This window comes from Ipomoea triloba, chromosome 1 (assembly GCF_003576645.1).
Source record: "Ipomoea triloba cultivar NCNSP0323 chromosome 1, ASM357664v1".
NCBI classification, from domain to species: domain Eukaryota; kingdom Viridiplantae; phylum Streptophyta; class Magnoliopsida; order Solanales; family Convolvulaceae; genus Ipomoea; species Ipomoea triloba.
In genome coordinates this window covers 528,188-597,887 of record NC_044916.1, presented here as the reverse complement: position 1 = coordinate 597,887, position 69,700 = coordinate 528,188, and the positions used below count along the sequence as shown (strand labels likewise).

The window sequence follows — 69,700 nt, the reverse complement described above, 5'->3', positions numbered from 1 at the left end:
GTCAATTATTTGCTATTTGAGGATTTTGTCGGTATAGCTATTATATTCCACGTTTTATATACATGTTTTCTCTTCTCAATATATTAAAAAAAAAAAAAAAAAAAAGTCAATAGCACATTAAGGGTAAAGCACTGATTTGGTACCTCAATTGTTGGCGAACTATCAATGTAGTCCCTTAACTTCATATTCATCAATTTGACCCCCGAAATAAATTAAATTTGGTCAACTTACTCCTCCCGGTTGCATTCCGTCGTTTAGCCAGTGAGGACCCCGTTTAAGCATGGGCAGTTTGGACTTTTCATATGTTTAGCCCTCTCTCTGGTATGTTCTGGGAACTCTGTTGCTTTGATCATATACAACGCAAGAGTTCACACTATTGCTCTCACCCGCAGTCAAAGCTTTATCTCTGAATCGCAATGAATAATCAAACGCTGCTCTTTTTCAAGATCAGTGCCCCATCTAAAGCTTCCCCTACAGAAAAAAATTCCTTCTTTAGAGCTTTCGGAGAAGACAGAGAGTCATGAAGGCAGTAACGAAATCCACGCTAATGAATCCCAGGTGCGTGTGTTCTGAGACAAGATTTCTCCTTTGTTGGTTGATTGCAGGAGGTAGGGTATTTGGTTTTGGCTTGATTTTCCCTTGCTCTCATGATTTTTATTGGAGGTTGACCTTATTCTCCCCCTAAGAAAGTTTTGGGTGTTAGGAACACCCAAAGTTTGATTTGGGAAAAATGTCTGAAACTTTACATTTAATTTTAGGATTTGGGTAGTGCATATTTATGGATTTTTCTGTTTGTCACGGATCGAGCAACAGTCTTTGTGAAATCAAAATAAGCTTTTGTTTTGCTTTCCTGTTAGGTGGGTTTGGGGTTGTTACTTTATTTCTTTATATGGGTATGCATCATTATTTTCAGAATTTTCCTTTACTGTTGATTGCTATTAATGGATTGAAGAAGCCATCAATCCCTCAGCCATGTCTGCAATGACCTATCAACTAGGCCTAGTACTTAGCATTGTCTATTACATTTAAGGGGTTGTCTCTTTTCTTGGTACTTTGAAGATGTTTCTCTAACTTCTATGCTTTCTTAACTTCTCTGCAGAGTGTGGTTCCACTCAACACCTGAGGAAGAGAGAGAAAGAACGGTGAAAAGAGAGAGAGAGAGAGGACTGAACATATGAAAAGTCCAAATTGCCCATGCTTTGATGAGGTCCTCACCGGCTGAATAGCAGAATAATGCGGCCGGAAGGAGTTCTCAACACCTAAACTTTCTTAAGGGGAGAATAAGGTCAACCTCCAACACAAATCATAAGAGCAAGGGAAAATCAAGCCCAAACCAAATACCTTCATGCAATCAACCAACAAAGGAGAAATCTTGCCTCAGAACACACGCACCTAGGATTCATTAGCGTGGATTTCGTTACTGCCTGCCATGACTATCCGTTTTCTCCGAAAGCTCTAAAGAAGGGGTTTTTTTCTTCTTCTTTTTTTTTTCCCCCTGTAAGGGAAGCTTTAGATGGTGGCACTGATCTTGAAAATGAGCAGTGTCAACTCTTGCGTTGTTTATGAACAAAGCAGTAGAGTTCCCAGAACAGACCAGAGAGAAGTCGAGTTAAACATATGAAAAGTCCAAATTGCTCATGCTTAAACGGGGTCCTCACCGGCTAAACGACGAAATGCAGCCGAAAGGAGTAAGTCAACCAAACCTAATTTATTTCGGGGGGTCAAATTGATGAATATGGAATTGAGGGACTACATTAACAGTTCGCCAATAATTGAGGGACCAAATCGGTGATTTGCTCGCACATTAATGAGTTAAATTAATTTCTTGGGCCGGGCTAGTATTATTAGACTTTTGAATTGGGCTTTGTTATTAACCGAGATTGGTAAAAAAAAAAATACTGAATAAGCTCAGTAATGCTAAACGTCCTAAATTAATACTCAACACCTCAAAATCAACCCGATCAATAACCCATATATGTATCATTAGTCCATCCATTCATATTTTTGCCATTAATTGTGGAATTGATATTTATGTGAATTGTTAGTTGTTTAGTTGTTAGCTATCCTATCTTTTAAGATTCATTCATGAACCAAATCTCATAACAAATGTCCGGTTGTCTACTTTGCATGTTGCAACTTGAAGCTTACAATGAATGGACATTCATTCCTTTGTCTAGTTTTGGAATGATTGAAACATTAATCACACAATATAATGTATTTCCAATCAAAATAAATTATTATTATTATTATTGAATAAATCGAAAGTGGAAAGTATAGAAACAAGAACAAAAGACAAAACAACCTCATCAGAAACGTATCATTTATGGGAAATTAACCGATTCCGTCCAAGGCTCATACGCTTCTTTCCCCTCTGTCACTCAGCTTTACTGAGTTTAGTACTCCGTACAAACCTTTGCCTTCATCTTTCTCGTAGATCCGAACTAGAAACCAAATTGCAGAGTAGAAAGTAGCTGTCAAATGCCCCCTCTCTCTGTCTTTATATCTGTCTAAAAAGCTAAGGGGCACTCGTTGACAATAAACAAGTTGATAGTGTTTATCCAATTGCTGTAGTTTGGAGCTGAGATTTTCTATTGTGTGGTCACTCTGCTGATTTCTTCAGACCTCAGTCTCTTACCCACATCCAGGTATTTTGTGTTGTTCAAGAATTGCCCAAAGTTCTAATCTTTAAGCTTGTTGCAGTTCTCTTATGTATCTTTTAGTTTTCAGTGATGTGAATTAGTGGGCAAAGTTTCAATTTTTTGTTTATACTGAGGAATTTGGGTGCAGTAATGGGCTGAATGGGTAATTATTTACCATAAATTGGATGTTTTTGGAAATGGGTTTGGTGTTGGTATTTTGTGTTGTTCAAGAATTGCCCAAAGTTCTAATCTTTAAGCTTGTTGCAGTTCTTTTATGTATCTTTTAGTTTTTAGTGATGTGAATTAGTGGCCAAAGTTTCAATCTTTGCTTATACTGAGGAATTTGGGTGCAGTAATGGGCAATTCTTTACCATAAATTGGATGTTTTTGGAAATGGGTTTGGTGTTTTGATGTTTAATTTGATGAATGTTTGTTAGGCTTGAAGGGGGTTTTCTTGTCTTTGTAGTGTTTTGAGTGTGGAATTAGTGAATGATGCAAAGATCAATGCTCCAAGGTTTTTGTTCTTTCCAGTTTCATTGTCAGTGTTTGAAGATTAAGAATTCTCTCTGCAGAAACTTTGCAGTAATGGGAAAGATCTGATTGTGATGATTACAGTTTCTATTGCATTTTATTGTTTATTCTGCTCCCTTTAATAGATATTTAGTGGCAGTTCTTGGGCAATCTTTTTCCTTGAAAATGCATTTATACATATTTTTGTGCTATTTGGTTGAGACTTGAGATGACTAGATATCGAGATTATCTGTACATCGAACCCTAGGAATGTAAGAAGAAATGGCTATTTGGTTCAATGCTTTCTTTCTCTGGTTATCTGTAGTTGATATGTTGTGTATAAATTGGAGCTTGTGAATGTAATCAGTAGTGGTTATTTGGTTCACAGCTTTCGTTGTCTGGTTATTTGTACTTGATGATAGTTAAGGGTAGTGGTAGAATTTGCATAATTTTAGTGTTTCTTGCTCGTTTATGAAACAGGGAGGGGATATTGAGATATAGTTCTTGTCTCTCGTCATGTACAAGCAGTCGCCTAGTGGGAGGATGAATAGATCGAGAGGATTTAAGGTGAAGAACATTCTGCAAATCTGTGTGTTGCTCGCGGTTTGCCTTTGGCTGGTTTACCAAGTGAAACAGTCCCACGAGAAGAAGAAACAGTTTGAAGGGAACGAGTCGAGTTTGTCTCAGAAAACAGGAAGCAGCGATGGCGGTCCAAATTTAGGACGAAAATACCTCCCCGACTCGAAGGGAATAGCTAATAGTGATGAGGAGCGTGGCATGGAAGTGGAAGAAGATGAGCTAGAGCAAGACAACAACTCTGAGCGGAAGAACGATGAAGGTAGAGGAGGTGGAGATGACGATTTAGAAGAACGTGATCGGGAGAAAAATGACGTTGAGGTTGAGCGAGAAGACGAAGCGGTAGGTGAGGAAAGAGATTCTGATGACAATAACGGTGAAGGGCAGGACGAGAATTCCGAGGACAATGAAAACGATGAGGATTCGGGGAGTAAGCACGAGGCACAAGAGGTACTATATAAAGCAGACGATGCTTCAAGTGCAGTAACTCATGACACGCAAGAGGTCACCACTGAAAACGAGAACAGTAGCACGGAGGAAGTAAGCGAGAATTCTGAGGTAAATGTTCTGGAACAGGCAGGCGAAGTCAATAACGACAAGGAAATTAGCGATGGTCAAGACACGACACCCGTGCAAGATCATACAACAGGCCACGAAGAATCTCAGGGTACTTCATCCACCAATGTAACTAGTATTGAAGGGCTAAATGGTCATCCCGTGGAAAGAAATTTGACAGAGAAGACCGGGGAGGCAAATGATTTACCCATCGAGAAAAGAGCACAGTCAAATTTGGATTCTACTCAGTACAACAATGTTACTTCGAGTGATAAAACTGCCGGGGAAGGCTCTAACTTGGGAAACACAACTTTGGAGCAAAACGATGATTCTAATTTAACAACTTTAAAAAACGAGGATGCAGAATCAACCCAATCAGATTCCTCAGCTGAATCTAATCACTCAAAATCTTCTGTATCGGTACATGGTCATCCTCGGTTCACAATAGAGGATGACCGATGGTCCACAACAATAGATTCCTTCGATGCTACTGATGCTGAGAAATCTGGAACTGTCGATGAAACAGGCAGTGTAGACGAACAGTTCGAGTCCTTCAATACTGAGAACATAGGTGAAATCGAAGATCTGATTGACTCCTCCGATTCATCGTTTTCCCTGGATGAGAAAGATGTACGCAATGATCTCGAAACTCTTCCAGAAATACAAACCGAAGGAAGTAACACCGAAGATCTTGCAGCAAAATGAAACTGTATAATATACCCGGCACGTACTGAATACTTCTACTGCAGCTCAAATTATTATTATAATTCCTTTCTTCTTTTTTGTTTAATTCACTCTTTAGTTTATGAATCTGCAAAAAGTTCTATGAATGCTTTCAATTACAACTTTGTGGGCAAAATGCAGGCAAAGTTGGGTTCTGTATAATCAACTCTTGTATATCAAATTGTGGTTTTGTTGTTCTTAATCTGTTTATGATTTTCTGAACTTACTGCTATTGACCTATTACAAAATCTTGAATTCCAATGCACTCTTCATTCATTAATCAAAACTCAATGAACAATAATGAAGGCAAGTAATTACAGAAAACAGGTTGCAGATCAATGAATATACACTTCCAGCCAGTTAAATGTTGCTGTTAATTGGCAATGAAGCATCCAAGGAGAAAGATTGTCACCATTCTTGATCTGTCTGCCTTGATTTTGCTCAGATTTTGTGAAAATGGCTTACAAGCATCCATACTTTGGTCCACTCTAGCAGCCAATGCCATGAAAAATGGAAGCTTGAATGCAGTGGCAACACAGATCGATAGACCACGAGCTACTAGGGCTGGACAGGCGAAAGACCACGAGTTGGTAGGGCTGGATGGACAAATGAAAGATCACGGGTAGGTGAGCTACTAGGGCTGGACAGACAAAAGACCATGAGTTGGTAGATCGAGCTAGATGGACAAACGAAAGACCACTGGCTGGTGAGACTAGACAGAGGACGAAAGAGTGAAAGACCACAGGTTGGCGAGACTAGACAAATGAAAGACCACGGGTTGGTAGTGTTGGAGAGATGAACAAGTAAATGAGTAAGCTTATATGAAGCCAATTATGGAGCATCAAACAATAAAGAGTTATGCCATTTCTCACAAATGTCAAGAAAAAAAAAAAATCAATGTTTCATGAAATAGAAACCAAAATACAGTCCTGACAGGGGTGGTCAATGGGGTAGAGCATGATTTTCAATTCGTACCACAAAGTTATGAGTTTGTTTCTTGCCAATATCCTCTCGGTCAAACCTGTCACACAGGGTCTTCCTAGTTATTACAGTAACACAACCTCGAATAAAGACAACGGTTTCATGCGCCACCCAAAAAAAGAAATACAAATGAGATTCACATGTTTAAAATGCTAAAAATGAGGCAAATAACTTATAATCCCCACATGTTTCAAATGCTGAAAGTTAGTAGTGATAGTAGATTTTCCATTCTTGGTAAATCAAGATTTAGGATTCATACCATTAGAAGATGAATGGGAGTTGTCTTGGCAGAAAAGTAATGAAAAATTCATATATATCCATTTAATTATTTACTGTATTTGCTTATGAAATATTAACATTCTAATTTTTGGATTAGAAATCTGACCTTAACTCTGAACTCAAAGCCAATTCAATTAATGCCTTAGTAGCATTATCTCAAGAAAATAAAGTTTACCTACACTTCTAAAAACACAAGTATTTCCGTCCCTTTTAGTTAAAAATTAATGTCCAATTTCTGGTTAACTAGCCTTCTATATTTATTATTAAGTACTACTTAGTATCTAAGCACAACGAATCAATACCGCTAATGAGGCTCAAACCCACAACCTCTTATATGGGAGTGCAATTTGGTGCCACTAGACCACAAGACCTTGGCATTATTATTATTATTATTATTAGTATTTGGTAGATTTCCATCCACTAAGGAGTCCGATGGAAAAAGTATTGGTCATGTAAATAACCAATCATTATTGTGTGAATACAGCTGTGTAGATTATACTATCAAATAATATAATTCAATACACAAATAATGTACTTTTAGTATATTAAAAATATACTTTTATTATGGTTTACATAGCACTGTAATTTGCCAAAAAGTACTGGTTATGTAAATAACATAATTGCCAGAGTTTTTTTTTTTTTTTGACAATCATGATAAGAAATAAATATGTTTATGCAGCTCAAAAGTTCCAGTAAAAGATGAATAGAATTTGTGTACACTTATTTTAGTAGTGGATAAAATTTGAGTCCGTTTATGATAGTTGATTAAAAGTTTCGTTTTAACTTTTTTGTGACAGAAACACACCAGGGCAGTATGATATTGATATTGATATGAACTCGCATCTGGTTGTTCATGCTATAAAATCGAACTCTTTGTTACTCTACTTTAGGTATTATATATAGTAGATGACTTTAAAGAAACTGCATCCACTATAAAAGGTGTAAGTTTTCTTTATGTTAGGCAATTTGTTAATCATGCCGCCCACATTGTGACTAGGAAAACCATTTTAAGGAATGGATGTCCACTTAGTGTTTCTACCTTGTAGATTGTTTTTACTTCTGATTTAATGCATTAAGATTCTTTTGTGTCAAAAAAAACAGCAGGATGAAATGATGAATTGATCAAAATTAAAAGAAAAAAAAAAGTGCCATCATATTTATAAAGTTGTTCATCATCATACCACATGTTGCAGGAGAACAAATTTATTATAATAATCTCATAAAATTAACTAAAATTTGAAGAATATATATATGTAATAACCATCATGAATTATTAATGCATTATGTAGGCCAATATGGGATGATCTGATGATCAAAAGAAGCCACGACCGCCATAGCCAAAGTTGGCAAAACCATGAAGATGGTGATGAGGGGTGACAGAGAGGCCAAGCCCAGAAGAACCCTTAGCCTCATCAAACAACCCTAATCCCTTGGAGGTAGACGACGAAGCCGCCCCTCCTCCAAAGTAGAGATTAGGGTTCGAAGCCTCCACCACTAGCTTCTCCATCTGTTTCCCCACGCCGCTCTTCAGCTCCTCCATGGCCACTTTCAGCTGCTCCAGCTCCTCCAGGCCGAGCTCCCCCACGGGGCTCTCCCACCACCATTTTCTCGCGCTCTCCTTCCTCATCTTCGTCAGCTCCTCGCCCCGCTTCTTCTCCAGCTCGGCCTGGCTCAGGATCTCCATCAGCTGCACGTTCAGCTCCCGCACGCTCGCGTTTCGGTGCGCCTCGATCAGCTGCGAGGTGTTCGAGGCGGCCGCCGGCTGGGGCGGCGGGCTCCGGGCCAGGAAACGGTCCACCACCGCGTCCACGCACGGGTGCCCGAACGAGAACACCTTCTTCCCGGGCGAGAACACGATGATGGCGATCTCCACCCCGCACAGAGTGCTCAGCTCGCTCGCTTTCTTGAACAGACCCGACCGCCGCTTCGAGAACGTCACCAGAAGATTGCTCTCCTTCGACATCCTCGTCATCTCGATCTTTTGTCTCCCCTTACACTTCCTCGCCATCTCTGATCGGTCAAGAATTCAGAGCCTGGGGCTTCAGGACTAGAGAATTTTACCTTTTGTGTCGGTAAAGGATTCAGATGTTCATGAAGAATGAGGATGGAGGGGTGTTTTTATAAGGTTTTGTGGGCCTAGAAATGGACATATATGAATTGTGTGCTGTATTTTTTCCTTATTGGTTTAATTGGCACGAGGTTTTTTCTTGTTATTTAGTAATGAGATAAAGTTATATTATAATTTCTATTTCTGGTGGTACATATAAAACACTGTTATTATCTTAGCATATAAGACAGGTTGTTTGTTTAGGAACTTATAATTTATCCTTGATGGGAAGTTTGATTGATATATATGGGTTACATAAAGAATCTAACATACATATCATGATAAAATTGGATAATTTTAGCCGTACGTACGTATATAGATTTGTGCACATGTTTGTTATTGACGGGATAATTCGATCTAGTAAATTGATTTCGATTCTAACCCGTATAACGGTTAAGAGTCAGGAGGGTGATCGAGTTAATCCGAGCATGACTGGATCACGGACTAGCTTAAGAGTTAAGACTAAAAAAATCATACTCATCAAGTTAACTGTCCGACTAACTTAAATGAGGTTGCTCTCAATATCACTTCCATACTTTAATAAATTAGTTCGTTGGGATTAATATATGTGGGCCTAAGTAACCCACCAGCCTAAGTGGGGCAAATTATGCTGTGGACCAGGTCCACCTTGCAAGGTGGACCTGGGTCCAAAACTACGTCGTTTTTGTCTTCTTTTTTTTTTTAATTAGTAAACATATTGCTAAATATAGAGTTGTCCAAAAATGTGTGAATGTAGAGGTTTCAAAGTGTGAATGTAGAGTATAGAAATTGTGAATATAGATTTATGATTGTGTGAATGTAGAGTTGTCCAGAAATGTGTGAATGTGGAGGTTTCAAATTGTGAATATGGAGTATAGAAATCGTGAATGTAGAGTTATGCATGTGTGAATATGTAATAGAGTTAAGAAGTTCTAGCAACTTGTAACCCTGTAATGTGTGAATGTGAAGTTCTTAAGTTGTGAATGTGGAGTATAGGACCTGTGAATATAGAGTTTTGAATGTGTGAATGTGGAGTTTACAAATTGTGAATGTAGAGTATAGTGTATGTGAATGTAGAGTATTGTTACTAAACATATAATCCTGTAATGTGTGAATGTGAAGTTTACAAATTGTGAATGTAGAGTATAGTGTATGTGAATGTAGACCCAGGACTTGGGTCCACGGCATAACAACCCACCTAAGTGGAGTTTAGATTTATCAATAGTTTTAACATTTCAATTTAATGATTCGATTTAGTAGAAGAAGAGACAAAATAGTCATAGTCGAGACATGTGCCAAACTGAGATACACACGATATATCCCAAATCATGGTGTGAATAGCCGGCTATATTCATTAGTCATTTTGATCTCACTTATTATAATTTTATTATAGTGTTACTTTAACACTCTTTGACTCTTAAATCTATAATTAATAATATATATATTTATATATGGATAGGGTTTGTGAATAGACCACAAGAGTAGCTTTGGCAATGGAAAACATCTTTCAAGAATCGTGATTAATACATTACACTACTTTCTATATCTAGAGTCATTCTATTGCATCCCATCAAGGAACACCTGGTCCAAGTTCTTCTCCATTCACTTGATTACAATTAGCTTGTTTACTCTTTCATTACATTTGCTTGTTACTTTACTTTTACTTATTGTTTTGATGATTCTTCCTTGGTTAGCTTCGGGATTTAGCTTTTTAGTGCTCCTACGCCCTTGTGCTTAGTCACGCATTGTTCAACTCACATTCGTCATCATATCCTTAGAGAACGACATTCTGAAGGAGTTCACTTCCTCAACCTTCTTTCCATCTTCCGCTTACTACGATTATCACCAAACAAGTTTCATAGCGATGAATTTCAAATTTTAAACAAGTAAACTTTTAATTAACTCATGAACTTATGCAATGGCTATTATGACAACAATTGAAAACTTGAAGCTTTCTTTGAACATTATTATAAAATTGAATTTTGAAAAGCCCACGTAAAAAAAAATGTTATCCATTCAATATTAAATTTTAGTTTGGCTATTATGACAACAATTGAAATTTTGAAGCTTTCTTTAAACATTATTATAAAATTATATTTTGAAAAGTCCAAGTTTCTTTTTTTAAATGTTATCCATTAAATATTGAATTTTAATTTTTTTTTCTTTTTCTTTTGAAAACATTGAATTTTAGTTATTTAGTGGGGGAAAAAAAAAAAACAAGCAAACAAACAAAAATGTAGGTTATCAGATTTTAGACTGTCACTTGTCAGGAATCAAGACCGACAAAGGTGTAAAACGTTAAATCCGAAGATTGCGGTGAGCGTGGATCGAACACGCGACCTTCAGATCTTCAGTCTGACGCTCTCCCAACTGAGCTATCCCCGCTTGCGTGCTCTGCTCCAAGATTAAATACTTAGACGCTCCAAAATAACCACTAGACTTGGATACATCACTGGTGCTTGCAGCTCATATTGGAAAGACTACATTGTATAGTAGCCACTAATTGCCATGGAACCAGAACCAGGGAAAGCTAAAGCCGCGGCGCCGCCGCCACCACCAGTGCCAAAGTTGAGCCCTCGGTAGCCATATGAGTTAAATATATGGCCGGCGTGCCATTTCCGTGCACCGCCATAATAAGGTGACCAGCTTTCCGGTGAATGTCTTTCATCATCAGATTTTTCATGAAAACTCGCTGGCCGGCCTTCTTGAAAAGTTCGGCACGGCGATTCGAGAACGTGACTTTGCTCTATGTTCTGCATCTTCACCATCTCAACCCTTTGCCTGCCCCTACTTGTTCTAGCCGCCATTGCTAACCTTAGCTTCTCAAGGATATGATAATTAAGCTTAAGTTTGCTAATTTATTATGTTCTCCTAAGCTTATAACATAAACATATTTATAGGATTATTCAGCTGGTTTTGCATTGGTTCATCCTTAAATGGCGTGTCATTCCCGTGCGTGCACCGTGCAGAGCTCCTGATGAACCCTAGCATTCTGGTGTTAAACAATTATATTTCAAAGTCATCATGTAAAACAATCAATTTCTTTGGTATTTGTTAGAAAAGTTGAAAATATGTTACAAACCATTTTATTCACTCACTTCATATGTGCTTAATAAATTAAACATGACAAAATATGGTAGAAAGATAATTTAATACCAACTATCCAACAAATAAACAAAAAAAAAATCAAATTATGATATTTGGTGATTGTCGATATGATGTTTTTAGCGACTTTTAATGGGATGATAAAAAATAATGATCATAATTTTTTTAAAAATTTCTAAAGTTGTCCGACATTTCCTCCCAAATCTCTAACTAACTTATCGCCTGTAAAAAGTAAGAACTTTAATTGTAGTTTTGATTTTAACACAACTCACTACAATTTTGTTTACTTGAAAAATATACCAGAGTCAATAGTACTCAAAATATAATATATATAATGCAAAGTCTTTACATTATATTCTTTTGCTCGGACTTAGAATAGGAGTGATGAAGAAGTTGAAGTTGATAAAAATAAATCCAGAAACGGGAAATAGTATTTATAGCGATAATGAGAATAATCATGTTTGCTTATTGCTGAGTGGAGCATCCACCATGCAAACAACATGAAGTTAACACTAAAATTGTCAACTTTAGTATAGTTTAGGGACGAAAAGTAAGCACAAAAAGTTAATATAATGACAAAAAATGCAATGTCAATGATAGCTTAGAGGCGAAAAGTAAGCACAACCAACACTTAGGGACGGATTCTATAATTATCCTATAACTTAGTGACGAAATTAAAAATGTAATTTTTTTATTATTTTAATTAGCCTATCCGCTCAACCGAAGGCCATTAGTCAACTTTATAAAGAACTGAACTCAAAATCTTTTAATTATCAAGTACTGTCGAGACCAATTTGACTAAGATTGTGTTGCTACAACTGGCCTTAAAAATCACTTAATCAGCTTGCAAGTGGAGAGCGGGTTTTAATTTGCCATATAGCAATTTGGTAACTTTGAAGATGGAGGAATGGTGATGGAACAACTTAAAGAAAAATTGTATCATACCCAATATGAATGGTTGCTAGTTGCTACAAGTAAAATGGGGACAAGATCATAACAATATCCAGCTTGTATGGTGAAAGGGATCACATAGCATTGAGATTGAGTGGAGTAAGTGATCACAAAATTATCAAATTAAAGTGTGTTATCCTCGAAAACCTTTGTTAAACTTGTTAGAGATGTATAATTAAGAGCAAGATAGGTAGTTATTAGGGGGGCCAAAAATCAAGTTAGTAGTCCATACATATTAACAGAGAAGGATAGAACATAGATGTAAACTTCTTTACGAATGCATCATTCATGGAGAACTATGGCTCAACTCATTGATGGCCCCTTAGGTCGCTACACAAACTCTTCTTGAAAATGAATTGATTGCTTTTTTTTTTGAATATTTTCTTACCTACTAATTTAAAAGAAAATCGATTTACATGTGAGCCCACCTTCAATAATGCTCCCATATGTTGTTGTAAAAAAAAAAAAAAAAAAATTGTATGTATCATTACTTAATCAAAAATTAATATCAATTCAAAAAATCTAATTCAATTTGTATATTAATAGATTGAATTAATTGAAAATTTTTAAAATGCCAGCCTTACATTGTAATGTATAATGGAGTACAACAATTTTTTTTTAAAAAAAAAGAGTAAATAATACCAAATAAAGATATTGATTTTTTTTTAAAACAATATTACCATATTTAGATGTTTAGAAAAATTGGCGGCCAATTCCAAGATTAGCGCCCTCACTGGTGCTTGCATCCCTAGCCGTGGCTACTTGATGAAGCTGCGGCGGCGCCACCACTATTGAATGGATGAGCTCCGGCGACACCACTATTAAAAGGAAGAGCTCCGCCGGAAAAAACGCCGCCAGATGCATATGGGTTAAATGGGAACCCACTATTTCCCTGCATCGCCATAAGCTGCTGAGCTTTCTGATGAGTTTCTCTCATCAAATTCTCCATTCCATTTTTCAAAGCTTGAAGCTGCTCCAAGCTGAGCTCATCGTGAGAGCCTCTCACCCATCCCTGAGCTTCACGGTTCGCCGCCGCGGCTTCATCAATCGCCTCGCCCCTCTTCTTCTCCGACACAATCATCGCCTCTAGGCGCGTCAGCTCCACGCTCAGCTCCTGGACTCTCGCGTTCCGGTGCGCCTCAATCAGCTGCTCCGTCGTCGACGCAACGCCGCCGCCGCCGTTACCCGCCGCATCGTCGCCGCCGAGAAACCTCTCCACCACCGCCTCCACGCTCGGGTGGCCGAACGAGAAAACCTTCTTCCCCGGCGAGAAAACGATAATCCCAACATCGACGCCGCAAAGGGTCGAAAGCTCGCTGGCTTTCTTGAAAAGTCCGGCCCGGCGTTTCGAGAAAGTGACTTGAAGGTTGTTCTCGTTCTGCATCTTCACCATTTCAACCCTTTGCCTGCCCTTACTTGTTTTCGCCATAAATAATCTAACGATATAGAATAATCTACAAAAAATCTAACCTTGTAGTAGCAGAAACCAAACAAATTATGTTCTGCTAAGCTTAGAACATAAATATATTTATAGGATTATTCAGCTGGTTTTGAGAATTGCTATTTATTTTATTTCTTAATATATAAAATTGCCTGGAACAATCAACCTGTACTCATTTTGGTTTTGGTTAGATCATCCTTAAATTAAATATAATTATTTACTTAATTTGTATAGGCCGGCCAACTTTTACGTGGACTGGAAATACACTGTATTAGGAAATAAAAATGAATTGAGGTACAAAATTTAATCCCTTTGGTCTGAACCCGTTAATATGTGATTAATGAATAAAAACGATAATGTTTGGTACGAATTTGAATACTTAATTTGTAAAAGTAGTCAAAAATTTATCTACGACTTGTCATTTTGTTATTCCTAAAAAAGTAATGATGTTTTATGACCACCGTTTTGTACAATGTAGGCTAAATAGTAAATACCATCCCAAACTCGAGCAATTTCTTTTTTTCTTTTTCTTTTTTTTTTTTTGGGCGGGAAGGGGGAGTTAGAAATGATAATATTTACAATATTATTTGTATTTGAAATGAAAAAGTAACATGGAGTATAGTTTTTTAAGGAACATACATATAAGAACATAATATCTGAATATGATTAAGAGTACGTATAATAACAATGTAAATGTATTGTATTAACAAATAAATATCACAATGTATTTTACTAATAAAAATCCCGCTATCATAATCTCTTAAATGTATTACATTAAAGTATATGTATTACGGAGTAGGAGATACATACATTAATAATTGCAAGAAAAAATATAAAAGAATGTTGAATTTTGATCCTTCAACTCGAATATATTTCAAAGTTGATAGTAGGAAATGGAGAGTGTATGGGTGTAATTAATGTCGTTCTTTTTGAATTGGCGAGATAAATATGAATACTTGACATTTCTTAAGGTATGAGAGTACACAATCACTCATACCAAATAAGCTAGTTGAATATCTTTTTCTTTAAATCAAATGGAATGTATCAATGACACGCATTTTAGGCTTCCTCATCTATGATTTTTTGAGAGTTTTTACGAACCAAAATACTGGAGCTATGATTTTTTTTTTACGACTTTTTCACTTGCAAAAACAAGTTTTTCTGCAAGAGATCGAAAGAAAGAAAAAAACACCGCGTTTCAGGGCCATGGACCACCTCACATGCATGCGCGTGGGGTGATTCAAAGGGGCCGCCAATTTTTTTTTTTTAATATTGTTTTTTTTGTTTGTTTGTTTTTCTTTTTTCCTTATTGCTTTTTGGTTAAATGGCGTTGGTATGCGACGACATATCGACTACCAACGATTCAAAGGGGTAAGGCATGAGATGCCATCAAAGTACATCTATACATTTACTTCTCTAAGGGCATCCACACCAATGCACTTTTGAAGGTTTTTGGAACAATAACAATTTAAACATTTGGTTTTTGGCTGATGGAAAGCATAGATTTTAGCCAAACTTTTCTATTGCAAAACATGAGAAGAAGAAAAAAATCGCCGGAATTGTGCGTTTGGCGCACTTCGCACCCTCAGCGGGCGCGTCAGAGTGGCCGCTCTGACGTTTAGACCGTTGGTTTCTTTCTTTTTTTTTTTTTAATTGTCAAATTCTTTTTTTTTTCTTTTCTTTTCCTCTCCCATTTTTGTCTCTCTCCTACATGACTTTTTTAAAAATTGTGTAAAAATTCAACTAGTGTGATGGTCTAATGTAAGTTTGTTTGTTTGTTTGTTTGTTTAAAGGTTTGCAAAGCAATAGGAATTTTTTTTTTTGAAAACAAAGCAATAGGAATTTGAACCTTTTCTTCTATCTTTTTTTATGTTGCAATTGGCACTTTGGCAAAAACAAAAAGACAGTCAAACGGCTCAAATGGACTTATTAGTTACTTTATTTGCCCTAACGGTCACAAACCCCAAAATTCAAATCACCAAAACCCTCTCCTCACATTGGAAACTAGCCGTTACCACACTCAACCAATAAAATTGATTTTGACCATCTCCATAATCATATCCATTATTATCAATTCATCAATCATCAATCAAGATCTTCCTAAAATTAAACCACCGCTTCGTTTCAAAGATCGAGACTTTTCCAAACTTGAAATCATCCTTTTGTCTGCTCATCTCTTGCTCCATCAACAATGGCTACCTCCTCCAATAGATCTCTGTCCCCGGTGCCGTTAAGGCCACACAGAAGAAGTTTCAGTGGCAGCCCTTCTCCCAACCCTTTTCCGCTCACGAACCCTAGGCGAAGCTTCAACCCCATCACGCCCGCTAATAGCCCTGCAGGTACTCAACTTTTTGAATTCAAGAAAACTTTTTTTCAAGATTTCTTAAAAATTAGTGTTTCTTGATTTTATTTGGATTTGGGTATTTTTCAGATTCTGGAAGGAGGGGTTTTCCGGTGAAAGAGGAGGATTTCGCGGAGAAAGAAAACGAAAGAGCGGCGAAACTCCCGTCACCGGCGAAGGGCTCCAAGAATTTCATGTCGCCGACGATTTCCGCCGCTTCCAAGATCTGCGCATCGCCCAAGAAGAAGGTCTTGGTGGACAGAAATGAGCCTGTTCGGTCTTCAATCACGTTGTGTGACGGTAAAGCTACGTTCTTTTCATCGATTTCTTCAGAATCTACGGAATATTCGAAGCCAAAGCCCGAGATTACGGGCATTCTGGACCATAAGGAGGATGTTCTTCCAGTTACAAAAGCCTTGAAAAGGGTAAAATTTGCTGAGGTACCTTTATATTGTGAAAATGTTTCTGATTCATTATCCGAGACAGTAGTAACAGACTCCGATTGTTTCACTGCTGAAACATCCTTAAAGAACATAAGTTCTTGTTCCACTTTGTCTTCTCCTAGTACTAATATAGCTCCACTTGATGCTGATCCATCTCCCAGCCCTTATGATCCCAAGACTAATTACCTTTCTCCTAGGCCTCAGTTTCTTCACTACAGACCAAATCCAAGAATTGATGTTCTTAGAAGTTTGGATAAGGGTGGTGATATGGGGGAGCCTAAGCTGCTAGATGAGAGTTTTATGTCTGAAATTGTGTCTGAGAACTCTGACTCTGAGTCTCAGATGGAAGATTCTCAGAAGGAATCTGAGGATTCTTCTTCTTCAGAGGCAGAGGTTGTAGTAGAATCTGCAGTTGAAGAAACTGAAGTGGTTGAAGAGCCTAAGTTTTCAGAGGAAGAGGTAGTGGTAGTTAAGTCTTTGGAGGAGGAGGTAGTACTAGAACCAGAAATTGATGAAACAGAAGGGGTAGAAGAGCTAGATTCTGAAGTAGCACTTCCTGTTAGCATGCCTGGTACTGATGAAATGGCTGAGGAAATCCCAGATGTAAGAAAGGAAACGAAACGTAGATTCTATATCCATTCGAAGTTGTTTTATACTATTTTCCTTGTCATGATTGCTTGTTTATCAATCTCAGTGACTGATTCTCCAATCCTCAATGGTTATGGAGTCAAAGATTTGAAACTCACCAATATCTCTTACTTGGGATCACAAATTTCTGTGTTGTTTCAATCTACTTTGAATGATCAGTTGAAGGGGAGTTCGGGTTTTAGTCCAGTACAGTTTGTAGACATCACTGCTGATCTTGAAGGGGGTAGTAAATGGGAGTTAGAAGAGGATAGAGAGTTTGAGGAATTGGAAGAAGATGATGAGTTGGACAATGATATAGAACCTGAGAAAATGGTAGAAAAAGTTGAAGAAGATGAGGTGGATGAGGATGTTGAGTCTGATGTTGAAGGATCTGAAGAAGAAGATGATGAAAACCCTGGATTTGGTGACAGCAGTGAAATGGAATTTGGGGAAAAACTTGAGTTTGAGATTGAGGTTAAAGAGGATAATGCCAAAGCTGAAGAGGCTGAATTTGAATTGGAGAATGAGGTTGAAGAAGATGTTGGCTCTGCTGAAGCATATGAAGGAGAGGTTTATTCTGATTTTGGTGCCAACATGGAAATGGAATCTAAAGAAAGTTTTGTGTTAGAAGTAGAGGATGGTCAGAATCAAAAGCAAGAGCTCATGGCTTCTCGCTATGATTCTGTTAAAGCTGATGACTTAGTTGCTGCTGCCTCAAAGGACTTCGATATCAAAACCGAAGCTGCTACACCCACTGATATTCAGCCTGAAGTAGTCGAAGTGGTTAAATTCCAGGGCGACGATAATGCAAATCCCCATACTGAACTTGAAACCGCTTTGTTGGATGCCAATCTCGAGAGTAAAATTGATGATTTTCGTGTTGAGAAACCCTCAACTTCAGAAATGCTGGCATCTACAATTCAGCAAAGGAGTTCTACAATCCTGGGAATTTCATCGTTTTTACTAGGCGCAGTGGCAGTTGCAGCGTTCGTCTTTCTCAAACAAAAGAACAATCCTGCTGATCCATGTTTGCCCAAGAACCTAGTATCATCAGCTTCTGCAAAGCACATAGTGGAAGAGAAACAATCTTCCAAGGATTGGGAACCAGAAGCCGATGTTGTTGCAGAGTCTTGCCCCTCGGAAATGAGCAGCTTTGAAGTGAGCACATCTCACAGCAGAAAGGATGCTGCAATGAAAACCAGCAGAGCTCAGAAACAGGAAAGAAAACCGAGCAAAAGCAGCAGTTCGAGAAGGGAGTCAGTTGCTGCTTCTTCAGATTACTCTCTCGGTTCGCCATCGCCTTCTTATGGAAGTTTCACCACCTATGAAAGGATCCCAATCAAGCATGTAAGTCCAGCAGTCTAAAAATGTTGTTTTTTTAGTACTCTAAAAATGTTGTTTTTTTAGTCTAAAAATGTTGTTTTTTTTTTCTATGGCTATTTTCTTTGTTGTTATAGAGAAGTGGTGGAGGTGAAGAAATTATTACACCTGTCAGGCGGTCTAGCAGAATTAGAAGCAGCAGCCAAGTCTGAAGCATTTCACCATGAACTGAAGAACTGAGCTTTCAACATAACTTTAGGCATTAGCTTTTAACATCTCACGTGTGCAGAAGGGAATTTGTAGTCAGTTTCTGACTGAACTTGAAATGATTGTTTGTGGTTTCTAGGATGTTGGTAGCTTAGGAAAACTTTGCTGTTTTTGCTGGTTTTTTTTTTTTTCTTCACATTCTGTTTATATTTAGTACTTGTGGTTAAGTGTGTTGGAGATATATGAAGTGCGTGTGACCAAGCCATTGACTAAAATTTCGCTTGACGATCTCATTATTGTTTAGTTCCAAATACAGTGATTTTGTCATATTTAATCCTAAACTTTCATATTGACCATTGGTTCTTTGATTTTCAAATTGTTATTATCCGCGATCCAAGTTAATCACCCATGGTCTTTTAACTTTCAAAATGTAGCCAGTCATGGTCCTGCTAGAATGACCATGGACGGTTAAAATTTGATGGGTGGTTAACTTGGATCATGAATGATAAATATTTGAAAGTTGAAAAAACACAAGTCAATTTGAAAGTTTAACTGCCTGGTCCTTCTAGGAGGACCACAACTAGTTACATTTTGAAAGTTGAAGGATCATGAGCGGTTAACTTAGATCATCAATTATAACAATTTGAAAGTCGAAAGATCACGAATCAATTTAAAAGTTTAAGACTAAACGATCACTATATTCAGAGGGCTTAACTCCATTATTGTTACATAAAGTCTTAATTATATTTTGTGTGGATTTTTTAATCGTCTACTCTTGACCTACTAGAAATATCCACTTTAATATACACCAGTATCTTTCGGTACAGAACATAATTCAAAACTGTCAATACCTTAAAATTGTTGAAATTACATATTTGAAAAACATTACATCACAAATATTTTATTCAACAGATGATATAGCAAACTTTTACAGTCCTTGTGTTCATATTAAAACTTAATCTCCATCACTTTTATGACAAATAGTAAACATAGCTACGAATTTCACCCAAGCACAACAAGCACAACTTCGAGTAGCAGCCACGAGTTTTCTAGTAAATCGAAGCTAACATAGTCACACCAACCACATGTAAAACAAACAACTTATAGCTTGCGTAATATCAAATTGGCCTCATTTGAACCAGGCTGAAGAGTTAAAATCAACTTAGGATCATGCTTATAAGATGGAGAAAGCTGAAAGCTGAAACGTTGTAAGATTGCTGCCAATGCAACCTTGGTTTCAACCAATGCGTAGTTTTGACCAATACACGTTCGCGGTCCGCCACTGAATGGGTAATAGACACCTAAGGTTTTGGATGCCTTTGCAATCCCATCTTTGAACCTCTCTGGTTTGAACTCTAGTGCATCGTCACCCCACAGATCCTTGTTGCGGTGCAATGAAGGTAATGGCACCAGAATGTTCACTCCTGCGGGTAACATGATGTTTCCTAGTTTTGTGTCTTCGCGAGTCTCGCGGTGCAGTGCTGGAGCAAGTGGATACAGCCTCAGAACCTCGTTGAGTACCATGTTCATCTGCAAAAGTTCCAGAAAAACAAATGAGAAATTTACAATCTCCACTCAAATTGGTTGGCTATCTATTAGCCTTCTTGGTTTGAAGTTTGAACCAATCAAGAGCAATCTAGACTGGTTTAGGTCCTTATAGTTTTAGGTTGAATTCCCAACCCCAAGGCACCCAACAGAGCATCTAAGAGGATATAAATCATGTTAATTCAGCTAAACACATAAACTAGTTCTTTATTTGTTCCCAAAAGGTTGAATCCCCAACCCCAAGGACCCCGACAGAGCATCTGGAAGGATATAAATCATGGTAATTCAGCTGAACAAAGGTTGAATCCCCAACTCCAAGGATCCCCGACAGAGCATATGTGAGGATATATAAATCATAGTAACTAAGCTGAATACAGAAGCTAAACATTTGCTTACTTCACACAAAGAGCCCCTTCACTTTGAGAGGTTGCTCCACACTGTCGCTGGTGAGACTCGATCACAGGTCATTGTTCCTAAACTTCACAACCAACTGAGCTGCCCATGTGGGCCCTTGTAGAGTTGTAACTCTGACTAGGGTACTGAGAGTTTGTTTTTGTTTGAACCGATCAAATATAGACAATCTAAGTTTGATTTAGATCCTTGAAGTTTTGGTTTATGTAGGCAATAAACCTAATCTAATTTATAATTTTTTTAGTTCAATTCTTTATTGACTAAGGTCACAAAATAGGTTTCATTCAAAAAACTTTTTCTGACAGAAATTGCGAGCTTTCTCCTAGATCAAAGAGTAAAACTCTACCTAACGTGACTTGTGTCGGATCCATATGAGTCTCAACATGAACACAAAAAAGAGTATGCATATATATACTTACAATTTTGAGTTGATTCAACTTGGAAAAGTCAAGAGATTGGATATTGGCCACCCCAAGGACTTGTATGATTTCATCCCTAAGTCGTTGTTGCCACTCCAAGTGTTTACCCAAGAAAATTAAGCTCCATGTAATAAAGTTGGTAATGGTTTCTTGGCCCCCAAGGTAGAACAATTTGCACTCTTCTATTACTTCTTCGATACTCAACCCCTTCTTCATGTTTCCATTTTTGGTTTCTTCGAGGTTTGATTCTAACAATATTCCTAGTAGATCTGTTGCGCTTGCTGCAGCCTTGCCTGCTCTCACCTCCTCCATTCTCTTCAACACAACTTCTCGTACTAACCCTCTCACTTGCCTCCTCTTTCTTTGTATCTTCATTTTCATCCTAGTTGGCAAAACCCTGGAGTACAGTATAATTAGGATAAGCGCTTATCACTTCAAAAATTATAATTAGTAGTGAAGGTATAAATTTATTTATCTATATTTACGCCACGTTTCAATAACATGATGCTAAATTAACGTAACTCTCCAAATCACACCCCAACACATATATAAGCAAAAATAATTGTTATTCTTATCTTTACAAGTATGTTCACTATTCTTGTTTGCTTGTTTTCTTTTATTATATATTGGCTTTTATATACTAATATATTAAACTTAAATATTAAGAAAAATTAAATTGTAAAACTACCAAGTACATCTAATGATGTGTAACAGTGCATTTAAGAACGCGTGTACATCATGTGTAAAAGTACAACTGATTATTATGCCGCGTTTTTACTATTTTTTATACTTTTTTTTAAAACACTAATGATTCTTTACAAGGTAATATTTGTTATATGCTTTTCTAATCATTTTCAGCTCAAAGAATCAGTGCCCCTACCACTAATCTTATGACTATACCATCACACTACATATTAGTTGAGTAAACTTTTTAAATAGCATATGATTCATTTTATATTTTTGTGTAAGGAGCACTTATGTATTCACATGTTAGCACCTAGGCACTTGCTTGCACCTAGTATGAAGATATACGTAAACAACTTGAATTAAATCTGGTCACACAAAATAGGACATAGGGAATAGTAAATCAAATCGAGAATTAAGACTATATATTTAAAATAAGAAAAGTTAACGTACCAATATTGTGGGATGAAGGCGAATGGTCCAAGCTCATGGATGAGCATAGCGAGCTCTGCAAGATTGCTGAATATGTTTCTTCCTTCTTCAAAGTTGCTGCCAAAAGCCGTCCGTGCAATCGCATCGCTTGTGAAGATGTTAACATATGGCCAAACGTTGACCTCCGACCCCTCTGGTTTTACGATGTTGTCCCATTTATCCAACAGCTCACCAATGCTTTCACAGAATGCAGGTACCATAACCTATACATAATAAGACAGGAAAAAAATATTCAATATTACAAAGTATTTAGTAGTGCCGATTAAATTGGTCAGATTATTAATTTGATAACATAATCACAAGGTTTGCAATGGTCGTTTATTGACCTTTTTGGTTTGAGTGAGTGAACTATGACAGCCTTAACTTATTTACACCATTGTAATTCTTTGTCAATTAGAATCATAATGCGAGATTTAACCAATGCCTCCCTTGTGGTCCTACTGGTTTCCCTCGGCTCGTCACTCAAAAAAGTATTTAAGAGTTAATATCATCTCGGATACTCCGAGAGTATAGTGGTTTGTCAAATTTAGTCTTACACTTTCAATTTGACCACCCTTGGTCATTCGACTTTCAAATTGTTACCCTCCATGATTTTTCAACTTTCAAATTGTTACCATCTGTGGTCCAAGTTAACCACTCATAATCCTTCTACTATCAAATTTTAACCACTTGTGGTCCTTCCAAGAGGACCACTGATTAAATTTTGAAAGTTGAAAAACCATGAATAGTTAATTTGAACCCCGAATGGTAACAATTTTTGAAAATTGAAAGACCATGGATGGTTAATTTGAACCACGAATAATAACAATTTGAGAAACAAAGGGCCACATGTGATCAAATTGAAAATTTAGGACTAAACATGTCAAAATCACTATACTCGAGATGAACGTAGGTTTTCCAATACAATAACTGAATAACAGAGATGCAGTACCTATATGAGAGTTGGCACTAAACTCTCCTAGGCTGTAGATACTGACAATTGACTGAAAATACAAACTATTACTAAAACAATAATATAACATAATAATATAAATGTGACATGGTTAATACTCGAGGACTAGATGACATTAACTCAAGTATTTAACTAGTAAATTATAGGCTGGATTAAAGTATATAGATAAACCTTCAACTTCTCCATGTGGAAAGCTGGGTTGATAATTCTTCTGTTCATCGGCCATCTGTCTGCTTCACAGGCAAATAGTCCTTTTGCCACCTCCAACATTGCCGTCTGATTTGGCTTGTGGAAAGTGGTGTAATTTGCGAGCATTTCCTTAATCAATTCCGGCTCTAAGATGATCACGGCGGGTGTTGTTCCAAACCACATAATAGGTCTCTTGCCTATACATAAACATGTTAAAATTTGGTAAAAATTTCATGTTAAATCTTAACACTGTACTATACTTAATTACTTCCCAAGGGTCATACATATGTTTTTGGTTATTTGATTGTCATCCCCTACTTAAAACCAATTGACAATAAGTAAATGGACATTAACCATTTAACCACATCTCTCCATGTTAAACTTCAGCGCCACTGTCCGCACGAACTGAAGTCGGTCAACCCAGCAGACAGAGCCACCGTCGGCAGGGGCTGAAGTCGGTCAATCGGACCGACATCCAATAATTCCCTCCAAGCACATGTCAGCCTCTACGCCCATCATCCCTCCCGGGACTGGACTTGGCCCTTAGGCCCACATCCCATCTGGGACTGGACTCAACTTTCGCCTCGCCATTGATTCACCTTGGCTCAAGTCACCCATCCTGCTGTAAGTCAAGCACCCTTAACCGCAGAGTTCTTTAGTTGGTTGTCATCCATACTTAAACCCAATTGGTGTTAAGTAGGTGACCGACCATTAACTATTTAACCACAACGCCAAGTCTCGAATCGAGTAGGGGCTGAATTCGACCAACCCGACAGACGCCCAGCATTTCAGAAACTTTTAATTAACACGAAACATGCATGCATATTAATTAAGCGTTAGTTCTTGAAAAAGCTAAGAATATTGGTGGGTGACGAACCATAGCGTTGGATAGCATCATGAAGAAATGGGAGAATGCGAGTGGAGATGTCGTCGGAAAGATTGTCCAAAGGGCCGGCGCGGTTTGCTTTTAAGGTGCAAACTCCGATTTCTACCAAATCTCCGATCAATGGCTTGTAAGAATTGCCGGAAAAACCTTGGTGCCTAAGCACCCTTTGTATCCTCCTTGGCTTCACCCATACCCAATCTAGGAATTTGTATAGAAACGTTGAAAGTATAAATGCAAAGAGAAGTGCAGTGGAGTTGTAAAGAATCTCCATTTCTTCCTGCATTGAATTGAATGATCGAGCTCGGGCATGGCTGCATTTAAAGGGTACGTCTACGTGCAAGTTGCATGCAGACATGGATTTAATTGGTTGCATTATTTTAAATGCATTATATTCTGCAGTTTGATTTTTTAGGGTTTTAAAATTTTTGGATAAGATAAGAGCGCCAACAACCTAATTTATTGATCAACTCGATCATTGGACTATTGGAGTGTAAGAGAGGGACAAATCTAACCGTGCATAGGTCGATTCGAAATTGACTTAATTAATACCTTAAACTTCATAAAGGGTGTGTTTGGTTCAAAAATTGTATGTAATCGGAAATGAAAATGGTAATGAAAATCAAATACTTGGTAATGATAATGAGTTTGAGTGGAATGAGTCATTTTGTTTGATAGTAAATAGGAATTGAAATCAAATTAATTAATTAATTAATTATAATTTAAATAAATAAATAAATAAAAATAATTAATCAAATTGATTTTTTTTTGATTAGTTCGCCTTCACTAAAGAGAAAACTCACGAACTCCCATTTGGGAAAGTCTTTTTTTTTTTTTTACTTATTGAAGCACAAAGAGTCAGTATCGACTTCACTGAGGCTCGAACTCATGACCTATGGGGGAAATCATTTGAACACAAGGTGCTTGGCTATTCCATTGTTTAAAAGTAGATAACTAAAATGGTAATGAATTTTGTAATTATTAAAGGATTTGATTCCAATAGTAAGATAATAAAAGTATGCAAACAAACATACTAATAAGTATTAAAGCCTATAATAGAGTGCAAAATTCCTAACCAAATATACCCTAAATTTGACTCCTTGGTGAGCAGTTTTAGACTTTTAGTGACATTCTTGGTCAGGGTCTCAGGGATAGGTGGTCTAGGCAAAAGGCTAGCATCATTGTTGGCTAGCTCCAAGTATGTATGCTTTGTGATAATTGTATATCTGATCTATAAGTGTGGTGTGCATAGTTGCTTCCTAAATAATTTTCATTGATGAGACTACTCCTTATTAATGCATTTAAGATGGGTGGTTTTCAAGTTGAGTTTAGCAATCCCACCTGCACCGTTGACGGCTGAGCTGAACATTAGTTTTTTATTGGACTCCTCATCCAAATTAAGAGCATCCTCATTTGTTACGTTTTGCAGGTGTGATTAGAAAAAAAAATAGGATAAAAAAAAAATATAGCTTTTCACGTGCTTAACTGGTCCGTGCAATGCGTCCAGATGCCATAAACGCACCATTCTCTCTGATTTTCTCAAAACTAGTGGGACCCACTTATGAGACAAATTAAAAAACCACTCTTCCGGCAACACTTTTTTTTTTTCCTTCTCTCTTCCCTTTCTCTCTTTTCCACTTTAGCAAAAAACTTCTCATAAACCACCCCAAAACTCTATTGGGGTTGCTCTAAGCTGCTATTGTCTAACATAAAATATTATTAAACCATCCTTGAAAATAGTGGCCGATTGAGTCTACTTATGAAATATAATTCTTCTACCAAAAGGTTATCAAATTAATTTTATAATTATTACAACTTTCACTTTTATAATATTTATAAAATTGATCATGTCCTCTTTTTCCTTTATTTTTTAAATAATTATCCATTGCTAATCTACCCAAATAGATGAATTTCACTTTTGCAACATTTATAAAATTGACTAAGTCCCTTTTTTTCTTTATTTTTCAATAACCATCCACCGTTGATCTACCCAAATAGATGGATAAGATTCGTTCTCACCTTTTGGCCCTTTTGCATAGAAGCATGTTCACACACACACGTAGAAATATATATATATAAAGGGTAGGGTTCTAGTGAGACCACTTGCTTAGATAAGATTGTGAGATCACATCTTGTGCATCCATATAATATTTTTTAATGATCTAGATTGATTGACACACACCATTTGCACACATTTAATCACCTATCAAACATATTTTTGGTCTACTAAGTTATGGTATGTGGTGGGTGCCTCCACTGAGAATCGAATCCACTCCCATCATCCATGTGGGAGTGTAAATCGGGACACCGGGTGCCACTAGACCACAAGGTCTTTGACTCAAGCATATCTAAATGCATTAGCATATCATTGAAATTACTAAACTGTAACCTCATTTTCCCTTTTTATTAATTTCAAGCCATTGATCTAAGCTCATCCAATGGTCTACATCTGTTTACACTACAACACCATAACCAGGTGTGCTATATATATGTGTGTGTGTGTATAACCTCTTTATTTGTCTATATTTTACCCTTAACTTACTATATTTTCGGCATAATTGACTTGAAAAGTTGTGAGTTGGAACTAAAACACATGTTTTTGCTTATAGTTACATCCACTCACATCATAAAGGGAGAAGAAGCATTTTTGGATAAATTCTAACTGATGACTCTTAATTTATACTCCATACTATATTTCACTCCATTCTTAACCCTTTTTATGCTCAATTCAAATTGTTTATTTGGATTTTTGAACTAAAAGATGTGTTTTATGCTCAGTTGTGCCCAAATACACTTTGGAGAGAGGAAAATGGGAAAAGGAAGCAAAAGTTTAAAAAATGGAGTAAAAACGCCTGAAAATTAAAAGAGCACACGGAAGCAAACGCGGGAAAAGACTCACAAAAGATCAAAGACGGAGTTTGTACCTTATTCGCTCTAAACAAGTATAGTGGTATTTGGAACAAACAAAATTAAATTTATTTTTTATCGTCGTAAGGATTGGAGTTTGGGTTAGCCAAAGAAGATCTAGACACACCCACTGAATGATTTGGGGAAGTTAAGCAAATAATAAAACGAAGGAGTTATGATAAGCATATGAATGAAAATAAAGGGATAGAAATGATAATAAAAAGATAGGGATTGAAATGAGTATTTATTTGTCTGATATCATGAGTCAAATGATTGAGGGCTAAGAAATTTCACTATTGGTTTCAAGACTACCAACTCCAAATTGGTTGACTAAAACGCCATTATCATGATCAAATGCTAGGCAATTTGGTAAACGGGGGTTGTCCCTCTCTCATGATGCTACCAATCCCCCTCATTAAGCACGAGTAGTATTGACCTTCAACATTATATTCTCTACTCTCGTAAATGAACCTAAAGGTCATGAGATGTGGTCTAAGGAATAATGACGGTTGAGGGACTAGTCTAGGGGTGTGATAACCCGTGGACTCCTTGCGCATTTGGTAGCCAAAATTCCATACTAGATAAGTATTGACAAGGTTGTGCACAAACTCATCAACACTAACACACAAAACATCTCACTAGAACAAGAACCCTAGGTTGGGTTTCAAACCCTTAAATGAAATAAGTATCAAATAGATATCAAACACAATAAACACTAGTATCCAATCTTAAACTACTCTACTCACTCATAATATAAAAACAAAACACAAGAACATTATATTCATCAATAACATAATCCAACAATGTAATAAGCAATTAAAGATGGAGAAATAACTTCAACAAACTAGAATCCAAAGGATAAATACAATAACAAGGTAATATAAACTAAAGCAATCCAAACTACTCAAAAGTAACAACACAATAACAATAAAATAACTAAGGAAGATAGAAAATATGCAAATTCCCTACTGCTACAGTATTCCTATGGCGGCTCTCTTTATGCAAAAGGAGAAAAAGGTCTATTTATAACATTTACCCAGGGTTTTGGTGCACGTGCACCGCAGGGGTGTGCCTTGCCCATGTGGTTGCAACGGTATGGCACGGGCATGACGTGCCAGTGCAAAAGGCTAGCCGCGCCAATGCATTATGCACAGGCGGCGCACAGGCGTGCCATTGTCCATGCGTGACTTTTTCTTCACGCCATGTTCTTCCTAGATCTGCTCATTTACGCGTTTTCATCCGATTTTGTTTCCATGCTCCTTTTCCATGCTTTTTTGCTCTAAAATGATAAACTTTTGCTTCATTTTTCATTTTCCTTCCTCCAAAGTGCATTTGGGTAATTCTAAGCACAAAATATTATTTTTAGTTCTAAAATCCGAATAAACACCATGAAATAAACATAAAGAAATGGTAAGAATGGGGTAAAATATGATTCGAAATAAGAGTCATCAGTAGCGTAGAGGCAAAGCCACGCACGGCATGCCCGCCCATAAACCACTTGCGCAGAGTGTCCTCCACACGAGCACTTTGTGTTAGTGCCTTACTAGTGCACCCGAGCAGGCAGTGGCACGCCCATGCGAGGCCAGTGTGCCAAATCCTAGAATTCCCCTATAAATAAATATTTTTCATATTTTGGTTTGAGGGTAGCCCCCAGTGAACAAATATGTGAAACTATTATTCAGTTTCATTTTATATACACTACAGTTTCATTACAACACAACTACAGTATCATTTCGATATAACTACAGTTTCATTGGACAATATACACTCAAATATGTGAAACTGTTATTCAGTTTCATTTTATATACATTGCAATTTCATCATTTCAACACAACTATAGTTTCATTTCAATTCAATTACAATTTAATTTGATAATATAAAAACAATATGTGAGACAGTTTAATTTTAGATTTACTAGAGTTTCATTTTGTAATTAACACACCAAAAATACGGACTCCATTAAAATGTAGCGGCATCCTTTACATAAAAAAACGGCGCCGTTTTTAAACCATGGTCCACGATATAACGGCTTCCTTCCAAGCATAGGCTACCGAGCAATTAACACAGGGCACCAACACAGTCAACGTACCCAATGCCAAGCTAAGGCAAAGCACAGGCAACCAAAGTAGTGAAGATCCTACAATCATCTCAACCTCATTCTCCAATCTATCACTATATATCAATCCAACGATTAATCATCTAGAAGCCGGCAAATTATTGTGTGAACCATGATCCATTTAGTAGTGTGAAACATTAATATAGGTACATTTTTATTATACTAAAAGTACATTATTTTTGTACTGAAGATACATTATTTTCATAGTATATAGAAAATAATGTACTTTCAGTATTTAAATAATGTACTCTAAAATAATGTACTTTATGTACAAAAATAATGTGTACTTTTAGTATATTAAAAATGTACTTTTTATTTATGCTCCACAAAGGTGTGTGGATCATGGTCCATGCAATAATTATTGCTAGAAGTCGTCGTGGGCTCTTACTGTGGGAAAATTGGGCCTTGTGGGGGTGGATATGCCTGGGCAAGTGACGTCTTTTTCTATTTACTTGGTCCAAATGACTTTTTTTTTTTTTTTGGTAAATCCGTCAGTCTTTCTCCGTCCATTTAACGATTCATGTCCACCCGCGTTCGCTCCAAGAGACCCGAAAGTTAGCCTGTTAAGAGAGAATAGTCACTTGTGAGAATCGAAACTGAATTCTCCCGAAATTCTTCTTGACAAAGAGAGTTCACTTGCCACTTAGAGTTACCCGGGTCCAAATGACTATTTAATGAAGTTGTTGGTTGCTGGGTTCCTAAAGATATTTAATTTTAGGCTATTAATCTAATGCATTTCAGCTGGCTGGTTTTGACTTTTGAAGTTGTCCCAGGTACACTGTTGACTGCTGAGCTGACATTTATTTTCATTATTGGACTTCCCAACTATGCCTTAATTACTGTCTAACCTCAAATATTATTAAATGAATAAATTCGTTTTCAATTTATTTAATGATTGAATTGATTTCCATTTTGTTCCATCAATTATTGTGTGTTTAAAATGTTTTTTTTTTAAATCTTAAAAAGTTTAAAAATCACTAAATAGCTTAGTTTCATAATTGTTAAAAATATACTCCGTATCACTTTTAATCTCTCTAGAGAAATAAAAGAGAATTTGCCAATAACTAAAGATTAAATTTGATCTGGTTTCAAAAAAAAAAAGATTAAATTTGATCAAATTTAATCTCAATGATCGAATTAAAAAGTTAATTACAATAATCAAGGGCCTGAAACAGGAATTACGTCATTAAAAAACCATGCTTATTGTAAAATGAAAATATAATGCATACCCTTAATAAATAGTAATTACGAATTTCAATCGTCACCAAAATATATATATGTAGAGAGAGAGAGAGCGGGAAGCCGTTCAGGTGAGAACGGGTTGTCCAGGAGAGAATTAAGAATCACTCACAACCGTCCACATGTCCAGATCTAACAGAGCATAAATATCGATTTTTAAAAAAAAAAAAATACGGTGGTATTTTTGTAAATAATTGAATATCGAAGTGCAAGTAAATTGTGTTAAAATTGCAAGCAACAGTTTCATATAGTGCATTTAAGTGCAAGTAAAATGTATTACAAGTGCAACAAATAATGTACGCTAAGCATAAATATTAAGTACGTGTATCTAACGCTATCATTAGTTGCACCAATCGTTATATTAAGTGCACCTTTGTGAAAGACTTTATCATTTAAGTGTACGAATGTTAACAAGGTAAATTACTTGCACTATTTAGTGAAAATAGTTGCACTTGTAAGTGATTTTACTTATACTTTTTACTTGCAAATTTGCACTAGTTACTTGCACTTTTAGCACATTTTACTTGCGTCAATGCTTGAGTTATTTACGAAAATGTCACCGCGTCGTTTTTTAAAATTACATTTGATTCGTTGAATCTGAATACGTGGACGGCTGTGAATTGTTTTTAATTCTCTCTTGAACTCCCGTTCTCACCTCAGCGCTCTTATATATAGTGCTATTAGCCCATATTAAAATTACTATATAATATTCACAATCTAACAAGACACTATATTGATTTTAAAAAGGCAATTGCAAAATCGTACTCTTTATTTTTTGTGAATGGAACAAGATCCATTAATATGGGAATTGTGAACCATACGTGCCCATTATATATGTTCAATTAACATGCATATTGTATACATGTTGCATTATTTAACATAGTACATTAAAAAAAAAAATTTAACAACATGCTCAAAAAAAGATATTAAAAAGTGAATTTTGTTTTAAAATGATACTAGTTATCCTTTTTCTTTCTTTCTTCTTTTTTTTTTTTTTTAATTAGGTCCAAATGACCATTTAATTGAGTGGTTGGTTAGTGTGTTCTTAAAGATTTTACCATTAAAGCTACTCTTTATTTAATGCATTTCAGCTGGCTGGTTTTGAATTTGACTTTTTTTGTTTTAAGGTTTTGAATTTGACTTAGCTGAGCATTTATATTGATTGGACTTCTTAGGCCAACTAATTCTATTCTCTAACCTCATATATATTATTAAATGAGCTATAGCATATGAGTGGACAACCTCATATATATTATTAAATGAGCTATAGCATATGAGTGGACATAACTATTATATCACAATAATTTTTTGAGTATTACTGACTCACATACTGAAGCACAAAGAATCAATACCGCTTTCACTGAAGCTTAACCTCAAAACCTCTTTTATGGGAGAACAACTTGTGCCACTAGACCACCATGTCTTTAACATGAAACGATTGAGTTAAAATGCACACATGGTTGGATAATAGCAGGTGGTCGGTAACTGTCAACAACATTCTTAAGTTAATTCCATCCCTGAAATGATATGGTCTTGCAAGTTCACATGGCAATTTCTTTTTTAATTTTTACTTTAATTTAATTTTTACAGCATAGCTTAATTGCAAGCTTACTAATTTAGCAAGCTTGCAAACAAGACATTTGTACTTGTTTTCTATTTTTATAATAATTATTTTATTATTATTGTTGTTGTTGTTGTTAAAAAGTGAGTTGGAATTATAAAGATTTAAAATTGGGGTTTTATTTTTGACAGTGAGTTGAAATTTTAGAACGAAATGTAGAGAAAATAGTGAAAGAATTGTATATAAGAATTTAAGAACCGAATATGAGAATCTAATATATATTCTAAAAAACATATTATCTTGGATATTTTGTATATATACATTAAACCAAACACTCCCTAAATGTAGTCTTGCTTAACTATTAAGCTCTTTTCATAGGCTCTCTCTCATACTTGGTGTGGTACGAATCAATTATCAAAATTAGCTCAAAAATTTAAACTCGTGTGCACATATAACTCGGGAGCACCAAATATTCGAAAAAAAAAATAAAAAAATGACCCTGACAAGTTAAGGTTTCGTCAAATTTTTAAATTTTTCCTAATTGGATAGACCAAAGTCCAGAGAGGAGTCGTAAAGGATGTAATTTTTAAATGCAAGTTGCATGCATGCATGGATGTAATTGGTTCATTTGGTTGCATTATTTAAAATTAATTGCGCATTATATTCTGTTTGATTTTTTAGGGTTTTAAAATTTTTGGATAAGACAAGAGCGCCAACAACCTAATTTATTGATCAACTCGATCATTGGAGTATAAGATAGGGGATCAGTCTTAGCAAGATTGCCAAATATGTTTCTGTGTGTTTGGTTCATGAATTTAGCTATCGGAAATAAAAATTAAAGTCATTGACAGGTTTTTACAATATTACTATGAGATTTGATTATCTCTTAATTAGAAAACTCTTATTCAAATTCCGATTCTCATGTGCGAACCTTCTTCAAAGTTGCATCTCTGGTTAATAACTTAAGATGCTAACATATGGCCAAACGTTGACCTCCGACCCCTCTGGTTTTACGATGTTGTCCCATTTATCCCACATCTCACCACTTGTTTCATAGAATGCAGGCACCATAACCTATATATATCACCGATATTTTTTTCCCAATATTACAAAGTATTTAGGAGCAACTACTCTGATTAGATTGTTGATTTGATAGTCACAAGGTTATAAGTTTGACCCTCAATAAGAGTAGCTTATTGATCTTTTTAATTTGAGCTCGTCAGATATGAGTAACCTAAAGCTAATTTACCACCTTATAGTGTGTTTTGCTAACTAAGGTCACAAGGATATGTTTAACCAGTGTTACATGGCCTCCTTATAATCTTTTTGTTATCAAAATAATCGTCCGAAAAGGATTATTTCCACAAAAATTAACAAGCACAAAAAGCGAAAGGAGAAATGGCTAGGTTAGCTTGAGTCTTGTGATATCCACACTATCCTTAAAACCTTATTTGTCACCTTAAAAATCCTAGCACCTTTGACCCTTTGGGAGGTAGTATATAAGGTTTTAAAGATAGTATGTGTATCACACGGAAACTCAAGCTAACCTAGCCCTTTCTCATTTTGTTTTTTTTTGTGCTTGTTATTTCTGTCTTGACTATCCGATAAAAGACTCCTAAGCACCCATTTCTCATTTTGTTTTTGTGCTTGTTATTTCTAAGCACCCTGGTTCCTCAAACAAGTTGATCCCTTAGAAACACCTGCATGCAGTATAAGTAAACAAATGGGTGGGTGGCGGTATAAATCTGGCCATCTAGCTACTACATACTATAAATCTTTCTCTTATCTCTCTCTCTCTCTTTGGAAAATTATATCTTGATTAATTATGGCTTTTTGTTATATATTTTAAGAGTACCAAATTCAAAGCTTTGGTTGCTTTAACATCAACCTGCAGCTAAACAAAGAAGTAGCTTAGTATATATAATATACACTTCAAAAACCGTGGTCATTATCCTCAACTTCACAATATATATGTCAAACAATTATATGTATACACTGCACAATAAGTAATAGTATGTAAATTAAACTTAAAAACTCACGAGAAAGCTGGTAATCGTTACTGGAAAATGTAATTTGACCGAACCACAAATGATCAAGGCATTACACAAAGTCTAGGGTTTTCCAATCATCAACCAATTAATTAGCTAGGGTCTCATGAGTGGCGTGCAAATCAATATGGGAGCTGGGGAAAGCCACGGCTATTGAAAATGCCCCGTCCGTACGTAGATGACACCAAAGCTACAAGCAGAGGGAATTGAAGAAGCACAAATGAAGTGACCGGCAAACATGCAAATCCAGCCACCATAATAAGAACTCCCCTTCTGTTATTCCCAAATACCAGATACACTGTGGAAGAGAAGGCAATCATCATAAATATTATGGACAAAAACAAGGTGAGGAGGCCTATGATTAATCTCTTTGGAAGAGCATATAGGAAGTCTTGTTCTGCAAAGCGCGAAGTTAGGATGGACAAGAAGACGAGCAAGGAAGTGGTGGATGTAAAGAGAGAAGCAGCATTTGAGAAGGCAAATATTGTGAAAGCATTGTGGTTGGAGAAGATTGGGAGGCCATTTTCACCACTGTTGCCACCAGGAACTGTAATGGCAGCTGCAAAGACAACAGTAACAATGAGGGCTGCTGCAATAGTGCATGAATTTGCGGTGTCTTTCATCCATTTCTCCCCTGCCTCTTTTAACTCCTTATGCTCCTCCGTAAACACCATACTCGGAGTTTTGCCATCTTTATTCAGATATGACGAGTAATCTGGTGGTACGATTTTTTTCACTTCCTGCAGATCAGATGAAATGAATCATATATCGCGCGGACGTGTTTCAAAAAAATAAATAAAAGTATGTTGGTCAAACAACCTCAACCAAATTGGTCTGCAAGTTTGACACACTCTCAATAGAAAAGCTTAGGCTAGTTTACCTTCTTGAATTATGGTCACAAGACTGACATGCATGGGATTTACACAGTATACACAAACACCTTCAATTCGTGTAGTACGTGGTTGTGAGTTTCATCATCATTAAAAAAAAAATGAAGAGGTGGGGGAAAACATATATATATGAGATTGTGACATACCTTAAACCATTGCAGCTCTCGTTGCATTTGAAGAGCTGCACCGGAAACAAGATTTAGTTTGTGTGGAGGTGCCAATTTTCCCGCCAAATGCAAAACGCTATTAGAATTTACGTCCATTAAACTTGATAAAATATTCCCAAGCACATTGGTTCCACAAACAAGTTTAAAAACATTTTCGCTACGGTTTATTACTGCAACGTGAAGTATTCTCTGCCGCATGGAGTTTGAGAAATAAACTGAATCAGGATATGCATCTGCAGTATTTAGAATGACTTGCCAAATGTCTAAACTCGTTGCTTCAAAGACTGCACGGATTGTTAGTGAGGTCACTTGTGTATCATTTAGGGTTTTGAGTTGATCGCACAAGCATTTAAGAAGCTTAACAGCTTGGTGGTGCAACACCATTTTGTTTACTATGCTCTTCCCTACCAGCCCTGATAGATAGATTGAATTAAAACAATAATAAATTAAACAAAATCTATTATTTTTATTATTGTATATATCTTCTAATTATATATTCCGATTTGATGTTGTAATGTTAGGTAGTTATGTATACACACACATCCATAGATACATACATACATTGTAGTAGTGAGGTAATGAGGTGGAAAATTGGTGCAGATGTTGTTGACTCTGCCTTAGAAACACCTGCATGCAATGATAATTTTTACTAGTAAATTAAAGATGGAAATAAGTTGTAATTAATTGGCTGGCAGACACGAGATTGAAGAATAAGTATATATATATATATATATATATATATATATATATATATATATATATATATATATATATATATATATAAATAAAGATGGACGATAAAAGTAATGGAAAGTTACTTACAATAGTATATCAAACTTTGCAAAAAGTTTAGGCTGTGTTTGTTAATAATGGAACAGTCATTAAAAACTATGACATCCAAAGCTGATGCATCGTTACCTAACCTATTATGACGGCCCAAATCAGGGTACCTTCTAGCCAACAGCAGAGCCAAATCTGTATATATATTTCAATTAAATTATAAGCTAGCTAAGCAAAGAGGCTAATTAAGATATAGTTGGCGGGGTCGGGTATGTACTAGTATACGTACCATAGAATTTATGATGGATTAAGTTGACAAGAATACTGACACCAGTTGGGCCTGCATATGGATTAGGCTGCCCGTATTCATCATCCCTAGTGTGACTAAGGAAATACAGAAAGGCGTCCTTGCTTTTCCTACTATTCATAGCCGCAGAATGGATGGGGAACCAATCATAGTTGTTGTGAAGATAGAGGAGATTAGAATTCCTGCGAACAAGGATATCAGCAACCTCAATGTTTCCATGCCAGGCAGCGATGTGAAGTGGGGTATTCCCTATGCGGTTTCTGGGGCTTAGCGCTTCTACTACTTCTTCATTAATATCTCCCAACAATAATAATGCTACTAGTTTTTCCATAAAGGAGGCATTACCTACTTTAGCAGCAACATGCAATGCAGTCCCTAAGCCACAGTTAAGTGGAGATTGAATTGCTGCAGGGTCTTGGTTGAAGAATATTAGAGCATCCTCCCAATTTGCTGCCAATATAGCTCTGTATAGTGGCCGATATTTGCTGTAATCAACTGCAACTGCAACATCATCTTCATCATATCATATTTGATTGGGCCTGCCCGTACGGTCAGCCTGAGTGGCAAGACCAAGACGCTCGCGGCCGTGAGGTCCTGAGTTCGAAACCGTCTGCCACCCGGGTTTGAGCCGGTCAGCTATGGGCAACCTAGGCTGGTTAATAAACCAATATTTGATTGGGCCTGGGAAGCTACCTACCTTAGCTTAGCTTGCTACAATAATATAATTATCCGGCCTATTTTATATATGTGTCTCATTCCGTCTAAACTCAACTTATTTTTAATTCAAATTTTCATAAGCCAGCTATACTTTGTGTTTAAAAACTAGGAAAAAAAATTGAGTCATTTATTTTCAATGCTTAATTTGGTTACATTTTTGAAAATTATCTTGGTGGGTTTGATTCATTTTTTTAAAAATGAACAGATCGAATTATATAATTATAAATTTTAATTGTTTTGTTCATAATAATAATATAAAAGGTGGCATCGCTGACAATTTATATCGTGAACTCTGGTTCAATACATAAAATTTGACTTTATAAAGTACAGAATTCAAGTTCATAATGCACAAAATTCATGTTCATTGTATCGTGTTTTATGTGTATCTGTATTATGGGCATAAATTTTATATATTATGAGCATAAATTTTCTACTTTTTAAAGTTAAATTCGGTATACTATATTTGGATATATAGTGTACTGTGAATCCTAATTTAGGATATAACGATTGGGTAATGGTAGTATGATGGTAAATAGGACAAGGAGTAATTAATTAAATCAAACCACACATATTATATAGTACGTACTCTACCTGGCGCTTGTTGAGGAAGTGCTTCTTGGGAAGTACCTACTCCACCTGGCAGTTGTTGATGAAGTTCTTCTTGGGAAGAAGCTGCAGCCATTTAATATTAATTTCTGCAAATTTATTCTATCTAACTCTGCTGAAAATTTATGCAGACCGTTCTGTTTTATAGCGCTTCAAAATAATGGGTTTACATATAGCAGGTAGGCCAGGCCAAGGCAAATTATACCTTGGACCATGGTCCACAAAGCATTGTTGATCATGGTCCAAAACGGTTCTCTTTTAATGAAAGAAACGATACTCATCTGTGTCGTTTCACATAAAGTAGCTATGTTTGTATAACAAATTCAGTTTTATTTTATATATAATTATATATACGACACTGTAATTTAATTTCAATACAACTATAGTTTCATTTTGATATAATTACAGTTTTGTTATACATTATACACTCAAATATGCAAAACAGTTAAACTATTATTCAGTTTCATTTTATATACACTATAGTTTTATTATAACAAAACTGTACTATAGTATCATTTCGATATAACTATAGTTCAATTGGACAATATACACTCAAATATATTATGTGAAACTGTTATTCAGTTTCATTTTATATACACTATAGTTTTATTATAACACAACTATAGTATCATTTCGATATAACTATAGTTTAATTGGATAATATACACTCAAATATATGAAACTGTTATTCAGTTTCATTATATATACAATATAGTTTTATTATAATACAACTATATTATCATTTCGATATAACTATAGTTTAATTGGATAATACACACTCAAATATGTGAAATTGTTATTCAGTTTCATTTTATATACAGTGCAATTTAATTTCAACACATTACAACTACAATTTCATTTCAATTCAATTAGAGTTTCATTTTAGATACATTATAGACCATGGTCCACGATATAACGACGGTCAAGCCAGGCTTGTTATCACGTACTTTAGAAGCTAACAACCACCTTCTTTGTTATGCTAATCACTACCAAATTTAAAGCTATGCTAGCTTTCTTACGTTTTTGTTTTTATATCAATATAAGCAAAGATATATATTTATAAGATACAAAAAGTAACAATATTTCTTCTTTATATTGCTAATAGTATAGAGAGAGTGAGAATGATTTCTAATGTGTTAGATCGAATACATAGTTTTAATATGATCCCTCAAACTTAAGATTTTCTAGAGAAAACATTCCGTTTGTTACTTAGATTATTTAGCCTTGCTATGGCTAGTGACTTGGTGGAGATGCCTTCCAGTTAGTTTTTTTTGTTGAGATGTAGTTTTCTTGTAGTTCCTTTTATGCTATTTTGTCACGAACAAAATAAAAGAAATATGACAAACCAAAATTTTCGACCTAAGCATCAGCTACAACGGAACAGTACTCATATGGAGCATCTACAAAGAAACACTTATCCAGAAAACAACTACAACAAAACACTCATTCTGTGCGTAACTACAACGGATAAATAAAACATCCTTAATTCCTTCAAATACACAAGATGGGTGATAATTTGGATGCTTGATCCTTTCAAATTTCTCCTCTCCTTTGTCTTTTTTTCATTCCCTTTTTCTTTATTTCCTTTTTCCTCCACTAATTTTGGTCTTCCCCCTTTCCACCTCACACCCATCCACAATAATGTTCATGGGAAGACTCCGCTGTCACAACCATGGAAAAGGTGATGGCCGGTCATGATTGTTGATGGAGAAAACTTTTTATTGACTCGACTATTGTAATTGTAATAGTATACGAAGTAAATATATTTTTATAATATAAAGACTAAATATAATATTTTAAAACAATATAGCTGTATAGTGGCAGAGACAAGTGTCGTTAAATAAACCAAATAAGAAATATGATTGTGTATTAAGGCAAGAAAAGTAAGAGTTCGTTGCCTTCATTTTTCTGTTTTTTTTTTTTTTTTCAGTTTTTCATTTCTCTAAATTTTCAATTTTCAATCTCTATTTCTCCAATTTTTTAATTTTATTTTACAAATTTAATTTTAAATAAAAAATTCAATACCTTAATACTAATTGTACAAAAAAAAATAACAAAAATGAACATAAACTTATTACAAAATAAATTACAACTATTTTAATTATTTTAGTACACATAGCTTGATTACAATACAAAATATGCAAAAGCTCATTGATTACAATATAATCCTCCAGAGCAAATGCAAATTCTGGTCTCACGAGTATTAGCAAAATGACGGTTTTGGTTCACATGTTTAATTCCCACCAATTTTTATCTATGACTATTGCTTTAGTACCAATTTTCATCCACGACTATTATTTTAGTACCAAAATTCATCATGTCAATCACCCCTCAATTTAATACATGTCGAAATCTAAAAATTTTGAGGGCATTTCGACCTTTTCAACTTAAAATTCCAATTTCAGCATCAATAAAGGCATTTAAGTTCTAAGATCGATTCAATTTGCACTCCTCCTCATCATCCTACCTTAATTTGAGGAGGAGAGCTACGAATTGGAATATAGATTTTATGGCTTAAATCCCTTTATTCATGATCAAATTGGAATCTTAATTTGACAAGAACGAAAACACCCTTAATAATTTTATTTTTCAACATATCTTAAACGAAGGGGTGACCGGCGTGATTAATATACCATGCATAGTAGCATACATGTGCCATGACAAGATCCGAGCTCGAATAAGCCATTGACAACTTTGAAAACTTAATTGCAAGATGTGTGTGTGTGTGTGTGTGTGTGTGTGTGTGTGTGTGTGTGTGTGTGTGTGTGTGTGTGTATATATATATATATATATATATATATATAATAGAGTTCGGGTGCGGCCTGCTCATTAGGTGCGATTGTGCGGCTATTTTGTAGCGATTAGATTACAGCAAGTCAGCAAATCAATATTCAATATATATGTGTCAAAATACACACCATTCTACGTACTAATTAATGCACCAGATGACAAATTAAAACACACAATTTCACACCATAACCAAATGCTCCTATTCACTTAAAATACATCAACATATGTAATAAAATGCATCATTCTACGTATTAAAATGCACCACAACGTGCCTCATGTCAGATTATAAGCATGCACTATTACAAATATTAGAAAACATGTGCTAAAATATGCATCATTATACGTATTAAAATGCACCACAACGTGCGTTAAAATGCACAATTCCACTTATTGAAAATCCACATCCCAGATTATAAACATGCTCTATTACACATATTAGAAAAAACATGTGTTAAAATACACACCATTCTACATATTAAAATGCACCAGCAGACAGATTAAAACACATCATTCCACAACACAGTTAAATGTACCAACATGCATGCGTAATAAAACGCACCACAACATGTATTAAAACGCACCACACCATGTACTAAAATTCACAATTTCAATTATTTATATAAATGCACGTAATATAGATATTAAAATTACCATAACACTCTCCACTTAACATATTCGAATTGCAATTTCCTAAATACTAAGATTATACTGTCACCATTAGATTACTCCAATTCAACGACAAAAATGCAGCCACACGACCGCATCGGAGTTTCAAGCCATATATGAGCCCCTCTCTCTCTCTCTATATATATATATATATATATATATATATATAGCATCAGATTGGTTTGCTTTGGTTTGGTTCAATTCGATTCAAAACTATTGGTTCACGATTTATTGTTGTCACAAATTATAACTCGAATTATTGCTATTGTACAGTTTCTAGGCGATTCGTGTACTACTGAATACCTTTTTGTTTTTTTGCACTTTTACTTTTATTCGATTAGCCTTTTTCATCATATTTTGCTTTGGTGGCCCTTTCGCCATAGCCTAACAAGATGGCTGATGGGTATATCGAGTAACTCACTGATTTTTTTTTAAGTAGGATGACTAATGTTGGGTCCCTGTAAAAAACATATCACATTGAGTGTCTCACTCCAACTGTAAGTCAGATCCCAATCCTACGTCGTCCTGGCCCCATGTAGAGATTAAAACCATAATCTTAGTTCTTCACGTTTAAACCTTATCCATAAGCTTTGTACAGTTATGGTACAAAATTGATTTGCAATAGTTCAGTTTTGATCCTTCAATTAAAACCAATCCGTGACCAAGTCAATACATAGGAGACACATGAATTATTTCTCAGAAAAGGGGACACATGAATTGAAGCACATGCATATGCTCAGTACTTTATAAGTGTACTGTGTCTGTGTTCAGAGAATATACCGAGCAAAATGAGTTCTTCCACATACAAAAGTAGAAAACAAAAGTAATGTTCCACAAAAAAAAAAGTAAGGGAGGTTATCAACTAAATAACTGAAGCACCTTAAAGATAGAAAGTATGGACAATAAGAAATAAAATTGCGTACTTTAAGATTAACATTAATTGCCCACCTCTTTATTACTTTGTCAAATTAATTCTTTATTTTTTTATATAACTTTTTCTAACATCATCTTCTAATTTTTAAAGTTGTCTCTATTTGTTTGATGATATTTTAAATGCAATTTTGAAATAGGTATATTAAATAATTTTTTTAAAAAAGGGAATGGTAAATAAATTAAATTGAAAATGGCACTTTTAGCCATTGAAGTATTTTTCCTTTTAGAAATTTGGTCCCTGTAAATTAATTTAAACAAAGTTAGCCCCTTAATTGTTCATAATGTTGCACTTTTAGTCTCTAGTGCTATATAATTGTCAAACTATTTTAACAATATGAAGTTATTTTTATCATTTAGAATCAATATTCACTATTAAATTTAAAATGATGTTCACATGGAGAAATTCAAACTTTAATAATGGATATTGTTTAAGTGACAAAAATAATCTCATAAAAAAGAGTTTGTTAACCGATCTGACTTTGATAATAGTATAACACCATGACAGACAATGCAACATAATAGATAATTAAGAGACTAAATCTATTTAAATTAATAATAAAAAATCAAAAATTTAAAAGTGAAACAATTTAGGAAAATGTTGTTTTTCCTAAATTAAATAAGGAAAATACTATATGTATTCTTTTTCTTTACTCCCAATGCTTGATGTACATGTACTGCAGCCTGACAAGAGAAAAGTGAAGAAAAAGGAAAAGAGATAAGGTGAAACAACAATTCTACATGTACTCCCAATTTTTGTATGAGTTGGCATGCTTTGATTGATCAATTTAATAGGGGGTCGTGATGTTTGCTCATTCTCTTTTTTCATCATCCAATCAAATTTAAACACAATTGGGAGTAAAAGTTGGGAGTACGATTTTGGGAGTGCATCTAGCATTTTTAATTTGTAAGGTGAAATGGCCCCAAGAAACAATAAATGAAGACATCATCCAATAAGTCATGATTATTGCTAACTAATTATTATCATATCATCCCTATCTTCAACATTGCTATTTTCAATTGGTGACCAAGGCACAATGTTCGTGACTTCGTGGATGATGTCCATTATATTGATAATTTTGAAAATATTTTATTTATTATAAATATTAATATTTTGAATTTGTGTATATTTATTAATTAAAAAAAATATTTTTTGATTATAAATAATTTTATTACCATTTAAATACTCTGTAATTACTTTCAATTCTTTAATTTCTTATTCTCCATTATTAGCTTAATTACAATTATTTCCTTAATTATGTTATTAGCTTAATTATAATTAATTTCTTAATTCATTAATTAGTATAATAATTAAAATATTTTAATTATTTTAAATATTAATATTTTGGAATATTTGCAAATATTCATTAACTAAAAAAATATTTTTTATTATAAAGATAATTTTATTACCATTTAAATACTCTATAATTACTTTCATTAATTTCTTAATTTAAATATTTTTAATAATTTTTTTTATTACATACAGGTTGGACTTTCGAAATAATTAGAAAGAATTAATTCCACCAAAGGTCCATTGTCTTTAGTGCAGTGGCAATTTCAAATTTAGTCCTAGACTATTGTTTCTGCCATTTAACATCTCAGACTATTATTTTTTGGACACTTTTAGTCATTCTCATGACTTTTTCCTATTTTTAGTAAGGGTATTTTTGTCTCTTCATATTTTTCTTTTGTTATTTTTTCGATTTCAACAGGTTTAATTGGTCGGAAGTTCGTCGGAGGGTCACCGGAATCCTAATTGACCTGCAATTACAAGTCACCAACAGATTAGTGGGTTTAATTGCTCTAAAATAACATGTTTGTGGATTTAATTGCAACTTTTAAAAGTTTAAGGGCCTAATTGAATTTTTACAAAAAGTTCGAGGGTGTATTTGACCATTTTCCCTTTAAAATAATATATGAAAATGGAGAAAGATATATATAAACAATCAAATAAGAAAGATGATTGTGCATTAAGGCATGTAAAGAATGTATAATTTAGAAGATAAAAAATATGACTGGAGAGAATTGATCTAGAATACGGACAAGAGTAAGAAATCAAGCATTATAAAAAATCAAATTTGTTGAAGATAAACTTTTGTAGATAAATTAATCAAATGTGATTTGTATGTGTTTAATTTATAAGTATTTCATTACTCAAAAAAAAAAAAATTTATAAGTATTTCATCGATATGATTTCTTGTAGTGGAGATTAAATTGATTGAGGAGTTTGTTTGTCTTCCTCCCATCCTCTTCTAAACATTTATTTTCTTTGTGAATGCATGTATATGTAATAATGTATGGTGGCGATCGAGTGGCGAGGCTAGCTTAGCCCCATTTCTTTGCTTTTTATCTGGACTTAATTTACAAGATTTTTAAGAAATAAAGATATTATATATCATTTTGGAATTCTAATTTGTCAAAACAAAGTGCTTATAGCAATAACATCATCAAAATCTATCCTAGCTACAATTATTATTCATTCTGAACAAAAATCTACATCCCTGCTAGCTAATTGGTTTGTACAAATATTGTGAAAGCAGTGTGGTTGGAGAAGAATATCAAAATCTATAGTAGGGTGCAAAAATCTCCAACCAAGCACACCCTTATTTTGTGGTTGTCAAAATATGAAGTACAACACCGAGATAGATGTACGTAGAATCTCTTTATGAAATACGAGAGGATCGGAGATTTTTCTTTTTAGCAAGATTTTGAAACGAATTAACTCTGCATCAGTTATAGCTGATGTGAAATGTTGTTGTAATCGATAGATACTATATATATATGTACCATGCATTTGACGACGCCATCTAGTAGCTTAAAAGTTTGTTATTGTCGTCGGTTTAAAAACCGGACATTTTAATATGTTTGCAAGGGTTAGTGTTTGTACGTGCTGGACGAGTTCATAGTATCTACCAAATTCAAAGTAATTAAAGCATGTTTCTTAGATTTGCTTACTTTCTTGCTTTAATTTGCTTCAAGTCTTCAACATCAATAGGCAAAGAATCAGAATAATATTATGCATGTCTCACGAGAGCATGCACTTTATGGGACACAAGCTACTAAGCTAGCAAACGAATGGCTTTAACATCAACCTGCTAAACAAAGAAGTATACACTTCAAAAAGCGTGGTCGTTATCCTCAACTTCACAATGTCAAACAATTATATATATGCACAATAAGTAGTACTATGTAAATTAAACTTAAAAACTCAAGCCCCGAGAAAACTCATATATAATCGTTACTGAAAAATGTAATTTGGGTGAACCACAAATTAAAATGATCAAAGCATTACAAAGTCTAGGGTTTGCCAATCATCAACCAATAGTTATGAGTGGCATGCATGGGAGTCAATATGGGAGCTGGGGAAAGCCACGCTGATCGAAAATGCCCCGTCCATACGTAGATGACACCAAAGCTACAAGCAGAGGTAATTGAAGAAGCACAAATGAAGTGACCGGCAAACATGCAAATCCAGCCACCATAATAAGAACTCCCCTTCTGTTATTCCCAAATACCAGATACACTGTGGAAGAGAAGGCAATCATCATAAATATTATGGACAAAAACAAGGTGAAGAGGCCTATGATTAATCTCTTGGGAAGAGCATATAGGAAGTCTTCTTCTGCAAAGCGCGAAGTTAGGATGGACAAGAAGACGAGCAAGGAAGTGGTGGATGTAAAGAGAGATGCAGCATTTGAGAAGGCAAATATTGTGAAAGCATTGTTGTTGGAGAAGATTGGGAGGCCATTTTCATCATTGTTGCCACCAGGAACTGTAATGGCTGCTGCAAAGACAACAGTAACAATGAGGGCTGCTGCAATTGTGCATGAATTTGCTGTGTCTTTCATCCATTTCTCCCCTGCCTCTTTTAACTCCTTATGCTCCTCCGTAAACACCATACTCGGAGATTTTTTATCTTTATTGCGATATGATAAGAAATATGGGGGTGTGATTTTTTTCACTTCCTGCAGATCAGATGAAGTGAATCATATAGATATAGATGTGCGTGTGTTTCAAAAAAATAAATAAAAGTATGTTGCTCAGACAACCCCAACCAAATTGGTCTGCAAGTTTGACGCACTCTCAATGGAAGCGCTTAGGCTAGCTTACCTTCATAGATTATGGTCACAAGACTGACATGCATGGGATTTACATAGTACACACACCTTCAATTCGTGTAGTACTTGGTTGTGAGTTTCATCTATCATTAAAAAAAAAAATGAAGCGCGGGGAAAACATATATGAGATTGTGATACCTTAAACCATTGCAGCTCTCGTTGCATTTGAAGAGCTGCACCGGAAACAAGATTTAGTTTGTGCGGAGGTGCCAATTTTCCCGCCAAATGCAAAACGCTATTACAATTTACGTCGTCATGAGTTGATAAACCATTCCTAAGCACATTGGTTCCACAAATAAGGTTAAAAACATTTTCGCAACGGTTTATTACTGCAACGTGAAGTATTCTCTGCCGCATGGAGTCTGAGAAATAAACTGAACGAGGATATGCATCTGCAATATTTAGAATGACTTGCCAAATGTCTAAACTCGTTGCTTCAAAGACTGCACGCTTTGTTAGTGAGTTCACTTGTGTATCATTTAGGGTTTTGAGTTGATCGCACAAGCATTTAAGAAGCTTAACAGCTTGGTGGTGCAACACCATTTTGTTTACTATGCTCTTCCCTACCAGCCCTGATATATATATAGATAGATCGAATTAAAACAATATAATAATAAACAAAATCTATTATTTTTATTATTATGTATATCTTCCAATTATATCTTCCGATTTGATGTTGTAATGTTAGGTAGTTATGTATACACACACATCCATAGATACATACGTACATTGTAGTAGTGAGGTGATGAGGTGGAAAATTGGTGCGGATAATGTTGTTGACTCGGCTTTAGAAACACCTGCATGCAATAGTAATTTTTATTAGTAAATTAAAGATTGAAATGAGCGGTAATCAATTGGCTGGCAGACCCGAGATTGAAGAATAAGTATATATATAAATAAATAAAGATGGACGGTAGAAATAATGGAAAGTTACTTACAATAGTATATGAAACTTTGCAAAAAGTTTAGGCTGTGTTTGTTAATAATGGAACAGTCACTAAAAACTATGACTTCCAAAGCTGATACAGTGTTACGTAAGTTCTTATGACGGCCCAAATCAGGGTACCTTTCAACCAACAGCAGAGCCAAATCTGTATATATATTTGAATTATTAAATTATAAGCTAGCTAAGCAAAGAGGCTAATTAAGATATAGTTGGCGGGTTCGGGTATGTACTAGTATACGTACCATAGAATTTATGATGGATTAAGTTAATAAGAATAGTGGCACCAGTTGGGCCTGCATATGGATTAGGCTGCCCGTATTCATCATCCCTAGTGTGACTAAGGAAATACAGAAAGGCGTCCTTGCTTTTCCTAGTATTTATAGCCGCAAAATGGATGGGGAACCAACCATAGTTGGTGTGAAGATAGAGGAGATTAGAATTCCTGCGAACAAGGATATCAGCCACCTCAATGTTTCCCTGCAGGGCAGCGAAGTGAAGTGGGGTATTCCCAGTGAAGTCTCTGGGGCCAAGCGCTTCTACTTGTTCATTATCTCCCTCTCCCTCTCCCTCTCCCTCTCCCTCTCCCTCTCCCTCTCCCAACAATACTAATTCAACAAGCTTTTCCATAAAGGAGGCATTACCTACTTTAGCACCAACATGCAATGCAGTCTCTAAGTACGCTTCATTAAGTGGAGATCGAATTGCTGCGGGGTTTTGGTTGAAGAATATTTCAGCATCCTCCCAATTTGCTGCCAATATAGCTCTGTATAGTGGCCGGTATTTGCTGTAATCAACTGCAACATCATCTTCATCATATCATATCATATTTGGGCCAGGGGAGCTAGCTACATATCCTAGCTAAAATTAAATACTCCATCCCTCCCATTTTATGTATAATATCTAATAATAATATTTCAGTTAACCAGTTTTGACTCAAGTTATTTTTAATTTAATTTTTCATAATATTAAATTTTGTGTGTGTAATTTGGAAATTAAATTAGGAAAACAACTTTTGGAAAATGAGAAAAACATTTTTATTTTCAATGTTTAATGTGGCCGGTAGTCAGGTGATAGTAGTACAGTGGTAATAATGGTGCTGGTTTTGCGTGAAAATTGAAAATCACTCCAATTTTTATTTGACAAAACACTCATTTTCATTTGACTCACATTTTTTGTTCTTTACCAAACACGAGAAACCTTACAAATGATTTTCAAAAATATTTTTTTGGGTTTTCAAACAAACCTTGTATTATTATATAAAATTTATAAACTACATTAAAAGTACTATTAAATTAAATACAAAAATTTAAATTTTAAAATTACTCAAAAAATCAACATAGAAGCTAAGAGAGTTAGAGTAATTAATTAAATCAAACCATACATATATAGTACGTACTCTACCATACCTGCAGGTTGTTGAGGAAGTGCTACTTGGGAAGAAGCTGCAGCCATTTAATTTAATTTAATATTAATTTCTGCGGGGCAAATTTATTCTATCTGGTCTTATAAACTCTGGTGAAAATTTATGCAGACCGTTCTATTTTATACGAGTATATAGCAGGTAGGGCAGGCTTGCTATCACGTACTTTACAAGCTAGCAACCACCTTCTTAGTTATGTCACTACCAAATTCAAAGCTAATAAGCTAGCTTTTATTACTTTTTTGCTTTTATATCAATAAGCAAAGAATCACAATTTAATTTGTCCCTTTAATCAGTGATACGCTTAATGTACTAATAATTCCGGCCTAGCTAAATCACTAGAATACTTTTTTTGAAAGAAAATCAGTAGAATACAAAGTTATGAAAAAATAATTATGGGAATGATATTATTATTGATCAATGATGATTTAAAGTACATAATGAAGATATGTGTTTGTAATGATACAAAAAGTTTCAGACAGAAAAAGAATGTAAATGATAATATTATATTCCTAATAATATAGGGAGACGAAGAATGAATTCTAGTGTGATAGAATACATAGTCCTAGTATGTCACTCAAGCTTAAGGTTTTATAAAGAAAAACATTGAACTTGTCCCTTATACCATTTAGTTTTGTTATGATTAGTGACTTCTGAAGATGGAGAGAACATTGAACTTGTCCCTTAGATCATTTAGTATTGCTATGGTTAGTGACTTGTGAAGATGCGTACCAGTCGGTCTTTTTGTAGAGATGTATTTTCCTTGTAATTCCTTTTATGCTACATTGTCATGAACAAAATAAAAGAATCCTGACGGACCATAATTTTCGACCTCAAATTGGCTACAATGAAACAATACTCATCTGGAGCATTACTACAACAAAACACTCATCCGGAGCACAACTACAACAGAACACTCATTCGGAGCGCAACTACAACGGAACACTCATTCAATTCGAAACCTTAATAAATGAAGCGAGACACTGTAACGTGACATCAACATATCCACTGAGACATTGATCGCGGAGAAAGGGAACAAGTTGAATCTTCTAGAGAAGATAGTTTGAGAAAATAAGTTTAATAGAAATAAAATGATGAGTATTTATCAGTTTGTAGGGTATTTATCGGGGATGTGGTTGGATAGACAATATTGAAGATGTTACAAGGAGAAGAGGTAGTGTCACTGGCCGGTGATGGTGCGATGGCAAAGCTTAGTGGCAGCAGTGGTATTTTTTTTCCCCTTCTTGGTAGGGTTTGTAGCCATGCATGGATCGTTTGGTCTACTGATATCATATGAGAATAATAGTTATATGAATGATATTATTATTGATCAATCTATGATGATTTTAAGTACACGATTAAGAGATGTATTTATAATAAAATAAGAGTCTTAGTCAGAATAGGAATGATAAATGACAATATTTCAGTATAGGAATGATAATCGATAATATTTGTAGTAATATAGAAAATTGGAAAATGAATTCTAGCGTACTCCGTATATATTAGCCTCATGCATTGTACGTTAACATCAACACATCATTCTTAATTAGTATTTATTTTCTCATATGATCCTCTCCCACTCTCAGTTCTTTCATTCTCTCCTTATTTTTTTTTGGAATACGTCAACACTAGCTCGATCTATATATGTTTGATTCCATATCGTATCATACATACTTAGACTACAATTAAGATGGGGCACACCCCTCAAACTCAATTGTTATATCATGGACTAGGCCGGGTCCACTAGGGCTGGGCATTTCGGTTCGGGTAACCCGAACCGAACCGAACCGAAGACGTTCGGTTCGGTTTGGTTTAAACCGAAAAATCCGATCGGTTCCACTTTTAGAAGAACCGATCGGTTCGGTTCGGTTCGGTTAAAAACCGAACCGAACCGAAAACCGAACGGTTTATATATATATATATATATATATATATATATATATATATATATATATATATATATATATATATATATAATATAAAAGTTCCTTTTGGAATTTCATTCCAGAAATCTGGAAATTTCTGGAATGAAATTCGAGTAACTGGAATTAATTTTATTGTTTTTTTTTAATATGTTTAAATTGTTAATTTGTTATGTTGGTATTTAATATTTAGATATTAGACTTTAGATTTGGGTTATGTGATATTTAATGCATAGTTATTACGACGCCCCGTTAAGTTGCGGCACCCCGTGACCGCATTTTCGCATAGGAAATGTTAAATTCGGGGAGTCTTAAACCGAACCGAAACCGAACCGAAATAAATCCGAGCCGAAACCGAACCGTTGCAAACCGAACTGAAACTGAACCGAACTCTAATGTTAAACCGAATGGTTTGATTTTTTTAAAACCGAAAAACCGAAACCGAAACCGAAAAAAATCGAACCGAAGACCGAAATGCCCACCCCTAGGGTCCACAGTGCACTATGAGCCCTAATTCTAAATGATGTAGTTTTGAGTTTTAATTTTGATGGCGGTCTTTTATTGTTCAATTCACGTTATAGGCTTCTTTTTCTTTAAAAAAAATTACTATAAAGCATGTGTATGTGTCTTGTGTTGTGTGTTTTTGTGTCTCATGTTATGCAATTCTGTATCTTAAGCGTATGGATTATGTATAAGTAAATATAACATGTGCACTCGTGTCTTGTGCTATGCGCTTTTGTGTCTTGTATTATGCATTTTTGTGCATTATTTTATGCAATTCTGTACCTTAAGAATATTGATTATGTGCATGAATTAAAGTAAATATAAAACATATATGTGTATATGTGTCTTGTGTTATGCGTTTATGTGTCTCATGTTATGCAATTCTATACGAAGCGTATGGATTCTGTACCTGCCAATAAATTACTAGTTATGTAATACACAACATATTGTGTTTCTTATTTTACAAATTTATGTCTTTTATTATGAAATTATATATGCCTATATGACATATATTATCAACATAGATTAGATTTGAGAATAAGTACGTAAATATACAACATGTGTATGTGTCTTGTGTTGTGAGTTTTTGTATCTCGCATTATAAATTAATTTTGCATCTATAAGAGTATTGATTTTGTACCTAGAATAAATTAAAATTTGTGTTGAAATATGAGAAACAAGAAACTACAGAATCTGTTAAAACTTAAATATCAAAACAACATTGTTTTGATCTAATATTTACAATGCTATGTGGATCTAGTCCACGATATAAATTGTCCCTGATCAAGCTAGGATTGCAGCATGCATTCACTTCACTTCATAGTCGTAGGAGGGCAAGTTAACAAGTGCTTCTTTTTTTTTCTTTTTTTTTTTTCTTTTTTTCTTTCTTTACGCTTAGTACCAAATCCAAAGCTTTAATTTCGTCGCTTTAACATCATCATCAACAAAAGTAAAGAAGCATGCAATGCATGCAGAATATACAAAAACCCCAAATCAATTAAAGAATATATAGTAATATAATGCATGTTTAAAATTCTGCATCAGCTATAACTGATGTGAAATATTGTTGTAATCGATAAATACTAAATATCATTTGACACCATTTTAAAAATTGTTAGTGTCGATTTGAAAACCCAACACTTAATCACCTTGCAAGGGTTAGTGTTTTGTGCTAGACTAGTACTTACGTGCCAATTCAAATTCAAAGTAGAGCTTATTAGATTTGCTTACTTTAATTTCTTGCTTTAATTTGCTTCAAAATCAATAGGCAAAGAATCAGAATAATGTTATTATATGCATGTCTCACGCAAGCTCGATCAAAGGTAGGACGTACTGCAGCTAGCTAGGATGCACTTTATGGGAAACTAAAGCTAGCAAACAAGTGTCTTGTTTGTTATATATGTTGGGTACAAGATTCAAAGCTTTTCTTGATTTAATATCAACCAACTAAACAGTACAAAGAATCTACTATACTAACTAATATTTTTCACCCGTGCATTGCACGGAATGAATTTGTTATAATATTTTAAGAAATATTTGAATCGATATACAATTATATAAATTATAACATCGAATATGAGTATGAATAAGTGTATAAATGCAATTATAGTATGAGTCTTCCTTACATGCAACAAATATCACAAAAATTCAGTGTTCTAAAATAAGTGTATAAATGCAATAGGTAGATAATTTACATTATTACATCATATTCATTAATTTAATTACTTGTCGGTTAGTTATTGCAAGATCTTGAGGTACACTTATATTTTGATATTCAGTAAGTATAACTATATTAGAGAAAAATTTACATGGGAATAATGGGATAATCAGTTGAGTAATTGTTGGTTGACCGTAGAGCGTTGTGTTGGAGGAAGAAGATGATATATAGTGAAGATGATATTGCCCTTCACTATATATCATCTTCTTCCTTCAACACGTTGATATTCTCTGGACATATAACTGTTGGAAAAAAATTAGCATAAAATGGCATTTTACTGGCAATATTGTGGTACAAATATATGTGGGGTCCACTTTCGATTTGGGTCAGGTCAAAGTGGATTCGTGTTCTTCGTAGTTAGACGAAAAGATTGATATATTGTACGCTCAAAACTGATAATAGGTGAATGAGAAATTGGTTCTCAAAGTTTACCCATTTGAGTTAGAAAAATATAGAGAAAAACCTTTCAAGTAACTTTTGTCCCACATTGGTTTGAGAAGTGGTTTGCATCACTACTTATACAAGAGTTTTTTTAAGGCTTATTGAATTGTATAGCATAGAGGCTTTCTCTCGCGCGCAAGTAAGGTGCAAATGAAATCCCAAAATGAACTTAAAAAGGCTTGACTCGTGCGCCGACACCTGCATGCACGAATGTCGTTCAGAAAATTGGGCGGAGGATATTGTTTTTATTAATAGTATAGATATAGATTGCATTGCAGAGAAATATATATACTGAATTACTACCATTAGTAATTCTAGTCTAGAATTGTATTACGAATAGGAACGTAGGGAAGAATATATATTTTATTAGGAATTCTATTTTAATTTACAATTGTATTAGGGATAAGAATTGTATTACCATATTTTACAATATTACGCACGCCAAAATATTATAGGTCTGTTTTGGGCGGGAAGTTAAAACTGAGGATATTGTTTTTATTAATAGCATAAATTGCATTGCAGAGAAATATATATACTGAATTATTACCATTAGTAATTCTAGTTTAGAATTGTATTACGAATAGGAACGTAGGGAAGAATATACTTTATTAGGAATTCTATTTTAATTTACAATTGTATTAGGGATAGGAATTGTATTACCATATTTTACTCTAGGTCTGTTTTGGGCGGGAAGTTAAAACTGAGGATATTGTTTTTATTAATAGTATAGATAAGAGCCAAAGAGAGTTAAACCTAAAATGGGTAGAAAAAATGGCGGTCAAATTATTTAATCAAATGGATGGTTCAGATGAATTATTTAATCAAATAGATGGTTAAGATAATTTAGATTAATATTATTAATAGAGATTACCTAATTTAACCTTACTTTTATGATTATCCGTTAAGTTTTCCGTTAAATATTCTCTTCTCCGTTAATATTCCGTTAACTTTTAACTTACCCATTAATTTCTATAAGAAAGGTCTTAGGTTCGAACCTCATCTCAATCAAATTTGACATAATTAAGTTTCTCACTCTATTTTACTCTTACTAAATTAAATAAATTAGTAGCTACAACAAAAAATGATACATATGTAGGTATTTCTTTAATTTAAAATTATGTATCTACAATACCTTTATTTGAAAAAATTATTCATTATCAAAAAATTAAATTAAATAAGAGAAATAATTTCATTAGTTATATTGTCTTTATTTTCTCTCATGCAAAGATTCTTTACATTCAAATTTATCAATTGATATTCATTACATTGTCCATTATCTTATTTTTACAATATCTTGTAATTAAATATCAAAGTTATAGTACAAAATAATGTTATATATTTATTTACCAAGTATTTTATTATTAATACTATGAAAAAAAATTAAAAATAATTTGAATCTAATTATATTAACTACTTGGGGATTGGTTGACAAAGAGAGTACTCAAATAACCCAACAAATTGAAACGAAATCACTCTATTTTACTCTTATTGAATTAAATAAATTAGTAGTTACACCAAAAAATTATACATATGTATTTCTTTAATACCATAAAAAATAAAAAAGAATAGTTTGAAACCAATCATATTAACTACTTGGGGATTTGTTGATAGTGAAAGTACTCAAATAACCCATTACCCAGCAAATTGAAGCGAGAAACTACCTTTTAATATCTTTGAAATACATAATATTTTAAATTTTCAAATTTTTATTAATTTATTTAATCTTTTTTCTTAAACTAGGGATTTCTTTATCCACAATAACTCATTCAACAATAATGGTTGAACCAAATGAATCTCAAGCAGAACACCTAAAGGAAAGTCCATAGCTCCTATATCATAATCTCATTGCATGACGTTGTTATCTATGCTACCAACAATAACCGAATTGCAAATAACACACTACCAACAAAAACAAAGAGAACAAATAATAGTAAAGATGAAGACAATGACAATGTTACTCAAAAGAAAATTAAGAACACTTAGAAAAATTTAAATTAAAAGTAGTATTTATTTAGACTATTATTTTTAGACCAAATATTTAGACTATCGATTTTACAAGGTTGCAAACATTTATTTTACTAATAATTGTAATGAATTTTCTATATTATCTTGGATTCATATACTTTGAGTTAGATATTTAAATAAAAAATTTTGACATTCAATTACCCATGTATAAACTTCTCCTATATAATCTTGACATTCAATTACCCATGTATAAACTTCTCCTATATAATCTTGCAATTCAATTACCCATGTATAAACTTCTCCTATATAATCTTGCATTGCAATTACCCATGTATAAACTTCTCCTATATAATCTTGCATTGATATACTTTCAAATATTTATTTAAATATAAACATTGGGCATTAATCCATTCGCGCGTATAAAACTAGTTATAATATAAGTTTTGAAAGGATTGATTTAGTGGGTAATGCATAACTCCCGTATTTAAAGGTATGGACTCATTATTCATTTTTTCCATTTCCATCCTTAGCTTGCATGAATTTTTCGGGGTTATTCCTTGCCCTGATTTAAAATATATATATATATATATATATATATATATATATATATATATATATATATATATATGTATATACTTTTTATTTTTAAATACTCATGATTCTGATCTTTACAATGTGGTATATGTGTTGAGAGGAAAAATAAAGTGTGACGGAAATATTAATGGACACAACGGCCTCCGAATAACATTACCGGAGTATATTTGGAAAGTAATGTTTCGTATGGTCATGTTTAGAGTACAATATTTTGAGCGTGTCCCTCCTTGTTGTTACATATATGGGTCAATTTTTATACTAGTGATAATGGTTATAATATTAATGGACACAACGGCCTCCGAATAAGTGCAATGGCTCCGATCCCCATTAAGTATTGCAGCTCCTTAGTAATTGATGTGCGCTCCCCTTCATAACCATCGGTGCACAAGTGCGTTGGGCACTGCCTTAAGTGCATCATTCCAACTCCTCTTTACTCCTGACTATTACTAATTGATTGCCTTTAACTCCTTCATGTTAGACTAGAGTTGGGTTCAATGTCATACCCAATCATCCTGTCAAAGTTGTAATTTTAAGGGACGCCATTGATCAAGCTCAAGTATATTTCCAGTTTCCCATCCTTGTAAGTTGAGAATAAATTTGTATCATTGGCATCTCCCAGCTCTTATAAACTCGACCAACGATAGGCTAGGGAACACAGAAAACTTGAATTTATATAATTTTAGGTAATTATGTTAGTTGTTGGGGAATTACCACTAACTAGGTCCCCCACACCAGCTCGGTAACTGATCTGAAAGCTCAATTAAACCAACATCAAGCAAAAGTTCAAGGCAAGAAGTGGTGAACAGTGGTCAAGCTAGTAGCTCAGCCATATTATTCATATATCTCCAATTGCCATAATGATATAAGAGTTAGTTTAGTGATTTTGGACGGGTACTACATCAAAATAGATCATGAGAAGCATGTGTAGTGGGAGGACTTGTGTATTATCTCATTTGTAACCATTTAAATATTGTACGTAACTCTAAAATAACTAGTATAAATACTACGGAGTATATTTCTAACCAAAAAACATCAACAATTTGAATATATATTTTCATTATTAACTTTGAGAGCTCCAAGCTAGCCAAAGACTTTGTTCTCCAATATTACTACTATATTGCCTTTCATTCCACTATACAAACTTAGATTCAACTTATGATTTTATATTAGGATCATAATATTGTTAGACAATATAATGTTCAATCAATCTATAAAGATGGAGAATAAATTAAATATAGGGAATAGGATTGCAACATGCACTTCAATGGACAAGCTAGCCAGCTAACAAGCTAAGTGACTTATTTGTTATGTATGTTGAGTACTCGGGTGGAGGCATATATGAAAGTCGAGTACAATATTCTATTATTGAAATGGTCAAAAATTAAATTATAAACATATATTATTTATGATATACATATATATATATATATATATATATATATATATATATATATATATATATATATATATCCAATAACTAACAAACGATTCTCAATTTCACTACTCATTTATTCCTCCCATTCGACTATAGCAGCCAAACTCGTGATATATAATCTCAATTGTAAGCCATTATTTCCTGTGTGCATCACAAATAACTTAATTGGTTGGTTACTCTCCTTTTCTTAATTAGTTGTCCTTAGTACTATCATCAATATTTACTTTTTCCTGTGTGCATCACAAATAACTTAATTGGTTGGTTACTCTCCTTTTCTTAATTAGTTGTCCTTAGTACTATCATCAATATTTACTTTTTCCTGTGTGCATCACAAATAACTTAATTGGTTGTTTACTTTTTCCTGTGTGCATCACAAATAACTTAATTGGTTGGTTACTCTCCTTTTCTTAATTAGTTGTCCTTAGTACTATCATCAATATTTACTTTATTTAGTAGGTGAAAGTATTCGATGAAATATATCACCAAAGCTCTTCAAATCACCCTTGCTGCATAATTATATTAATCCTTTTTTTGTTGTTGTTGTTGTTGTGAGAATGAAACACTATAAGCTTGTTTACTAGCTAACGGGGGATTTTCTCCAATTAAAATTAGAGAAAGAAAACATAAAACATAGTTACTAACACTTTTATTTTTTGAAAATTGAAAACAACAATTTTCAGTTTTCTAGAGAATGGAATAACTTTTATGTTTTTTTTTTTTTCTAAATAGAAAACAGAATATCGATCATATGTTTGAGTATATATCACTACAACTACATTCTCACTATTATTTACTTATATATTTATTTATTACTATGATTACATTCATTATCATCTTCTTCTACTTATCACATTCACATTTACTTATATAAACATAACTTATTTGATTACATTTAAAGTTAGACATAATTCACATCATCACAATTAAAACTTGAACTCTACACCAAGTTTTAGATTTTGATTGAACTCAATAGATTATTGGTTCAGATACTTTTAGTTACATTATATAGATTATTGAACTTAATAGGTTATTATTGGTTCAGATATATTTTAATTATGTTACATACAAATATAAATTTGGTTCTGATAAAAAATGTAAAAATATTACATATATGAAACTTAAAATTAAAAATTATATTCATTCCATTTAAACCAAACATATACAAAAATATTTTAATTATAAGGTTAAAAAATTACTCAAATTAAATATGTGTTAATTTTAAAACGTTGATAAAAAATAAATTTGAAAAATAAGTATTAGTAAAAAATTTCTAAACAGAAAATAGAAAAAAAAAAAAAAAAAAACATGTAACAGTTTTCTGGAAAAAACAGACCTCATGAGTCATTTATTGAAATTTTGAAAATATTTGGGTGAAATTGATAATTAGCCAAAGAAAGAATGAGGTAATGTTACGGCTACGCTATCAGCTTCACTTTCGTCTTCCACCTCTTACTTTTCTGCGACTCCTGATTGGACTGTGGGGCGACTGGGAATGGGCATATTGAGCGGCGGAAATGGGAGTATATGGGGGATGGGTTCCTTCTATTCTCGTGACGGGAATAGCAGACAAAGAAGAAGAAGGGAACGAAGCAGCGGAAATGGAGAATCCAACGCCGCAGGCTCCGATTCCGTTGATGTCACTCGTGGCGCCGGCTACCGCTTCCCTGCTAAGCAAGCTATCACTGCTGGGTCCCTCGCCGTCACCGGCGATACCCTCGCCCAGCTCCGGGATCGATGGGTGAAGAACAAAGACGCTCTCCCTCAATCTCCCCAGTTTCAGGTATCTTATACTCCGTATATGGGAAAGCTTTTAACTTTCTTGAATTTTATTTAATTTTTTTTGTTTGAATTTCAATGAACTTTTTTTTTTATTATTTATTTATTTATTTATACGACTGACCCTATTACAATTAGAATGCAGTATTAGTTCATAACTAATTTCTCGACCTATCCCCCGAGGCTCAAACCCACAACCTCCCTCCCATATAACGGAGCAACTCAGGACCAGAAGGTCCTTAAATCCTTTGGTCACTTGTTATGGGGTTTTTTTGTGGTTTGGCATTCTACTGGTTTATGAAGTGAATTGTAATGCTTAAGATTGTTGACATTCATTTTTTCCCTTTCTGATTTCTTGCTTATGATGAGGAGAATTGAAGTTGTTTTCTGTGAAACTGAAGAAGATCGACACTTTGTGTAATTCAGGGCATGGGAGAATGATAAGCATATTGCCAATGCTGAACTTTGTATGATTTTTTAGTTGCATTGTATATTGAGATAGAGATAATGTTAATGTGTTAATATTAGTGGGAATTGATTAAAGATGAGCTAATAAGAAAGATGGCCTTGCTGGTTTTATAGCAATATGCACTGATGCACAGATGAAAGAGCATAACAAAAACTCAAAAACTTTTCTTTTAGTAGTGTGGATAAAGTTTTTCCATTTAAACATTGATGTTGCTTGTGGAAAAGTTCAAGAGCACACATGTTGTACAGATATGGAGTAGTTTCTTGCCTACAAAAGGCAAAACTCCTTGCCCCAAGGGTCCCCACACCCCAGCCCGACAGGATTCTGGAGGGGGTGAAAGTCCCAGGGATCAAACTTTGTTCCTTGCCCACAATCTGTCACCCAGAAACCAATTGAGCTACCATTGCGGTCTCCAAATGTTAAAAAATCTCTTTACCTCTATGTTCTTTGTATCGTTTTACTCTATTATATTTAGATTGCAGTTTACTCTATTATATTTAAATTGCATCACAGAACAAAAATGATGAAGGTCCAAGTTGAACTATTAGATAGGGCCCCGATTTTTAATGGAATGACCCTGATTGCGGGTGATATGGAGTAGATTCTTGTTCTAATATAGGGAGTAATGACTACCTGTTCAGTGCACTTAGCTAGTAACCTGTTTCCAGTGCATTTTATAGTTTTCTGTTTCTTATGGAACTATAAGAGCCTGACAATTGAATATTGAGACGATAGGATGTCATGGGAATTCTACTTTCTGAGCATGACTGGCTCCGAACCCTACGAATGGCGTCATATGGGTTTCTTCTCTATGGACCGGGTACTTTTGCCTGGTACAAGTATCTTGACCATTGCATGCCGAAGCCAACAGTTCAGAATGTATTCACGAAGGTGCTTTCTGCTTTTTGACTTCTCTGCAAATACAAAAAATGTTCTTAATAACTTATAGGACTGCCTACACAATTCTTGATTGCAGGTTTTACTCAACCAAGTAATACTCGGTCCTTGTGTAATTGCTGTTGTTTTTGCTTGGAATAATCTATGGCTAGGGAAACTCTCGGAGCTTCCAAATAAGTATCGCAGAGATGCCCTTCCCACACTATTTTTTGGTATTCACATTCTTGCTGCTTTTTCTGCCAGACACTTTACTCTCCCACGAGGATAATGCTTGATTCTTTTTTAATCTGTGCAGGATTTAGGTTCTGGATCCCTGTCAGTGTCTTGAATTTCTGGTATATCTTGAACTAACCTTTTACCAAAGCTCATTAGAAATATGTCCCTTGAGCCTCTACAATAGAGAAATTGTACTTCTGTTACAACTTACAATCATTTAAATAAGGATTATTAAGTTTGGTTCACATAGATCTCGAACTAACCTGGTGTTTCTCCCTCAATGGAAAAGGATCTTTTTTTTCTGTTAGACCATGGGATGTTCTGAGCAGACCCTAACTGTAGGAGGCACCTTTAAGCCCGTATCATACTCAGACTAATCCCCCCATTTGCACCGGGACGGCTCAATTAAGGGGCAAAGTGCTGGCCAGATTGGTTTTTCCATACAAGAGGGGGTTCAAACTCCCGACCTCTCTTAAGGGACAAGAGTGCACAGCCAGTCACGCCAACCAAGCTGATTAATGGAAAAGGATCTTTATTTAACAATTTTACTTCTCATTCGAACCTAATTAATTTAAGCTAAAGCTATCAATATAAACCGCCTATTTGGTGTAGGAATCTGTTACTGGCTCTTTTGCTCTCCATTTGCTTTAAGCTAAAGCTATCAATGTAAACTTATTGACAATTTTCAGGGTGGTTCCTCTTCAAGCTCGAGTTGCTTTCATGTCAATGGCCTCGATCTTTTGGAACTTCTGGTTGTCTGCAACTATGAGCAAGTAGTTTCGCTAAGAACATTGTGTAGAAGCAGCTTACACCTTGACCATCAGGTATGCTAGTCAAAGCATCACGTGATTTTGCAGCTTAGACCTTCCAACGTTACCTTTTGTTCATTGATATATGCTACTTTTGGTCTTTGCAGGAGATTCTGGTCAAAGCAATGCCTCGTACCAGGGCGATCTTTACAATGTGACGCCACTTTGGTACTATAGGAATTCATTATTTTAGGATGAGTAGTTTTATCTCCTTTTTCCATTGGTTCCTGATATTGACGAGAAACCTCCAATTCCTCTTCGCGATGCTCTTGAGAAGATGAAGTGGATTATAGAAGGCTGGTGAGCTCGATCTCATAGACTTCCTGCCCGTTCAATGCGATGAGGATCATAGTTTGTTGATTGATTACACTAAAATGGAATTGAATATATACAGTTTTCAGCTGAATCTTTTCAACTGTTGTGTTGTTTCCATTGCATGATTCTGGTTTCTATTAACCATTTTATATGCTTTGAGACCCTTTAATTTTCCAGCCTTGACACTCTTCATTCTACTTTTCTACCATCAATAAGGTTTCAAGCTCTCTTCCCCTTGACACTGCCATTGCTGCTAGCTTATATCATATTCAAGAAAGCCATTTCAGTATCTCCATTGCCTCCATATACAGCTATACTTACAATAAGGAATCGAAACGACTAATTTGTCTCGTCGTTGAGAAAAACGACTAATCATGTACCGTGGTTGAGAAAAACAACTAATCATATACTGTCATTTGATAAAATCGACTAATCATGTATTGTTGTTGAGAAAATTGTCGTTGAGAAAAACTATTAAGAACTGTTTCCCAATAAGTTGGCGCCTGGCGGACCGCTTTTTCCACCTTACGACTGTTCCCTGTCTTCACATATAGCTCCACGGTATCGCGTATCCTTAGCCAAAAGTACGCTGATTCTACGAGTGCTTTCGTGGCATTATTTTCCAAAAGTACACTGATTCTACAAGTGTCTTCATGACATTCTTGTACGTGATCCTTTTGCAAATTGTCCTCATTTGGGAACGAAACGACTAACTATGTATAATTTCACAAATTGTCCTCATCTCGGAACGAAACGATTAACTACGTATAATCTTTGTGCAAAGTAATTATGAACAAATACTACATCATAACAGAATCAGTAGTATTAAAAAAATGATACGGAGTATTATTTAAAGAAAGATTTGATATTGATTTTTAAAATAGGAAAAATTCTTGATAAATGATAATTGTATATTTAGAAATAAAAACTAGAAATATATATATTAGAGAGAGAGAGAGAGAGTGGTGGGAGGAAGAGAGAGAGAGAGAGAGAGAGAAAGAGAGAGCAGAATCACATGGCCGCGTTGCCACTAGGACCTCAGCCGCAGAATCCAACGGACAATCACCTTCTCCAGCACCACCACGACCAAGGCGGAGCAGCTGGTGTCAGGCAGGTGACAGCCGCCGCCGCTAGGCGGCCGGAGGCGGAGCCCGAGAAGGTATAATTTAACTTCCACTCCGTATTTTTACAAAGGCGTCGTAAAGACTGACGATGGTTCGGTTTTTCTCTCTTCTGTCACCGCATTGAGCTAAGGGCTTACTAATTGTGCTTCGATCTAGCTCGAGAGCTTCGATTTTCGTTCGATCTCCGAGTTTCGATGATGCGCGGATATCGGAAGTGCTCGCCGGAAGCTAAGCTGGAGGGTATTTCGGTGGTGGGACCCTACAGCCAATTCATTGTCGAGATGTTCTTGGCTATTGGCCTGATAGTGTTGAGCATATAATATATAAACATAAATTTGCAATCAGTTTATGCTTTTAATTTTAATGCTTTTAATTTTAATTGAGATGGATCACATGCTTCAATTGACATTATAGTGTGTGTGTTTTGTCCGGCTTTAAGTATAAACAATTTATGTTTGCCTTAGGGTGCTTAGTAATTAGTACGAGTTTAAGAGTAATTAATTCTACTTTAGTTGGAATGAATTGCTTGATTTCTTGCCATCTTTATGTGTTCTGGTTTTTCTTGAATTTGGTGGCTTTCAAGAAGGGAATGTTGTCTTGGGTATATATTGCTTGTCAGAAGCTGATATGTAGGCCCTGTGAGGATCATAAAGTTTATATTCTTGTCATTCGTAGGACTTGTTTGGATCTTTTGGTATTTATGGAATGGGGATATCTAAACTGACTAGGTCAGTCAAAAGTTGTAATCTTTTCTCTGCTTTTCTTCAAGTTTAGGTAAATTGTGCTTCAATCTGTTATGGTGTTTGCTTCATGCAATTGGTTACCCTGGATTCTCCCCATATAGTCTGTTGTTTATATTGCAAGCTTTGTGACGTGATGCTTTCTTAAAGGCCATGGTTTAATGCCATACGTTACTTTTTTGGTTTCTATATCATCTCTTCTCTTTCTCTCTCTGCATCTCTATACTTTGTGGATTTGTGAATGTTTTGAGTCCTCTAAGAGACACTAGTTGTTGAAGTATATTATGGCAATTGCCCAATTAGACTGTTAGTTGAAGTGGTGAAAATTGTTTTGCATTGATTTCTTGCTTGGTCTGCATTTTAGGAAATGCCAACTAGTGTAGTTGAAGGAAATGGTGCTGTCACTGGTCACATTATATCCACCACAATTGGAGGCAAGGACGGAGAGCCCAAAAGGGTTGGTTATTTGACTATTTCTGTAATTTAATCTTGGTTTTCTAGTAGGTTTACCCTTTTCTTTATAATCTACAGACAATTAGTTACATGGCAGAACGGGTTGTGGGCACTGGATCATTCGGAATAGTTTTTCAGGTATAAACTGTTTAATGTATTGATAACTTCCATATGGTCTCGTATGAAATTAATCACCGGGTGTCTCTTTCCAGGCAAAGTGCTTGGAAACTCGGGAGACTGTAGCAATAAAGAAAGTTCTGCAGGATAGACGTTTCAAGAATCGTGAACTACAATTAATGCGCTTGATGGATCATCCGAATGTTGTTTCTTTAAAGCATTGCTTCTTTTCTACAACTGCCCGAGATGAACTTTTCCTTAATCTAGTAATGGATTATGTCCCTGAGAGTTTGTATAACGTTTTAAGGCATTACACTAATTCAAATCAGAGAATGCCCCTCATATATGTCAAACTTTATACATATCAGGTATGAATCCATTTTCTTACCTTTTTGTTGGCGCTCTCATTTATACATTGAATAACCTGCTAAAGATGATAAGTGAATGGTTTTCAGATTTTAAGAGGCTTGGCTTATATGCACAACGTTCCAGGGGTCTGCCATAGAGATGTGAAACCCCAAAATCTTTTGGTAAGACACCTGGACTCTCCCTTTCTTCCAACAGTCGCATGATTACGTGTACGTAACTATTCGTCATGTGTAACATGAAGGTTGATCCTCTCACCCATCAACTCAAGATCTGTGACTTTGGAAGTGCAAAAGTTTTGGTATGTTGTTCTTCTACTGGTTATCTTCTTCTCTTATTCCCCAAACTTTAATAGCTTGTGAAAAATGTGGTTGGCGTGTTTTAAGCAAGGTTGCAAAAATCGCTAGACGTTCCTTGGGCGTCCGATTTTATTTATTTATTTATTTTAAAAAAATTATTTAAGACTTTGGTAATTATAAACTATTTAATACTTTAATAGTTAGTACTAAAATATTAAATATTAACCTAAAAAACATCTAGAATTGTAATTATATAAAGATTTAAAGAATCAAAACACAACACAAGGTCACAACTCACAAAGTACCAATATTTGAGTACCTTTTTTTTTTTGAGAAAATATTTGAGTACCTGATTTTGAATTTTTTTATTACATTTTTTTTGGTTTGCGACCGATTTGAACAATTTAGGGTTATTTCACTAAAAACGGTGTCAGTTTGAATGAAATAATCCATTTAAAAAAATTAGAAAAATAGCTAATCGGTAGCCTAAACGCCCACTTAGGCTGCCTAGTTCGCCGCGACCTAGTCGGTGCCTAGGCCGCCTAGAACGGCAATTCCGCCGAAATTCAAGGCGCGATTTTTTCAACATTGGTTTTAAGTGCTTAAGTTGTTAGAAGTCTTAAGTTTTACTTGTCAAAAATAAATAATGCTCCCTAAATTAATAGTGTTTTAAGTGCTGCTATCATTTGAGATACTTGCACACGCCCCTTACTTGTGCAGTTGTGCTGAATTTTTATTCAGATGTGTATTAGAGAAAGTTTGCATTATTTTTGTATTTGGAGAATATTCCCAACCATTTCTGGATTATTTCTAAAGCCTTCTCAAAGTTTCTCTGAGCAGAATTGTTGAGCATTTGTCTTGGGGTTTCTTTTAAAAAAACACTTCTTCATCAATGCTTTGTCCATGGCTATAATTTTGGTAAACTATTTGTCTGTGTTTATTATTTCACTTGATACCTGCTTTACACAGATCAAGGGTGAAGCTAATATTTCATACATCTGCTCTCGTTACTACCGGGCTCCAGAACTTATATTTGGTGCAACGGAATACACAACATCAATTGATATTTGGTCAGCCGGTTGCGTTCTTGCTGAGCTTCTTCTGGGACAGGTTTGTGGTGATCGTATTTTTTAAAAGTCAATCATAGAACTATGTTTTGAAAGCTTCTAACTTTATTCTTTTCGTATTTGCTAACATAGACAATAATTTGTAAACACTATTTCAGCCACTATTCCCCGGAGAAAATGCAGTAGATCAACTTGTAGAAATTATCAAGGTATCTTTGATATCTATTTGATGTTTTGTGGGATGATAACATCAGGCTATAAAAGCTTTACCCGTACTAATGAACATTTTGTGACAGGTGCTTGGTACTCCAACTCGAGAAGAAATTCGATGTATGAACCCAAATTATACTGATTTTAGGTTCCCTCAAATTAAAGCTCATCCCTGGCACAAGGTATTTTGCGTTATCCTCATTTTTCTTCCATGCGTGGATCTCACATTTGTCACATTTCCGATATGCTAAAAACTTCCTTGGTTTCAGGTTTTCCACAAACGAATGCCCCCTGAAGCAATTGATCTTGCTTCGCGCCTTCTCCAGTATTCACCAAGTTTTCGTTGTTCTGCTGTGAGTTTATAACCCCTCTTATCAGCAATTATAAATGTTACATCACTTGTACAATAAATTAACAACATATTGTTATTTAAAGCTCAAACTGCATATCAATCTTTCATAAAGCTTACCCGTTAACATAAACACAACCAAGATAATCCACGACACATCGTATTCCGTGTTTAGTTGACTTGCTGTTATCTTCTGCAGCTTGAAGCATGTTCACATCCCTTCTTTGCTGAGCTTCGGGAGCCTAATGCCCGCCTTCCTAATGGCCGCCCTCTCCCCCCGCTTTTCAACTTCAAACAGGAAGTATGTTATCTGGCTTCTTTAGTTTCCTATTCCTCGTATCTTATAAGATATGAAAGTAATCCTTCTATCGTATAATTGCTAATCCATGCAAATGTTGAATCGCAGATAGCTGGAGCTTCACCTGAGTTGATCAACCGGTTGATTCCAGAGCACGTTCGACGGCAAACTGGTTACCATTTCGCCCACCCTACATAATTTATTGATAGAGGGTAGAAGTACCTATCTGGAATTGAAGTACTTAGGAGGTATGGATGTGAAGTTATCGCGCAAGCCCTTCATCAATTAATGTAACCAAGGTGTTTTGCCCGACCCGCTGCAACTATCTACACCCGTTAAACTTGCACGCTTGTACTCGCCCCATCCGGCTCCCCGAGAAACTGGCTGATGCTGTCTTCTGCATCATCACATCAGCTAGAGTAGCCTACTTCTTTGCTCATGTACATCATTTTGATCAAGGGTTTTTAGTGATTTAGGATACAATATATATATTATAATGTCTAGTTAGACAGACAGGCTGGAGAAGTGTCTGTGAGAGGTTTATTGTAGTTTGGTTTGTGCTTTTTCACATGATGTTGTTCCTAGTAATGTAAACCTATGGGATTCTCATGTCTAGAGTTGGCTTAGAAGTTTAATGCTTTCTTCCTCATATTCCCCAACACCTGGACCCTACACAGCTTGTTCAACCACTCCTCTCCAAAACTCGTAACCGAAAGATAGAACCCTAATCCCGAAAGCCTTCTGCCTTCGAAATTTACTGGAAGAGATTAATTGCAGGATGTGTCTCAACATGGCCCGCGTTTCCTACTCACCAACATAACATGTGCTTGCTTTATTATGCCTTTATTGGCTTGCAATCATATTTTTCCCGCGAATTAATCGAAATTATGATGCCAAAAAATCATATTTTTGCCTATGCTTTACATGAAATGTCAAGTAGTAGAGACTATCAACTCATTGGTAATGCAATAGCTTTGCTACCCGGATACTTGACTGCAGTTTTCTGGCTTCATGCAAGAAGCCAGAACGACGAAGACCATTGATGACTGCTTCTTTATCCGACTTCAGAATTTTCATACCACCTCTAATACACGAAAGCAATAGCTTAGATGCTTCGCGAAATCTCCCAGTCCTACAAAGACCGTGCACCATTGATGAATAGGTAAAACAATCTTTCTCAGCCATCGATTTAAACACGTGCAATGCATGGTCGATTTGGCCAGCTTTACACAACCCATTGATAAAGCAATTGAAAGCAATCAAATTCGGTACAAAACCCATCTTGTTCATGCAGTCCAAGTGGTGTTCCGCCCCTTTTATATCTCCGGTCTTGCATAGGCCATCGATTAAGATAGTATGTGTGTATACGTCGTGAACCAGCCCTCTTTTCTCGGCATCTTCCACCAAAAAGTAGGCGTCTTCCAGCTTCCCGTTCTTGTAGTATAGATTAATAAGGGTGTTGTACGCCACTATGTCAAGGTTAACGCCATTCATGATCATATTCTCCAGACATTGATGAGCATCCTTCGTCCTACCTGCCTTAAGTAAACAACTAATGACTGTACAATACGCGTGAGAATCAAATATATACCCTTTGCTTCTCATATCCGCTAGGACTTGAAGCCCTTCTTCGAAACGTCTTGACCTAAAGCAGCATTTAATCACTGTAGTATACGTTACAGTGTCCGGGATAACACCTATTTCCACGAGCTCTTTCAGAAGCCTTCTAGCAGGTGCTGGCCGGCCCGACTTGCAAAGCCCGTGGATAAGAATATTGTATGTCACCAACTGAGGAACAAAAGCATGACGCTTTAAGTACCTAAATAGCATCATAGCATTCTCCGTATACCCGTTTTTGCAGAGACCGTTGATTAGGATATTAAACGTGGTAGGGCAAGGGGGAATCCCTTGTAAAAGAATGTCCCGGAAAACCCTGTAGCCCTCGTCTGGTTTTCCGGACTTGAAGAAGCAATGCATCAGAGTGTTGTAGCTCCAAACATCGGGAAAAATGCCCAAATCTAGCATCTCTTCGAACAGATCAATGCACCGAGATAACAAGCCGTGCTTGGTCGCACCAGCTATCAAAGAATTATACGTGACAACATCCGGTATAACCCCAACTTCTTTCATTCTATGAAGAACGGAATAACCTTCATGAATCCCGACAAATTGACAATATGCTGTAATCAGCGTATTATAAGTCACCACGTCTGCTTCTACTCCTACTTTTACACCATCGATTATCACTGCTTCTGCTTTCTCCAGTTGCTTGGCTTTACAGAAACAGACTACACTTATATTCAATAACTTTGTTGATAATCCACCTTTAGTTCTCCACATCAATTCCAACAAGAAGAACCCAACCTATAACACATTGAATGCAAACATCAAATGTACTCTTCATTCCCAATCTACATGTATAAAACACACAATAATACTAAGAAAAACCCAAATAAATCCTAGGAATCTCATCATAACCAGCACCAGACAGTTGGAATGCAGGGAAAGCAATACAGCATCAAGATTCAAGACATGCAATCCCGATTCAAACATAAATGCATTCTGGGGCAACCCCAACTAAGTTGGACAGACCGTTGACTTAGTAGCCCCAAGGTTACAAGTTTGGCTCTCAGCAGGTGGCCTATTAATCTTTTTGGTTTGAGCTTGTTAGCTATAGTCAGGCCGTTGACTTAGTAGCCCCAAGTTTACAAGTTTGGCTCTCAACGGGTGACTATTGGTCTTTTTGGTTTGAGCCAGTTAGACCTATGCTGATTTAGGTACTTAAAGACCCAGATTTTCTCTCATTTAGCTTTCACTTTTTGAACTGCTCAAACACAAAATCATCTCTTGTTTATACTTTAACTAGCAGAGTAGCAGATGCCCATTCTTGATATGGAAAATCTACAGCTTGAAAGTGATTTTTCGACAAAGCAAGCTAAAAACAATGAAATTCCATTACTATAACATAAGCTGCAGAATCAAAATGGAAATTTAGAATTAGAACTACAGAGTTGTGCTACTGAAAGGGATAAAGGTTTCACCTTTGCAAC

At 35.2% G+C, this 69,700-nt stretch overlaps 10 protein-coding genes and 1 non-coding gene across 17 annotated transcripts; 4 read left to right on the top strand and 7 right to left on the bottom strand.

The window, feature by feature from the left end:
* The first annotated feature begins 2,318 nt into the window (after positions 1–2,318).
* On the top strand, positions 2,319–5,225 carry LOC115999811 (spore wall protein 2-like). Of its 2 annotated transcripts, none has more exons than XM_031239744.1 (2): positions 2,319–2,645; positions 3,678–5,225. In XM_031239744.1, exon 2 carries the CDS (start codon positions 3,693–3,695, stop codon positions 4,983–4,985), a length of 1,293 nt encoding a protein of 430 aa, XP_031095604.1. In that variant the 5' UTR covers positions 2,319–2,645; positions 3,678–3,692; the 3' UTR covers positions 4,986–5,225. The 2 variants fall into 2 exon arrangements, with proteins under 2 accessions (XP_031095604.1, XP_031095596.1); XM_031239736.1 differs by having other exon boundaries at positions 3,630–5,225.
* Positions 5,226–7,417: 2,192 nt separating this feature from the next.
* Positions 7,418–8,271, bottom strand: LOC116017847 (agamous-like MADS-box protein AGL62). The gene has a single exon (XM_031258530.1). It carries the CDS (start codon positions 8,269–8,271, stop codon positions 7,576–7,578), a length of 696 nt encoding a protein of 231 aa, XP_031114390.1. The 3' UTR covers positions 7,418–7,575.
* Positions 8,272–10,661: 2,390 nt separating this feature from the next.
* Positions 10,662–10,734, bottom strand: TRNAF-GAA. The gene has a single exon. It is a non-coding gene; the product is annotated as a tRNA-Phe (tRNA).
* Positions 10,735–13,153: 2,419 nt separating this feature from the next.
* On the bottom strand, positions 13,154–13,834 carry LOC116029198 (agamous-like MADS-box protein AGL62). The gene has a single exon (XM_031271105.1). It carries the CDS (start codon positions 13,832–13,834, stop codon positions 13,154–13,156), a length of 681 nt encoding a protein of 226 aa, XP_031126965.1.
* Positions 13,835–15,923: 2,089 nt separating this feature from the next.
* On the top strand, positions 15,924–19,077 carry LOC116020384. Of its 2 annotated transcripts, none has more exons than XM_031260869.1 (3): positions 15,924–16,185; positions 16,278–18,604; positions 18,720–19,077. In XM_031260869.1, the coding sequence occupies exons 1-3, from the start codon at positions 16,038–16,040 to the stop codon at positions 18,729–18,731; spliced, it is 2,487 nt and encodes an 828-aa protein (XP_031116729.1). In that variant the 5' UTR covers positions 15,924–16,037; the 3' UTR covers positions 18,732–19,077. The 2 variants fall into 2 exon arrangements, with proteins under 2 accessions (XP_031116729.1, XP_031116722.1); XM_031260862.1 differs by having other exon boundaries at positions 18,715–19,077.
* A 554-nt stretch (positions 19,078–19,631) lies between these two features.
* LOC116033213 (cytochrome P450 72A225-like) lies at positions 19,632–24,637 on the bottom strand. The gene is made up of 5 exons (XM_031275971.1): positions 24,354–24,637; positions 23,459–23,673; positions 22,297–22,538; positions 21,160–21,556; positions 19,632–20,314 (listed from the first exon to the last, which is right to left on the bottom strand). Exons 1-5 carry the CDS (start codon positions 24,631–24,633, stop codon positions 19,886–19,888), a joined length of 1,563 nt encoding a protein of 520 aa, XP_031131831.1. The 5' UTR covers positions 24,634–24,637; the 3' UTR covers positions 19,632–19,885.
* Positions 24,638–34,130: 9,493 nt separating this feature from the next.
* On the bottom strand, positions 34,131–37,804 carry LOC116019484 (ankyrin repeat-containing protein NPR4-like). Of its 4 annotated transcripts, none has more exons than XM_031259708.1 (6): positions 37,683–37,804; positions 36,357–36,875; positions 36,110–36,262; positions 35,849–35,914; positions 35,267–35,700; positions 34,131–34,970 (listed from the first exon to the last, which is right to left on the bottom strand). In XM_031259708.1, exons 1-6 carry the CDS (start codon positions 37,771–37,773, stop codon positions 34,353–34,355), a joined length of 1,881 nt encoding a protein of 626 aa, XP_031115568.1. In that variant the 5' UTR covers positions 37,774–37,804; the 3' UTR covers positions 34,131–34,352. The 4 variants fall into 4 exon arrangements, with proteins under 4 accessions (XP_031115568.1, XP_031115590.1, XP_031115576.1 ...); XM_031259730.1 differs by having other exon boundaries at positions 35,267–35,301; XM_031259716.1 differs by having other exon boundaries at positions 36,206–36,262.
* A 7,473-nt stretch (positions 37,805–45,277) lies between these two features.
* On the bottom strand, positions 45,278–48,644 carry LOC115998800 (ankyrin repeat-containing protein NPR4-like). The gene is made up of 6 exons (XM_031238460.1): positions 48,554–48,644; positions 47,789–47,941; positions 47,140–47,292; positions 46,930–46,998; positions 46,340–46,773; positions 45,278–46,048 (listed from the first exon to the last, which is right to left on the bottom strand). The coding sequence occupies exons 1-6, from the start codon at positions 48,597–48,599 to the stop codon at positions 45,431–45,433; spliced, it is 1,473 nt and encodes a 490-aa protein (XP_031094320.1). The 5' UTR covers positions 48,600–48,644; the 3' UTR covers positions 45,278–45,430.
* Positions 48,645–58,562: 9,918 nt separating this feature from the next.
* LOC116000675 (protein Mpv17) lies at positions 58,563–61,796 on the top strand. Its single transcript, XM_031240634.1, has 6 exons — positions 58,563–58,925; positions 60,126–60,281; positions 60,367–60,499; positions 60,583–60,622; positions 61,193–61,327; positions 61,420–61,796. Exons 1-5 carry the CDS (start codon positions 58,638–58,640, stop codon positions 61,278–61,280), a joined length of 705 nt encoding a protein of 234 aa, XP_031096494.1. The 5' UTR covers positions 58,563–58,637; the 3' UTR covers positions 61,281–61,327; positions 61,420–61,796.
* Positions 61,797–62,587: 791 nt separating this feature from the next.
* Positions 62,588–67,309, top strand: LOC116029548 (shaggy-related protein kinase eta-like). Of its 2 annotated transcripts, XM_031271607.1 has the most exons (13): positions 62,672–62,786; positions 62,882–63,002; positions 63,856–63,948; positions 64,023–64,082; positions 64,157–64,429; positions 64,517–64,591; positions 64,672–64,728; positions 65,696–65,836; positions 65,952–66,002; positions 66,090–66,185; positions 66,273–66,356; positions 66,552–66,653; positions 66,759–67,309. In XM_031271607.1, exons 2-13 carry the CDS (start codon positions 62,946–62,948, stop codon positions 66,846–66,848), a joined length of 1,179 nt encoding a protein of 392 aa, XP_031127467.1. In that variant the 5' UTR covers positions 62,672–62,786; positions 62,882–62,945; the 3' UTR covers positions 66,849–67,309. The 2 variants fall into 2 exon arrangements, with proteins under 2 accessions (XP_031127461.1, XP_031127467.1); XM_031271601.1 differs by lacking the exon at positions 62,882–63,002 and having other exon boundaries at positions 62,588–62,786.
* A 295-nt stretch (positions 67,310–67,604) lies between these two features.
* On the bottom strand, positions 67,605–69,069 carry LOC116029129 (putative pentatricopeptide repeat-containing protein At4g17915). The gene has a single exon (XM_031271033.1). It carries the CDS (start codon positions 68,988–68,990, stop codon positions 67,605–67,607), a length of 1,386 nt encoding a protein of 461 aa, XP_031126893.1. The 5' UTR covers positions 68,991–69,069.
* Positions 69,070–69,700: the final 631 nt, after the last annotated feature.

What these genes read in the sequence shown, in the direction of transcription:
- LOC116029198 (XM_031271105.1), bottom strand. Translation starts at nt 13,834, where the DNA reads ATGGCGAAAACAAGTAAGGGCAGGCAAAGGGTTGAAATGGTGAAGATG.
- LOC116000675 (XM_031240634.1), top strand. Translation starts at nt 58,638, where the DNA reads ATGGGCATATTGAGCGGCGGAAATGGGAGTATATGGGGGATGGGTTCC. An exon ending in TTCAGAATGTATTCACGAAG is followed by an intron (nt 60,282 to 60,366) that starts GTGCTTTCTGCT and finishes TCTTGATTGCAG; the next exon opens with GTTTTACTCAACCAAGTAAT. An exon ending in CCTTCCCACACTATTTTTTG is followed by an intron (nt 60,500 to 60,582) that starts GTATTCACATTC and finishes TAATCTGTGCAG; the next exon opens with GATTTAGGTTCTGGATCCCT.
- LOC116029129 (XM_031271033.1), bottom strand. Translation starts at nt 68,990, where the DNA reads ATGTGGAGAACTAAAGGTGGATTATCAACAAAGTTATTGAATATAAGT.
- LOC116029548 (XM_031271601.1), top strand. Translation starts at nt 62,643, where the DNA reads ATGGCCGCGTTGCCACTAGGACCTCAGCCGCAGAATCCAACGGACAAT. An exon ending in TTGGAAGTGCAAAAGTTTTG is followed by an intron (nt 64,729 to 65,695) that starts GTATGTTGTTCT and finishes TGCTTTACACAG; the next exon opens with ATCAAGGGTGAAGCTAATAT. An exon ending in TTTTCAACTTCAAACAGGAA is followed by an intron (nt 66,654 to 66,758) that starts GTATGTTATCTG and finishes GTTGAATCGCAG; the next exon opens with ATAGCTGGAGCTTCACCTGA.
- LOC116020384 (XM_031260862.1), top strand. Translation starts at nt 16,038, where the DNA reads ATGGCTACCTCCTCCAATAGATCTCTGTCCCCGGTGCCGTTAAGGCCA. An exon ending in GCCCGCTAATAGCCCTGCAG is followed by an intron (nt 16,186 to 16,277) that starts GTACTCAACTTT and finishes GGTATTTTTCAG; the next exon opens with ATTCTGGAAGGAGGGGTTTT. An exon ending in AAAGGATCCCAATCAAGCAT is followed by an intron (nt 18,605 to 18,714) that starts GTAAGTCCAGCA and finishes TTGTTGTTATAG; the next exon opens with AGAAGTGGTGGAGGTGAAGA.
- LOC116017847 (XM_031258530.1), bottom strand. Translation starts at nt 8,271, where the DNA reads ATGGCGAGGAAGTGTAAGGGGAGACAAAAGATCGAGATGACGAGGATG.
- LOC115999811 (XM_031239736.1), top strand. Translation starts at nt 3,666, where the DNA reads ATGTACAAGCAGTCGCCTAGTGGGAGGATGAATAGATCGAGAGGATTT.
- LOC115998800 (XM_031238460.1), bottom strand. Translation starts at nt 48,599, where the DNA reads ATGGCTGCAGCTTCTTCCCAAGTAGCACTTCCTCAACAACCTGCAG. An exon ending in ACTTCCTCAACAACCTGCAG is followed by an intron (nt 47,942 to 48,553) that starts GTATGGTAGAGT and finishes ATGATGTTGCAG; the next exon opens with TTGATTACAGCAAATACCGG. An exon ending in GCAAAGTTTCATATACTATT is followed by an intron (nt 46,999 to 47,139) that starts GTAAGTAACTTT and finishes TATTGCATGCAG; the next exon opens with GTGTTTCTAAAGCCGAGTCA.
- LOC116033213 (XM_031275971.1), bottom strand. Translation starts at nt 24,633, where the DNA reads ATGGAGATTCTTTACAACTCCACTGCACTTCTCTTTGCATTTATACTT. An exon ending in TGATGCTATCCAACGCTATG is followed by an intron (nt 23,674 to 24,353) that starts GTTCGTCACCCA and finishes GTTTATGTATAG; the next exon opens with GCAAGAGACCTATTATGTGG. An exon ending in AGTTGAATCAACTCAAAATT is followed by an intron (nt 20,315 to 21,159) that starts GTAAGTATATAT and finishes GAACTTTTGCAG; the next exon opens with ATGAACATGGTACTCAACGA.
- LOC116019484 (XM_031259708.1), bottom strand. Translation starts at nt 37,773, where the DNA reads ATGGCTGCAGCTTCTTCCCAAGAAGAACTTCATCAACAACTGCCAGGT. An exon ending in AATCCATCATAAATTCTATG is followed by an intron (nt 36,263 to 36,356) that starts GTACGTATACTA and finishes ATATATATACAG; the next exon opens with ATTTGGCTCTGCTGTTGGCT. An exon ending in CATTACCTCACTACTACAAT is followed by an intron (nt 35,701 to 35,848) that starts GTATGTATGTAT and finishes TCTATCTATCAG; the next exon opens with GGCTGGTAGGGAAGAGCATA.